The following is a 72,089-nucleotide window of genomic DNA, read 5'->3' as shown; positions in this document are numbered from 1 at the left end:
CCTGACTATCTCTTCTCAGTTTATTCCATGTCTTCCAAGCTGCTAATATCAGGGGGTTATGTTTAATCTTCTCTGGTAATTCTTTATATGTGCAATGGAGAATGTTTTGCAGTTGTATTTTGCCGGCCATTGTCTGTTCGAGTGGTTCGTTTGTGAAACATGATTTGGAGTGGATCCAGTCATGTATGATTCGCGCCTGTGCTGCTAGGTTATGCAGGTTAACTCCGCCGTTGTCTTTGTGTTTGTGTAGGGTTTTTAGAGCGATGCGCGGTCTCTTTCCTCCCCATATGAACTTTCTGTATAGGTAGTTTATTTTTTTATATCTTTTTGTTTTAGAAATATAGGTAATGTGTGTAGAATATATAGCAGACGGGGGAATTCTATCATTTTTAGAAGGCTGATTCTCCCCAAAAAGGAGACCACGAAGTTTTTCCAGGTGTTCAATGTTCTTTCTCATTTTTTGATATAAGGTTCTACATTGGTGTTGTATAGTGCCAAGGGGTTTCTTGTAATTTGGATCCCCAGGTACTGTATTGAGCGTTTTTCCCACTTGAACGGGTATTGGGTTGCCCATTGGGGTCTGGCTGGTCCTCTGAGTAATAGGGCTTCTGTCTTATCAAGATTTAAGGTGTAACCCGTGAGTTTTCCGATTTTTTCAATTTCTTGCAATAAGGGTGTTAATGTGTCTCTGGGATTGTTGACTATTACTAGGATGTCATCTGCAAACGCCTCTACCTTTATTTTCGCCTCTCCATAGCAGGTCCCTGTGAATTGAGTTGTGTGTGTTAGAAATCTGAGTAGTGGGTCTATTGACAGGTTGAACAGTAGCGGTGAGAGGGGGCATCCCTGTCGGGTCCCTCTGAATAAGTCGATCTTTGGTGTGTCGAGGCCGTTGACTGTGAGGGTTGTAGTAGCGTTTGTTTGTGTGGCATTGATGTACTTCCTGAAAATTTGTCCAAACCCTCGTTTTCCCTGCAATATGTTCAAGAATGGCCAGGCCATTTTATCAAAAGCTTTTTCCGTGTCCAGACTTAAAAGCATCATTGTTGGGCTTTCAGGATTTTGTGCTGCGATTGTTGCCGCTATGGCGGCTCTAATGTTTTTTAGGGTGCTACGCCCTTGTGTAAAGCCCTTTTGTGATGGGTCAAGTATGGACGGTAAGATTTGCTGTAGCCTGTCTGCTAGGATTTTGGACAGGAATTTATAATCACAATTTAAGAGTGCTATGAGTCTGTAGGATCGTGGGTCTGTCTGGTGTTTATGTGGTTTGAGGAGTAGGATTGTTCTGGAGGTTCCAAAATCCTCCACCAGCGTGTCGTTTGTGTAAATTGCGTTGTAAAGTTGTGTTAGTATTGGCACTATGTATACTGATAGCATCTTGTAATATTCTGTCGAAAAGCCATCTGGTCCTGGTGTTTTGCCTCCTGCCGCCATCGTAATTACCCCCCGGACTTCCTCCTCCGTTATGTCAGCATCTAATAGTGTCCTCTGTTCCTCTGAGAGTATTGGCATATTAATGGTTTCTAGTAGGTTATTTATGTCTTGTATGTTGGTAAGTTCTGCTCTATATAAATCTTCGAAGTATTCATACAGTATCTGGATTATCTCTTCTTGTTTTATTGTTAGTTCTTTCCCGTTGGCGTGTTTTAAAGTTAGTATTGGTTTATGTGGTTGTCTTTGTTTTGTCAGGTTGGCTAATAGCCTCCCTGTTTTGTTGCCCCATCTGTAGCATTTATTTTTTGTTAATTGGGTTTGCCAATGCGTGTGTGTGTGTACAAATGTATTTAGTAGGTGTTTTGCTGTAAGGAGTATTTGGTACGAGTTTTCGTCTTGGAGATCTGTATGCGCCTTTTGTGCTGTCAGAAGGGAGTCATGTAGGGTCTCGAACTCTGTTTGAAATTTTTTCTTTCTATGAGAAACGTAGCCTATGATGTGACCCCTCATCACTGCATTTGAGGCTTGCCAGAATAGCGCTATGTTGTCTATATGTTCTCTGTTGTCGTCTACATAGTTGTTCCAATGTAATTTTAGATATTCCCTGAGGGGAAGCGCCATAGCCTTGACATTTTTCGGGGGGCAACTATTAGTAGTTTTGTTACAATTGGTGCATGGTCACTGAGAGATATTGGGTGGATTATGGATTTGTGGTGGTGGTCAAATATGTTGTTTGAAATCAGGAAGAAATCTATTCGTGAGAAGGAGTGATGGGCGTTGGAACAGCATGTGTATTCCCTGCTAGTGGGGTTGGAGATTCGCCATGGATCACACAAGCGGAGTTGATCTATCAATGTTAGTAATGCATGCGTAGTTGAGGTTGATTGTGTAGTTGGCCCTGTTCTGTCCAGTGAATCATCCTGTACGCTACTAAAATCTCCCCCCTAGGATTATTCGGTCGTCCATGTATGGTTGTAGTTTCTCTATCAGCATAGTGTAGAAAGCTGTTTGTTCTGTGTTGGGGGCGTAAATGTTTACCAGAGTATGTTTGTGAGTCTATGCTGATTCTTAGTATAAGATATCTTCCCTGTGGATCGGCTATGGTTTGTTTTATTATGTGTGGTATATTTTTTCTGATTAGAATAGCTACCCCTCGGGATGCCGATGTGTGTGATGCTGTGTAGCATGCCTCTCTCCATGGAGCTCTCAGTTCGCCTTTCCCTTCCTTTTTCCAGTGTGTTTCCTGTAGGTACATAATGTCTGGTTTATGTCGTTTTATATGTGTGATTACTTTTTTCCGTTTTATGGGCGTATTTAGTCCATCTACATTCCAGGATAATATTTGTAGTGTTTTGGGTGTTTGATATTCTGTTGTCTCTATGTCTATAGGCATTGTGATGTAGTTTTTTTGGTCTTATTTACCGTTTTGTTTGCCTCTTTATCTTTGTTGCGTCCTTCGGTCCCAGCGAGCCGCGGATGCAACTGGGTGGTGGTCGTGCCGTGTCGGTGGGGCCCTCCGATCTCCCTTTTGAATCTTTTTCTGGAAGTCAAGCAGGTCAGAGTTAAAAACATGAAATAAAACATTGTAACATTTAACATAATTTTCTTTTGTTTCTTTTGCATAGACGTCACCACAGCCATGTCCTTTGGGGCAGGGTTATCGTGAAAGAAGGGGACGGGGTTCTTTCTTTTTATCAGTCTTGTCCCTGTTCTTCGTTCTCTTCCATTTGTAGATGCCATCTTGCTTCTTCCGGTGTGTTGAATATTAAGGACCTGTTGCCATCTTGGACCCGGAGTTTTGCTGGGTACAGTAATTGGAAGCAGATATTCTGTTCCTGTAGAGTTTGGCATATTGGGGTGAATAACTTGCGCTTTTGCGATACTGCTACCGAAAAGTCCTGGAACATAAGGATCTTGGCTCCTTGGATTGTTAGGTTTCCTTGTTTTCTGTGGGCCTGTAATATTGCTTCTTTTGTTGCCCAATGCATATATTTGGCTATTACTAGGCGAGGTCGAGCTTTGTTGTTGCGTCCGTCTCCTTGTGGGCCAATGCGATGGGCTCTTTCTATTGTTAGAGGGTCGTTAGATATGTCCAGTTGAAGGGCTCGTGGGAGGTCGGTTGTTAAGTATGTTATCAGCTGGTTATTTGTTATTGATTCCGGAATTCCCACGAAGCGCAGGTTATTGCGTCGATGTCTGTTCTCCAGGTCATCGATTTTTTTCTCGTAGCATTTCGGTTTCTGATCGATTTCTTTGTAGCGCTGCTTCTAAGATTGCGATGGTTTGTTCTGTGTTCTGTGTCTTTGTCTCCAATTCTGTCAGTCGTGTATTGTCTGTGATTTGTGACAGCGCTGAATTTATGGATTTGTGTAGCGTCTCTTGTCTGCTGTCAAATAGTGGAATAAGTAGTTTGGAGACCTCTTGTGCCACCATTGTCGCTTGTGTCATTACCGTGCTGCTGTCTGTTGTTGTTTCGGAGTTTTGTGGAGGGGAGAGGTCCATTGTTTCGATGTCGTTCTCTGGCATGTTTGGGGCTCAGGGTGGGGTATTCTTTAGGGGGGATGCGGGTTGTTGCAGATTTTTACCCTCTTTTTCCTTGATATTTTTGATGGGTCAGTTTTTCAGTTTTCCTCCTGTATTAGTTTTGTCCGTGTCTGGTTGGTGTGTTGCTCTTGTTGAGATACTCGCGCTACGTTCATTTAAGTATTTGTCCATATTTTATGTTTTCCACGACTTCTCGGTTATGTCGGGTGTATGTGTGTTGGTAGTTATTTTTGTCTTTTCTTTCGTCTCTTCTCTTTTTCACCCCTCTTTCTCTTCTTTCCCCCCCTCTCCTCCCTTCTCCCTGCCCTCAGTAGTTCAGTTGCTTTGCTGCAGATTTTTTCCTTTGTGGATGTGGTTTTTCGTTTTGTGGTTTATCTTTTCATTGCTTTTTGTTTGGTTTCACTGGCTTGTCTTGCAGCCAGTCTTTTTATTGTTGTTTTTGTTGCGCTGTTTTTCTTGTTTAGGGACACCTGGGCTTCTTATGTGTCTTTGTTTCTTTCCTTCCTTCCTTCCTTCCTCTTCCCCCCCTCCACACCTCCCCTCTCCTCTTCTTTCCTCCCTGTCTGCTCTCTTCCCCCCCTGTGTCTTGAGGCTTGTTTTTCTGCGTCTGCGTTGGGGTGGGGTTTCCCCTCTCTGTTAGCGTCTCTTAGCTCCTCCCTTTGCCGGTTGTGGTCGGCAGGGCTTATCGTGGGTGTCTTTGCCGAAAATTTAGGCCATGGCTTCTACCTCCACTAGGCCGCACTGCCTTGTTCGGCCCTCTGAGGATTCGCGGCTCTGGATTAGTCTCCCGGGCCGTCCGGGTGCCTCCCTGGGTCTCTCTCCCCATGTGGCACTAATCGGGGGTTGTTGCGGCTGCGGTGTGGGGACTTACTACCTGCCGCTGCACGATCCCAGCACTTCGGTGATCTCCCGGTAAGTTCGCCACTCTTGTGGCATCCCCCGTGTCTTCCCGTGGGTCTCCGGGTTCTTTTTCCTTCCCGCACTTCAGCCGGAGGATGGTCGCGGTCTTCGCGGCCGGAAGTCTAGGCCGCGGTCTTTGGCGCGGGTCGGGCCGCGGTGTTTCGGGGGTCCCCGGTACGTTCGGCGGGTGTTGGCAGGCTGGCAGGTCCTACCGGAGGTTTTCGGGGAAGGTAGGCTCTCGCTGGTTTGTGGCTCTTTATCTTCCTCCTTCCCGCGTCTGCGTTTCGGCCCGCGGTCCCCGTGGTTCTGGTCGGAGGGTTCACCGGAGGTTTTTCAGGTGCCTCTTCGGTGCGTGGGTCTTCCACTTGGCAAGTGGGGGAGATGTTCGTCCCCCACAGCTGCTTTTCCTGGGTCTTCAGAGGGTCCCGGTGTCTCTGGGCTGCATTGTTTGCAGGAGCTCTGCAGAGCACGTCCTGCTCCCTCTGTGTCCTAAGCGGAAGCCTCTGTGTTTTATTTTTAACGGCATTCACTGTGTAGGCTGGCATCACATGGTATGAAATTCCAGCGGAATTCTCATGGTATGGCCGCACCAAAAAAATGCGAGAATTCCACTGGAAAAGCGCAGCTTCAAAACCCGCAGCTAAAGGCCGCTAGCTTTGAAGTGGCTTCGCCGCCTGTAGTTCTGCTGCAGCCATCTCTCCCCATAGAGAAAAAAAGAATTGACATGCTGCGTCTTTGTTTTTTGCGCCGCATGTTCGTTTCCCCACAGCTTGGCCGCAGCGTGTGGACGAGATTTTTGCAAAATCTCGTCCACTTTACTGGCTAATCCTGGGGTTAGGAGCCCCTCCTTGTGAACCCAGCTGTAAAGTTATCATTTGCTGATCCATGCGATGTTTTGATCACTTTCCTTTTTTCTTTTTTTTTTTGTAAGGCAAAATTAGACATTTTTGGCAATTTTATTTCCATTTTTCTGTTGGCATAGTTGTGCGAGGGCTAGTTTTTTGTGGGACGTCCTGTAGTTTCTATTGATACCATATTAGAGTTCATATGACTTTTTGATCACTTTTTATTAAATTTTTTCTTAAAGATGGGGTGACAAAAAACCCCGCAATTCTGATGTTGTTTTTCTGACGACGTTCACCATGCGTTGTAAAGAATGCATTACTTTGATAGATCAGACTTTTATGCTCACCATCAGGGCTACAGGTTATACAGCATCTTTTGTTAGTTTGATTCTATTTATTTTCAAGTTGATCTCCAGCCGCTCCACCTCCATTCTCTGACCGATGATAATCGTGTGTAAAAGCACTGGGACATCATTACCGGGATGACGACAGGTGCTTCAGAGTAGAAGGGTCTTGAAAGTCCAACCATGGACGATGAACCAACGGTCATCCCAGCAATAATCACTGCTGGGCTTTCACATAGGATCGCTCAGTGAATGAAGACTCTTCAGGCCAGAGATTTCTTCCACCTGCCTCCATTCCCAGTGAACAGGCCATGGTTCATAGATGAGTAACTGCCTGTTTTCACAGGCCAATCGTTGTTTGATTTTTATTAGAGATGAGCGAGCACCAAAATGCTCGGGTGCTCGTTACTTTTTGTATGGGACCTATGCTCCGCTAAGGTTTTCATTTGTGAAAATCTGGGAAATTCAAGAAAGTGATGGGAACGACACAGAAACGGATAGGGCAGGCGAGGGGCTACATGTTGGGCTGCATCTCAAGTTCCAAGGTCCCACTATTAAGCCACAATAGCGGCAAGAGTGCGCCCCCCAACAATTTTTACTTCTGAAAAACCCTCATTAGCAAGGCATACCTTAGCTAAGCACCACACTACCTCCAACAAAGCACAATCACTGTCTGCATGACACTCCGCTGCCACTTCTCCTGGGTAACATGCTGCAAAACCGCCCATTTCAGCAATAGTAGCAGTCAAGACAGGCCCCAGTAACAATTCCAAAGCAGCAGTATAGGGGGAGCACAGTATTAGTTCCATTTCAGTAGTAGTTGCAGTCTAGACAGGCCCCAGTAACATATCACTAGCAGCAGTATAGGGGGAGCACAGTATTAGTTCCATTTCAGTAGTAGTTGCAGTCAAGACAGGCCCCAGTAACATATCACTAGCAGCAGTATAGGGGGAGCACAGTATTAGTTCCATTTGAGTAGTAGTAGCAGTCTGGACAGGCCCCAGTAACATATCACTAGCAGCAGTATAGGGGGAGCACAGTATTAGTTCCATTTCAGTAGTAGTTGCAGTCTAGACAGGCCCCAGTAACATATCACTAGCAGCAGTATAGCGGGAGCACAGTATTAGTTCCATTTCAGTAGTAGTAGCAGTCTAGACAGGCCCCAGTAACATATCACTAGCAGCAGTATAGGGGGAGCACAGTATTAGTTCCATTTCAGTAGTAGTAGCAGTCTAGACAGGCCCCAGTAACAATTCCAAAGCAGCAGTATAGGGGGAGCACAGTATTATTTCCATTTCAGTAGTAGTAGCAGTCTAGACAGGCGCCAGTAACATATCACTAGCAGCAGTATAGGGGAAGCACAGTCTTAGTTCCATTTCAGTAATAGTAGCAATCAAGACAGGCCACAGTAACATTCCCGTTGCAGCAGTTTAGGGAGATAACAGTCTCTTTCACATTTCAGTAGTTGCAGTATAGACAAGGCCTCAGTTAAATTTATGTAGCAAAAGTGTAGGCCAACCCCACACACCTTGCTGTACCATGAGTGCAGGCGAAGCCCATAAAAATTACTAGGATTACACTGTAGGCGAGGGCCCCAAAAAATTGGTGTACCAACAATACTAATGTACCTCAGAAAAATTGCCCATGTCCAACCAAGAGGGCAGGTGAAACCCATTAATCGCTTTGGTTACTGTGGCTTAATTTGTAACTAGGCCTGGAGGCAGCCCAGTTAAAATAAAAATTGGTTCAGGTGCAAGTTTCAACGCTTTAATGAGAATTGAAACGTATAAATATTGTTTACAAAAGTAATATGACTGAGCCTTGTGGGCCTAAGAAAAATTGCCCGTTCGGCGTGATTACGTGAGGTTTCAGGAGGAGGAGCAGGAGGAGGAGGATTAATATAATACACAGGTTGATGAAGCTAAAAGTTCCCCGGTTTTTATGGTGATAGAGAACGATGCTTCCATCCACGGGTGCAGCCTACGTATTGTTTAGGTACCGCTGCTGTCCGCTGGTGGAGAAGAGAAGTCTGGGGAAATCCAGGCTTTGTTCATCTTTATGAGTGTAAGCCTGTCGGCACTGTCAGTTGACAGGCGGGTACGCTTATCCGTGATGATTCCCCCAGCCGCACTAAACACCCTCTCTGACAAGACGCTAGCCGCAGGGCAAGCAAGCACCTCCAGGGCATGCAGCGCGAGTTCAGGCCACGTGTCCAGCTTCGACACCCAGTAGTTGTACGGAGCAGAGGCGTCACGGAGGACGGTCGTGCGATCGGCTACGTACTCCCTCACCATCCTTTTACAGTGCTCCCTCCCGCCTTGACTGGGGAGCGGTGACACAGTCTTGCTGGGGAGCCATAAAGCTAGCAAAGGCCTTGGAGAGTGTTCCCCTGCCTGCGCTGTACATGCTGCCTGATCTCCGCGCCTCCCCTGCTACCTGGCCCTCGGAACTGCGCCACTAGCGCTGTCGGATGGGAATTTTACCATCAGTTTGTCCACCAGGGTCCTGTGGTATAGCATCACTCTCGAACCCCTTTCCTCTTCGGGCATGAGAGTGGAAAGGTTCTCCTTATACCGTGGGTCGAGCAGTGTGTACACCCAGTAATCCGTAGTGGCCAGAATGCGTGTAACGCGAGGGTCACGAGAAAGGCATCCTAAAATGAAGTCAGCCATGTATGCCAGGGTACCAGTACGCAATACATGGCTGTCCTCACTAGGAAGATCACTTTCAGGATCCTCCTCCCCCTCCTCAGGCCATACACACTGAAAGGATGACAGGCAAGCAGCATGGGTACCCTCAGCAGTGGGCCCGGCTGTCTCTTCCCCCTGCTCCTCCTCAGGCTCCTCCACCTCCTCTCCCTCCTCCTCAACACGCTGAGATATAGACATGAGGGTGCTCTGACTATCCAGTGACATACTGTCTTCCCCCACCTCCGTTTCTAAGCGCAAAGTGTCTGCCTTTATGCTTTGCAGGGAACTTCTCAAGAGGCATAGCAGAGGAATGGTGATGCTAATGATTGCAGCATCGCCGCTAATCATCTGGGTAGACTCCTCAAAGTTTCCAAGGACCTGGCAGATGTCTGCCAACCAGGCCCAGTCTTCTGTAAAGAATTGAGGAGGCTGACTCCCACTACGCCGCCCATGTTGGAGTTGGTATTCCACTATAGCTCTACGCTGCTCATAGAGCCTGGCCAACATGTGGAGCGTAGAGTTCCACCGTGTGGGCACGTCGCACAGCAGTCGGTGCACTGGCAGATTAAACCGATGTTGCAGGGTGCGCAGGGTGGCAGCGTCCGTGTTGGACTTGCGGAAATGTGCGCTGACCCGGTGCACCTTTCCGAGCAGGTCTGACAAGTGTGAGTAGCTTTTCAGAAACCGCTGAACCACCAAATTAAAGACGTGGGCCAGGCATGGCACGTGCGTGAGGCTGCCGAGCTGCAGAGCCGCCACCAGGTTACGGCCGTTGTCACACACGACCATGCCCGGTTGGAGGCTCAGCGGCGCAAGCCAGCGGTCGGTCTGCTCTGTCAGACCCTGCAGCAGTTCGTGGGCCGTGTGCCTCTTCTCTCCTAAGCTGAGTAGTTTCAGCACGGCCTGCTGACGCTTGCCCACCGCTGTGCTGCCACGCCGCGCGACACTGACTGCTGGCGACGTGCTGCTGCTGACACATCTTGATTGCGAGACAGAGGTTGCATAGGAGGAGGAGGGTGGTTTAGTGGAGGAAGCATACACCGCCGCAGATACCAGCACCGAGCTGGGGCCCGTAATTCTGCGTGTGGGTAGGACGTGAGCGGTCCCAGGCACTGACTCGGTCCCAGCCTCCACTAAATTCACCCAATGTGCCGTCAGGGAGATATAGTGGCCCTGCCCGCCTGTGCATGTCCACGTGTCCGTTGTTAAGTGGACCTTGCAAGTAACCGCGTTGGTGAGGGCGCCTACAATATTGCGGGAGACGCAGGGCTGGGACGGCACATCGGGAAAAGTAGTGGTGACTGGGAACCGAGCAGTGCGGGGCCGCCGCCGCCATCATGTTTTTGAAAGCCTCCATTTCCACAAGGCTATACGGCAGCATCTCCAGGCTGATCAATTTGGCTATGTACACGTTTAACGCTTGAGCGTGCGGGTGCGTGGTGGCGTACTTGCGCTTGTGCTCAAACAGTTGCGCTAGCGATGGCTGGACGCTGCGCTGAGAGACATTGCTGGATGGGGCCGAGGACAGCGGAGGTGAGGGTGTGGGTGCAGGCCGGGAGACTGTCGTGCCTGTGTCCTGAGAGGGGGGTTGGATCTCAGTGGCAGGTTGTGGCACAGGGGGAGAGGCAGTGGTGCAAACCGGAGGCAGTGAACGGCCTTCATCCCACCTTGTGGGGTGCTTGGCCATCATATGCCTGCGCATGCTGGTGGTTGTGAGGCTGGTGGTGGCTCCCCGGCTGATCTTGGCGCGACAAACCTTGCACACCACAGTTCGTCGGTCGTCTGCACTCTCAGTGAAAAACTGCCACACCTTTGAGCACCTCGGCCTCTGCAGGGTGGCATGGCGCGAGGGGGTGCTTTGGGAAACAGTTGGTGGATTATTCGGTCTGGCACTGCCTCTTCCAACCTGCCCTGCTGCTGCACTTGCCTCCCCCTCTGAAGACCTGTCCTCAGTAGGCTTAGCAAACCAGGTGGGGTCAGTCACCTCATCGTCCAGCGGCTCTTCCTCCGAATCCTCTGTGTGCTCCTCCCTCGGACTTACTGCCCTTACTACTATCTCACTGATAGACAACTGTGTCTCATCGTCATCGTCCTCCTCACCCACTGAAAGCTCTTGAGACAGTTGCCGGAAGTCCCCAGCCTCATCCCCCGGACCCCGGGAACTTTCCAAAGGTTGGGCATCGGTCACGACAAACTCCTCCGGTGGGAGAGGAACCATTGCCTGCTCCTCAGAATGTGTCATTTTCATGGAGTGAGGAGGCTGGGAGGAAGGAGGAGCAGCAGTCAGAGGATTCAGAGTTGCAGCTGTGGATGGCGTAGAAGACTGGGTGGTCGATAGATTGCTGGATGCACTTTCTGCCATCCACGACAGGACCTGCTCACACTGCTCAGTTTCTAATAAAGGTCTACCGCGTGGACCCATTAATTGTGAGATGAAGTGGGGACCCCAGAAACTTGCCTCTCTCCTAATCCCGCAGCAGTCGGCTGCGATACACCTGGACCAGGAGCTCGGCCTGTGCCCACACCCTGACTTGGGCCTCCGTGTCCTCGCCCGCGTCCACGTCCACGTCCTCTAGGCCTACCCCTACCCCTCAGCATGGTGTATTACGAGTAGAGCAGAAACCGAACGTTGTAATTAAATGTGCCGCTTATTGGCCTGTGGTTGGAGGCTGACTTCGCATTACGGAACGCACAGCAGAGCCAGGAAACAATTATGCGCAAGCCTGTAGTCAGACCTAGGTGCATATGACTGAGCTACTGGAATTCACAGGGCAGAACCAGGCAAGTGGCCAAAGGCCAGTGGTAGGCCTTAAGTATTTTGCTTCAATTTTTTAAAATGGTGAGGTGAAAAACCAGACAGACACCGTATGCAGCGTACATATGTATACTCTTTCCCTCTGGCGGGATGACGGCGATCATGTAACGGACACAGCAGAGCCAGGAAAACATTATGCGCAAGCCTGCTGTAACGCTTAGCTGGGTAATAATGAGTGACTACTACCCCCAGCAGACACGCAGTAAACTGTACACGGTCATAGGCTTGGCTGGGTAATAATCAGCGACTACTACCCCCAGCAGACACGCAGTAAACTGAAGACGGTCACAGGCAGCCCAAATATAGTATTTTTTTCCAATTTTTGGGAAAAAGCCCACTGCCTATATAGCCTGTACATGGATTTCCCTGTTGGAGGATGACTGTGGTTATTGAAAGCACAGTGCAGCCAGAAAAAATTATGCGCAAGGCTGGGTATTAATTAGCGACTACTACCCCCAGCAGGCACGCAGTAAACTGAAGACGGTCACAGGCAGCCCAAATATTTTTTTTTTTCCAATTTTTGGGAAAAAGCCCACTGCCTATATAGCCTGTATATGGATTTCCCTGTTGGAGGATGACTGTGGTTATTGAAAGCACAGTGCAGCCAGAAAAAATTATGCGCAAGGCTGGGTATTAATTAGCGACGACTACCCCCAGCAGACACGCAGTAAACTGAAGACGGTCACAGGCAGCCCAAATATAGTATTTTTTTCCAATTTTATGGAAAAAGCCCACTGCCTATATAGCCTATATATGGATTTCCCTGTTGGAGGATGACTGTGGTTATTGAAAGCACAGTGCAGCCAGAAAAAATTATGCGCAAGGCTGGGTATTAATTAGCGACTACTACCCCCAGCAGACACGCAGTAAACTGAAGACGGTCACAGGCAGCTCCAATATAGTATTTTTTCCCAATTTTTGGGAAAAAGCCCACTGCCTATATAGCCTGTATATGGATTTCCTTGTTGGAGGATGACTGTGGTTATTGAAAGCACAGTGCAGCCAGAAAAAATTATGCGCAAGGCTGGGTATTAATGAGCAACTACTACCCCCAGCAGACACGCAGTAAACTGAAGACGGTCACAGGCAGCCCAAATATAGTATTTTTTTCCAATTTTTGGGAAAAAGCCCACTGCCTATATAGCCTGTATATGGATTTCCCTGTTGGAGGATGACTGTGGTTATTAAAAGCACAGTGCAGCCAGAAAAAATTATGCGCAAGGCTGGGTATTAATTAGCGACTACTACCCCCAGCAGACACGCAGTAAACTGAAGACGGTCTCAGGCAGCCCAAATATAGTATTTTTCTTCCAATTTTTGGGAAAAAGCCCACTACCTATATAGCCTGTATATGGATTTCCCTGTTGGAGGATGACTGTGGTTATTGAAAGCACAGTGCTGCCAGAAAACATTATGCGCAAGGCTGGGTATTAATTAGCGACTACTACCCCCAGCAGACAAGCAGTAAACTGAAGACGGTCGCAGGCAGCCCAAATATAGTTTTTTTTTCAAATTTTTGGGAAAAAGCCCACTGCCTATATAGCCTGTATATGGATTTCCCTGTTGGAGGATGACTGTGGTTATTGAAAGCACAGTGCAGCCAGAAAAAATTATACGCAAGGCTGGGTATTAATTAGCGACTACTACCCCCAGCAGACACGCAGTAAACTGAAGACGGTCACAGGCAGCCCAAATATAGTATTTTTCTTCCAATTTTTGGGAAAATGCCCACTGCCTATATAGCCTGTATATGGATTTCCCTGTTGGAGGATGACTGTGGTTATTGAAAGCACAGTGCTGCCAGAAAAAATTATGCGCAAAGCTGGGTATTAATTAGTGACTACTACCCCCAGCAGACAAGCAGTAAACTGAAGACGGTCGCAGGCAGCCCAAATATAGTATTTTTTTCCAATTTTTGGGAAAAAGCCCACTGCCTATATAGCCTGTATATGGATTTCCCTGTTGGAGGATGACTGTGGTTATTGAAAGCACAGTGCAGCCAGAAAAAATTATGCGCAAGGCTGCAGTAACACCTAGCTGGGTATTATTGAGTGACTACTACCCCCAGCAGACACGCAGTAAACTGAAGACGGTCACAGGCAGCCCAAAGATTTTTTTTTCCAATTTTTTTGAAAAAGCCCACTGCCTATATAGCCAGTATATCTCTTTCCCTGTACCACTGTCCCTGCCTCACCAGTACTGCCCCTATACTCAGTAAAATTACTGCAGACTGACGACGCTATGGTCTGCACGCCCGATATACAAAAAAAAAAAATTTTTGCAAAACTGCTAAATGCAGCCTCAACAGTACTGCACACGGTCAGATGTGGCCCTAAGAAGGACCGTTGGGGTTCTTGAAGACGAAGATAACAGCCTAACACTCTCCCTATAGCAGCTACAGCAAGACGGCACTTTCCCTAATGTCTCTCAGTGTGCATCTGTGGCGAGCCGCGGCCGGCCCCAGTTTATATACTCGGGTGGCACCTGATCTCCCCAGCCACTCACTGCAGGGGGGTGGGATAGGGCCGGCACTTCACAGGAGGAAGTTGTAATGCCTTCCCTGTGTTACTATTGGACAGAAAACGCAAAATTTTCTGGGAAGAAAATGGAAGTGACTCGAACACCACGTGGTGCTCGTCTCGAGTAGCGGACATCTCAAGTACCCTAATACTCGAACGAGCATCAAGCTCAGACGAGTACGCTCGCTCATCTCTAATTTTTATGTCTGCACAAAATAAATGATAAATGAATTCTCGTTCACTGTTTAGTCGCTGCCACTATTTACACCGTTTATCGGTCAGATTCTTACTGGGCTGTGAGATCCTGCTAGAATCTAAAAGACCATTGCTCAGTGTAAAGGGGCCCTGTATCAAACTCTTCCCCAGTGGAGAAGATTAGATTTTATCACACTTTTGATGTAGAGTTTGATCCAGATTGTCCGTTTTATATGTGGGAACATACTCTTTAACAGACCTGTGCAATATCTGTATTTGTCTTGATATTGCATTGGAAATAGTTCGGATATTACATAGATATCTATCCTTGTCGTTACTCCCTCAGCAGTATTGTATCAAATTAAAGAAGTTATACTGGCTTAGAAAAACATATCTGCCTTATTCCAATCATGAGAAAAAGGAATGAGGCTCAAAGCATGATGGCGCGCCCTGATCTGAGTTGTACAGTTACTCCCCGACTTGCGAACAGGTTCCGTTCCAAGAGCCTGTTCGCAAGTCTGTTTTGTTCGCAAGTCGAACAAATGGTTGTATGGAGCTGGATCGCGGGTGGATCCCACTCCATACAACGTCGGGTGCAGGCTGTTCTTACAGCGGGCACCCGGCTGCAGCAGTTCCGACGAGCCGCGCCGCTTGTCGGAACTGTTAACACTTTAAATACCGCTCTGACAGCGGTATTTAAAGTGTTAACAGTTCTGACGAGCGGCGCGGCTCGTCGGAACTGCTGCCGCCGGGTGCCCGCTGTAAGAACAGCCTGCACCCGACGTTCAGGGGGCCCGTACAGCGTCCCACGATGAGATCGCGGGACGCTGTGCGGTTGCTAGGCAGCCGAGGACCTCCTGAAAGGCCCCAGGGCTGCCTATGCAGAGTGCCCATCAAGCGCACTATCTGTATATGTATATGATGCCTTGTTAAATCTACAAATGTAATCTTTTATTTAAAGGGAAAAGTGATTTTCAGTTGCTATTTTGTATCTGTGAAAAAGTACCTGAAGATAAGCTTTGAAGGTCCGCAGGCTGTCAGGACACTGCTACAGGGCTGAGTAGAGACAGATTATGATAGGGGTGATTGGGGCAACCGTCCCGGGCCTGAGACTCCAAGGGGGCTCATGGCTGTCCCAGCCGCCACAATTGTATTCTCAATGGTAAACCTCTCACTTTATCTTTAGAGCATTGGTGCCAATGAAGGACCCTATCACTACTGGGGCAGCAATAATGGACCCTTTTACTACTGGGGTCACAATAGGAGACCCTATCACTATTGGGGTGGCAACGAGGGACCCTATTACTACTGAGGAGATAATGGGTGGGCGCTATCACTACTGGGGAAGCCGAATTACTACTGGGGACTTAATAGGGTTTACTATCACTACTGGGACCAATATAGGGGTTGCTATTCCTACCGGGGCCAATATAGGAGATGCTATTATCACTGGGGCCACAATAAGGGACCCTATCACTATTAGGGTGGCAATGGGAGACCCTATTACTACTAGGGCAATAATGGGGGGCGCTATCACTATTGGCGATTCAAGAGGAGTCACTATTATTACTGGGGCCAATATAGGGGTCGCTGTTACTACTGTGGACAATATAGGGGTCGTTATTACTACTTGGGCCAATAAAGGGGTTGCTATTACTACTAGGACCAATATAGGGGTTGCTATTACTACTGGGGCCCAAAATAGGGGAGGCTATTAATACTGGGGCCAATACAGGTCTTCACCAGTGCAGCATCCATCCTCTGGAACGCTCTACCCCAAGGGATCCGGACAATTCCCGATACACAAAATTTCAGATGCGCCTTAAAAACTCACCCCTGCACCTCCTTACCGCCCCCATCCTGTTTACTTTCTAATAACTGGTTTCCACATGTAATTCTCGTATTGCCTGTGTTCCCCAATGCCTCACCCCCCCTAAACCTCCTGTACCACCCGTACCCAGTTTATTTCAAACTGATTGCATATCACATGTAATTGTTGTATTGTCTGTGTTTCCCCTTTGCTTCAAAGCACTGCGGAATAAGTTGGCACTATATTATTATTATTATTACTACTCGGTCTGCAATGGGGTCACTATTACTATTGGGGCCACAATAGGGGTGACTATTACTACTAGAGCAAATATAGGGGAGGTTATTACTACTGAAGTCAATATAGGGGACACCATTACTACTGGAGCCAATATAGGGAATGCTATTACTACTAAAGCCTTCAATATAGGGGACTCTATTACTACTGGGGCCAATATAGGTGTTCACTATTACAACTGGGGCCAATATAGGAGGTCACTATTACTACTGGGGCCAATATGAGGGATCACTATTACTATTAAGACCACAATGGGGTCACTATTACTAGTACGGTCAGTGTAGGGGGTCACTATTACTACTGGGTCTGCAATAGGGCCAATATAGGTAATTGTTGCGGCAAAAATATATGGCCGTCTAGGGAAAGCGGAGTGTACCTCGTGAATGACATCATATGACCCATGCTACGGCGATAGCCTGATGAGGGACAGCAGAGTGTACCCTGCGACTGAAGTCTAGGTGACCCGTGCAGTAGGGCTGCCACACCTAGAGTTCAGTACGTCATATGACGGAGGTATTAAATGACAGAGCCCACACAGTTATGGATTCATTAAAGAATTCCCACCCAATCGATGTCGGGCTTCTTTATTTATAGCCCCCTTTCATTGGGGTGTCGCAACATCATTGGACAATTAACTATGCAGTTTATTGGTTAGTTTCCAATCCAACATTTCTCATAGGTCAACTTAACCCTTCTTCGTGTCCATTGGCTACATCTCATTAATACAAGAAATATCATAGTTCTTTACACAGTTCTCAATCCGAACTCTGATTGGTTACTTCTCAGACATTTCATGGCATTCACTGGATACATTCTAATCCTTCATTTGCATACCTTCCAGAATCTTCCAGGTTAGCAGCGAATAACCTCTTGACGGAGTGCTGAGAGGCCCAAGTAGCTCGAAGTCCTTATCTTATCTCACCATATGTGTTAGCTAAGAATATGGTCACGCGATCTGTGCAATACATTTCAGGATTATTCTGTGGCGTAATATTTCAAATATCACTTATATACATATACCTATATACATACAGGCATACACACATACATGTACACCTACATATATATATATATACAGGTGGTCCCCGACTTGCGAACAGGTTCCGTTCCAGGAAGCTGTTCGCAAGTCCATTTTGTTCGCAAGTCGAACAAATGGTTATATGGAGCGGGATCGCGGGTGGATCCCGCTCCATACAACGTTGGGTGCAGGCTGTTTCTTACAGCGGGCACCCGGCGGCAGCAGTTCCGACGAGCCGCGCCGCTTGTCGAAACTGTTAACACTTTAAATACCGCTCTGACAGCGGTATTTAAAGTGTTAACAGTTCTGACGAGTGGCGCGGCTCGTCGGAACTGCTGCCACCGGGTGCCCGCTGTAAGAAACAGCCTGCACCCGACGTTCAGGGGGCCCGTACAGCGTCCCACGATGAGATCGAGGGACGCTGTGTGGTTGCTAGGCAGCCGGGGACCTCCTGAAAGGCCCCAGGGCTGCCTATGCAGAGTGCCCATCAAGCGCACGGCTTGATAGGCACTCTTCATAGACAGCCCTAGGGCCTTTCAGAAGGCCCTCAGCTGCCCAGCAACCGCGATCTTACCGGACAGGCTTCTATCAGGCTTGATAGAAGCCTGTCCGGTCCCTGCACAGTATGATGTAATGCCATAGCATTAAATCATACTGTGCAGGACAGATAGTTCGTATCTTCCGAAATTCGTAACTCGAATGTTCGCAAGTCGGGGACTATCTGTATATATATTTATATATATACATACATATATATATACTCACATATATCCAGCTCATGAACTACTTTATTCTCTAGTCTTAGTGTGAGGCGTCAACCCCTCCCTTAGTATCTTGATATTCCTAGGGCCCCTTCAGCTAACATGTGGAAGCTTCTTGATAGTCTTATCTCATCTAGACATATGTCCCTAGTTTGTGAAGTAACTTCTCCTGGTATATTTCAATGGTGTCCCTCATTGCGCATTTTAAATTCATATAATTATTATAATACCTTACAATCAAATAATTTCCATTACAGTAATGCTGTTACTACTGCAGCCTCCAATATAGGGGACACTATTACTTCTGGGGTCACTGTGTGGGTCACTATAACTACTGGGGCCACAAAAAGGGTCACTATTACTTCACAGGGCCAATATATTGAACGCTGTTACTACTGGGGCCACCAATATAGGAGGTCACTATTACTTCACAGGGCGGATTTGCTGTGGTATTTACAGTAGCTGTAGCAGCAAAGTGGATGAGATTTTGAAAATCTCATCCAAACGCTGTGGAAAAAATCTACACAAAACCTGTGTGGATATTGACATGTGGTGCGGGATTTACCATATTTTTCGCTTTATAAGACGCACCTGATGATAAGACGCACCTGGGTTTTAGAGGAGGAAAATCGGAGAAAAATATTTTGAACTCCCCAGACCAGGCAGTGAGGGAGGTATTACAGGAGAAATAAACAGCAGTAGTACCGCCTCGGAATGAAGTATATACCACTAGGTCAACCTGCCATTCAGGATCCAGGAAAGCTGAGTATAAATGTAATGGTGATCTCATTACTTGTCATCCAGCTTTCCAGGAGCCCTGAATCCCACGTTGAATAGTTATGACAATGCATGTGGTATGCATGCTTGCATAACTCTGCAGTTGGCAGTCAGGATCCTGGAAGAGCTGAGTGACAATGTAATGATTCCATTAGTTGTCACCAAACTTTTCAGGAACCCTGCATGGCATGTATCATTATGGTTATGCATAACTAGGCACAAATATTTACACAATACAGGCAGCTCTTTCTCCCTCTGCCCCTCCCTCTCCTATGTAAGCTCTCACATCTGCAAGATACAGCTTGCAGATGTGAGAGTGTCTGTACATACAGCTGACTGCTGAGGCAGGGGGGAGCAGCAGCTCCCTCTCACTAATCAGCTGTTGTATGGGTGCTGGTGTGGAGCAGACCTGCTATCTTTATCACACTGTCAGCAATATAGCAGGAGCCGCCTTGTCTGTACAATAGCTTCCTGCTCCTCCCCCGCCCCCAGCAATCAGCTGCTGTACCAGCCGCTCTGCTCCCTGCTCCTCCCCTGACCCCAGCAATCAGCTGTTGTGCAGCCGCTCTGCTCTACTGCTGTGCCGGCTTTGTATGCAAATGGCCGGCAGCTCAGTGAGAAGGATTCGCTCTATAAGAAGCACTAACTTTTTCACCGAACTTTGGGGGGGAAAAAAGTGCGTCTTATAGAGTGAAAAATACGGTAATTCCGCAGCATGGTACATTTAAATACAGTATAATGTATATCAATAGCCCATGCAGGGCTTCAGCATTTCTCTTAGTTTTTATAAGGACCGAGGTAAAAATCATATCTTGTGATTAGGCAGGCCTCTAACCCCTCCTCTGACTAGGGGCTCCACAACTTTTGCTTCAAAAAAGGCTCCATGGCTGAAAAAGTTTGGGAACCACTGGCCTAGAATAAAGATGCAAAATGTGTGACCACAATGATATTCGTCCAGCTAAAATCATAAATACATTAATAGAAGCTTTTTGGGTGTTTTTGTGAGAACAGTGAGGAAAAAGTGTGTTTTATTATGTCAGAAATGTGATGTAACGATCACTTTATCAGCAGGAGTCTGAGTCTGGCAATCATGGCCGGTCCGTCCTCTGAGAAAAGCACATGCTTACTTGTTGGCCTACATACTGGATTGCTCATTGGTGCTGAAACATTCTCTCATGCCGTTAGGTCTGGAAGGTAAGAATTCATTTCGGAAAATGTCAAATTTTTGGCAGTAACAGCGTGATCATCTGAATCCAGATAAATAGCGCACTGAGCTATTTGTTCATACACTAAACATAATTTTCAGTTAATAGTCTGAAATAATGCCTGGAATAAAAATGTTATTAAAAAGAACACATTACATTGTATAGGGGGCCTCTAACCTGTCCAACTGTTTATGACGCACCAGTAAACTGCAGGGCAGTTTCTAGGGGATTTGGCCAACAGGGCAAACATAAAAAAACAGCCCCTCCATCATCAACAAGATCAATGCAACTAAATACTTATTTACTCTTATGCTGATCTTCAAGACATCAAATTTAAAAGAAAAATTACTTTTCTCAACTTAATACACCTCAGCTGCTGCAGAACATCATTATACACACAAGTGTTAGAAGTGATAACCCAGTTCCCACAGGTGTGAGGATTGCATGAATGAGCTGCTTCAGCTCCCTTAAGTAGCCCGTTCACATGCTCCGTGGTGCGAGCTGCGTGCTTTCCAGCGTCCATAGGAGCCTATGATACGCGCAGCAAAGATGGAACATGCCCTATCGGTCCCACACCTCGGAACCAACATATGAGTTTTCACTGGCATGTCCTATCTTTTGTTAGGTGCACGGAGCTTCACACACCCAGCAATCTCCATGTGATCGCTTCTATAGGAACCTATTGGGTGTGTTATTAGAAGCATGGTCTGTGTGCTGCTAGCAGGACAGAATTTTATGCTGATGTGAATGAGACCTTAGGGTGGAAGTTTTCTTTCAGTGCGTTTTCTCTTTCTGGTTCATAAGTGAAGTGACTTACAGAAGTCTCCCATCTCGGACAATCATTAAAGGGGTTGTCCCGCGCCGAAACGGTTTTTTTTTTTTCAATAGCCCCCCCGTTCGGCGCGAGACAAACCCGATGCATGTGTTGAAAAAAAAAAACGGATAGTACTTACCCGAATCCCTGCGCTCCGGTGACTTCTTACTTACCTTGCGAAGATGGCCGCCGGGATCTTCACCCTCGGTGGACCGCAGGTCTTCTGTGCGGTCCATTGCCGATTCCAGCCTCCTGATTGGCTGGAATCGGCACACGTGACGGGGCGGAGCTATGAGGAGCAGCTCTCCAGCACGAGCAGTCCCATTCAACACGGAGAAGACCGGACTGCGCAAGCGCGTCTAATCGGGCGATTAGACGCTGAAAATTAGACGGCACCATGGAGACGGGGACGCTAGCAACGGAACAGGTAAGTGAATAACTTCTGTATGGCTCATAATTAATGCACAATGTACATTACAAAGTGCATTAATATGGCCATACAGAATTGTATACCCCAACTTTGTTTCGCGGCACAACCCCTTTAACTATACACTTCATACATTTCCGGTGAACGGATATCTCCGCTGCGATTACTTCTATATAACTGGAGGGGAATTTCAAAACTTCTCTTGCCGACTCTGACAGAACGGGGTCCGTGCAGCTATTAATGTACATTAGAAGTAGAATATCCCATAATATAGTCAGACATATGGGTTGGATCGCACATTTCTTTTAATCCCCATTAACATCTAAGGAGAAAGTACTCAAAAAATCTGCGCTCATTCTGCAGCAGAAATGGACGCACTGCGGATTTACGCATTTACACTGCTGATCAGTTTCAACGCAGGAACATTCTGGAGCCAGGAGGAGGAGACGTCTTCAGATGTCGTCCATTATATTACTACTGGGTTCTGCTGGGGACATCCAGCCAAAAACCCCGACCGAAGTCCCTAGTATTCCTGTCCCATATGGATGCCCTTAGGCCTCATCTCCACAGGAATATGGGCACCATGCTGCAGGCGTCCCACAGCATTTTACTGGTCTATGTCATGCCGACAGAGACCTCATTGCTGTGAGTGTACTGTGCACACCCATATATCTCATGCACGTGGTCACGCGCAGCGTGACTGTCTTTTTTTTTTTTAAATTCCCCTCTCTGTTTCTTAGTGTGGTTGTATATGTATCGCTGCCCAAACAATGTGTTGCATATTGACAGTCCTGCATACGCTGCCCATAAAAAGTATAGGGCTCACGCTGCAAGGTACGCAGAGTAATAGAGCGAGCTGCAATCTATTTCTCTCACGTATCAACACGCAGAGCTTGCATGTAAATGCATCAATGAAAGTCCATTAATTTTCATTGACTCCATTCACAGCATGCGTAATACGTGATGAAAACACGCCCATGGACATGAGCCCTTAGGCAAAGAAGATTACAAGGAAGCGGGGCTTATGCAGCTTTACGGGACAGGGCATTTTACCCCTTAACGACCAGCCCATAGTGTTTTTACGTCCTCCCGAAGTGGGCTTTATTCTCTGAGGACGTAAAAATATGTGTCCTACAGAGAATAAAGCCCCGTGGGCTATGGGCGTGACAGCTCCATGCTGTCAGTGCCCGCAGGTAGCCGACAGCATGGAGCTGTCCTCCCGGGCTGCGGGGACCCCCCCCCCCCGGAAATGCGATCGGCGCAATCGAATCGATAGCGCCGATCGCAAAAAAGTTTTAAAAAGTTGAAAATAAGTTAAAGATTCAGCTGCCCTGATGGATCGGATCCATCAGGGCAGCTGAAATTACTCACCCGGGTCCGCCACGCTGCTCCCCACTCTCCTCGTCCTCCGGGCCCCGAAGCCGGTCTTCTGCGCATGTGCGCCAGGCGGCATTCCGTCAGCCGCATGCGCAGAAGACCCGGAGTCGCGGGAGATTTAAAATGACCTGGCTCCCGGTTCCTGTAGGTAGCCGGGAGGCAGAAGATGTCAGCGGGGACCGCGGTGAGCGGTCCCCGGTTCCGCGATCACGGAAAAGTGAAAAAAAAGTTTAAAACAAGAAAAGCTTCACCTCCCCTCATGGATCGGATCCATGAGGGGAGGTGAAAATACTCACCTCGGTCCTCCCCGATGTCCCGGGGCCTGAAATCCCCTTCTGCGTTTGCGCGCCCGATGATTGACATCGGGAGCGTGCACAGAGGGGCTCGAGCCCTGGGAACTTCAAAATCCCTCTGCTCCTGGCTGCCATGTGTAGCTAGGAGCAGAGAGATGTCACTGGGAACATGATCACTGTCATCCAATGGATAACAGTGATCATGTAAATTTAAAAAAAGTGTAAAAAAAGTAAAAAAAAGTTTTAAAAAGTTAAAAAAAAGTTTAAAAAGCGTACGTTTCATCTCCCCTCACGGATAATATCCGTGAGGGAGGATGAAAGTACGTACATAAGGCCCCGGATTAATCCGCGGACCTTACCCCAGCTTCTGCGCACGCGCCCATCTCCAAAATAGCGGACGCATGCGCAAAAGCTGTGGATTGCCAGGATAATTTAAATTCTCCCTGCTCTTGGCTACAAAACGTAGCCAAGAGCCTGGAGATTTCATGGGGGGCCGCGGTGAGCGGTTCCTGGTCACGTGTTCGCTCTTATCCAATAATGGCGATCACGTAAAAGTAAAAAAAAAAAATTGAAGTTTCATCTCCCCTCACTGCTGCGATCGGTGAGAGGAGATGAAACTTTTTACCGGACGCCTCCGTATTTGCACCCCGACGCAATCCTCCTTCGTGAACCTTCCCGAATTTTGCACATGCGACCGCCGGCAAAATACCGGACACATGCGCAGGAGTTGGGGAGCCCAGGAAATTTAAAATCTCCTTGCTCTCAGCGACTATCGGTCGCCGAGAGCCTGGAGCAGTGACGGGTGGCCTCGTTAAGCGGTCGCCGGTCACCTAATAAAAAAGTAGCTCTCTAACATAGGTCGGTCTCACATGACCGGATAGGAATTAGATTCCGCATGCGTCTGATCCACGGTATTGCGCAGATCAATCGCATTGGATTACACAATTCTGCTCACATTAGCGGGTTTGGAATTGTGTAATCCACTCGCAGAAAAGAGAACACAGCAGGTTCTATTTTACCGCGGATAACCGCAATATAGAGCCTATTGTGCTCCATGGTCGCGGATATACCCGCTGCCCATACGCAACTACGTTGTATACGGGCTGCGGGTACCCGTGTCATCGCTAAGTGACGGTGCGGGAAATACAAACAAAAAAAGGTGTACTGCGCATGACCACCTGTGTAAGTAGGCAGTTATGCGCAGTACATTACACTCACAGAAGGGATCCGCTGCGGGCCTCCGCAAGCGGATTCGACCTACGGCTGCGTGAGCCCAGCGTTATTCAGACCGCTAGCTGTAATACGCAATTTACAAGAAGCCCCGGGAACGCTCGCCTTCATGCAGTTCCAGGAGCACCTTGTTGAGTGTCTTCTGTGCAAGACTGCCGCACCTCATCAAGCTTACGGAGCCTCACAGAGCGCCACTTTTTACACCCCATACCCACCACTGAGGTCACGAAATACTTTTATTGCCCCATGTACCCATCCCAACCAGCCTCCGTAATTACCCCTGTCTTTGGAAATACCACACAGTTCACATTATTACTGTGGGGGAAATTACCCAGGACCCCAGCTTTTGTGATATCACCTTTAAATTCTACTGTCTCAGATATTCATTTTCTCAGTCCCTTACACAACTAACAGATATGACCCTTAGACATTGCAATAATTCAGAATAACTAACAAAGTAATAAAACCACACCTGGTGGTTAGTCAGGAGATGGATGAAATATAGCTATAAGCTGATATAAGATAAAGCTCTCGGGCGTACCAGGTACAAGCAATATATTTGCCTATAAATAAAGTCATAAATAGTTATGTTGAATCATTATGAAATGTTAAAGGTTTTGACACGTATAAGGAAATATCAGAATTGCTGAAGAATGGAAAATGTTAGGTATCATGATGGACTTTGATTGAACATGTGGCATTACTGAATGATGTAAACAAAATATGTAATGTTTGGCTCAGAATCAACGTAACTTTAATTATATGATAGGTCTATAAAAGACCTCTTGTAACGCCAATAAACTCGAAGTAGATGAATTGTACTGTAGTGGAAACCCAATATATATCTATATGGATCGGTGGGCCTTGGCAGTAGACAGTTGTCAATTTAACATGCTGTATACATATTTGTTTTCTGTCTTGCTACAAATATAATGTTCTTACAGTTATGCAATAGGTACTTCCGCTCATATGAAAATATCTGTTTTATAACTCTGCTGACATGGGGAAGCCAACATGAAACCAATCTATATATATATCTATTTTTCCGACTGTTCGTGCCTTTAGGAGAAGTATAACCCAGACATAGATAACCGCAGTCTGAAACAGCTACCGCAATAATTTCCCCAGCAATTTTACTGGAAACAGACGCGAATAACATGGGAGGTCTATGCTATTATTAACTCATGATGTAACAACCAATAACCACACGTGGGCCAAGACAACCCACTCATCTAATCCACCACCTGATGGCCAATCACAGATGACCGGAGGATGGAAGAATTGCAAGATGCTTATCCAATAATTAAACAATATGTTGTATCTATGTAATCTTTTGACCTGCCCATATGTTAAACTCTTTAAAAGAGGCTACGGGCCCAACATTAAAGTAGAATTGAGGAAGCTATACATGCTGAACCTGTGTCAGTGTGTAAACTTCTTATGCGCATATAATCAATTCAGAATTAATATGGAAGGGTGTAAACATTCCAAATTGAGTAAGCCGTGGTTCCACAAAGGAATTCCACGACAGTACATTCCATGCACATGTACGGTCTGTCTCTTCCTGCCGATCGGTATTACTTAAACAATGATGAGTACTCATTTCAATTTGGATGCCGGATGACATACTAACGGGAGTTTTTCCCTAACAAACTTGGTGCCGAAACCCCTTATCAAGGCAGAAGATCTTTCCCCTTGGACCCCGGACCTAGCAGTGGAGGAGCCAGGATACCAGGAAACCACAGATTAAAAAACAGCGCTGTACAAGGTATTTTTTTTATCTTACCATAAAATCTGTGCTTTTCTGGAATTCTCCTCTTTCCGTCCGGAGCTAAGTGGCTAAATGAGTGATTTTATCTCCTTTAAAAGCCTGATTTTCAAAGAACCTGTAAAAGGGATCTGGTATGTCATTTTGGCAGGTGAGAATGTTGCGTCCCATGTTTTATGTTTTATAATGATTCCCTTCAGCATATACTAGAGTGCTGCTAAGCTTACTACTGTACTTTGTCCTTTTAACTTGGGTGTGTATGATTATGGAATCCTGTAGACAGGAAGAGTTTTAAAAGCGCTCTGTTACAAAGATCCCCTTTAAACTGCGCCCTGGGAAATAAAATAGCAAAAAGGCTATTTTATATAGACTATATATATATATATATATATATATATATATATATATATATATTTATATATATCTTGGTCGGGGAAACACCCTTCTCAGGTAAAGGGTAGGAATTAAGGTCAGTGGGAAAAAGCGGGAGGAAGTACAGGCAAAAATAAAACGGAAAACACACACCCAAATAAGTGGTAATCAATGGAAAACCGCTAGGAAAATAGAAGAAATAGTAAAAAGACATAAAAGGACAAAGGGCAGTAGGAAAATGTAGATGTATTAAGTTGCTAAGAGCAGCAGGTTTAGGAGAAGCTGGAATTCTTGAATCTTTCTTTTAGGAAGAATTCAGGAATTGCCAGGGGGGGAGGGATGGATTGCAGCTAAAAACATGTATGGGATAAGTAAAACAAGCGAAGATATAAGTTATCAATGAAAAGAGTACAAAGGTATAATGTATTACGCTCTTAAAATACAAAATCCACCACCCAATGATTCTAATAAAAAGTTACTCACAGAGGAAAAGGGTCCTTACTGGACTTGTGGGAACTGTAGATAGAAAAATCCATGGTAGAGAGACGTTTGCCTGTGGTGCGGGCAGACTGTCTCAAAAGCACAGCAATATTTTTTTTTTCTCAGCGCGTCTGGAAGCAGGAAGTAGCAGGTGAAGAACCTGTTAGGGGGGTCACAAGGGGACCCATCAGCTGATGCTGTCTGCTTCCCAATCAGTTGAACATGCGAGTATACTCGGAGGAGATCAATGGACACCACACCGTATGTGCTAACCAAAGAAATGCCTGTTTAATGTACAATGTATTCAATCTTTATACATTTCTACGAAGCGAGTGGCTTTATGCCAGATACAATTAAAATTAATAAGCACATATATTGATTTAAAACATCTCAGCCTCTTATCAGTATGTCCTCCTCAGGTGGGTGTTAATCGGGAGGTACATTCCTATAAGCTTGTTACCAAATTTCAACTAGAGTTGTTTAAAGATAAGAACAGGACAGAAACCTTGTGAAATTCCAATTAATATTTCCAGGTGGATTATTCAGACTGAGATCTAACATATTTCTAGGTGAAAGTTGAAAACCATACAGATATATATGTGTATTATAGCAGACAAGCAAAGAGACAAAATGGAGTCTCTGTAGTCTATTTTTAAAGCGTCAGCCCTTACACGTATAAGCTTAAACCTTTAGCAGAAGAAGACGCAAATTATAAACACATAAGTATTCTGTGAAATACACTTATCATTCTCTATTTAAAAGCATAAACCTGAATTAACCCCTCACATTCCCCCATTTTGGACATAGGGTCCACCATCATGCTAGGTACTCCACCCGAGTGGTGCCGGCTCCTGCCAGATTCCCTAGAGTCATGTGGTGGTCCCAAAGTCCATCTGGGTTAAAGTTTAGCAAAAGCCTTTTCACTACAACGTGTGGTACAAGACAAGATTAACTTTAAAGCAATACATATATATGACGAGCAAAATCATCACTATTTGAAGCATACTTTGTAATATTCCCGTGAACCACCCTCCTAAACCAGAGAACCAATTGGCAGGGTTCAAAGAACTAAATGTGTTACCCCACCAGCTATCTCTGGTTTCTGAGTTTTCATTTGTCCATGCAAGCAGTTCTTTCGACGGAACAGGAACAGCCAAGAAAGGAAAACTAGTGGCACCAGGTGTGTGTACAAGTCCAACAGTCTTTCACCTGTGAGGTGTTCAGTCCATCTACCAGTATTTGGTGGTGTCTAACAAGGTGGTTCTGGGCATTGTCCTTTTGCACCCTCTCACAAGGGCGAAGCATGGAGTGAGGAGTCCAAAAAGTCCATCAATAAACAAAATGTCCTCATGGGGGGGGGGGCAAAGTAGGGCGTGAAAAGTCCCATTAGTCCCAAGACAAGCAACAGTTCCTTCAACTTTTACCGAAGTAGGTGTGGTCAGCAGGACTTGATAGGGCCCCTTGAATCTGGGCCCTAGGGATTTCTGGACACGCCTCTTTACGACCACCCAGTCTACAGGTTGTAGGGAGTGAGATCCCTTTAAGTTGTCTGGGTCTGGAATGGGAGAAAAAGACTAGATTCTGGGTTATTGTTAGTTGGTCACACAGGTGCTCTACATCTCTGCAGATTACCTCATTCATGAGCTCCTGTGTGATTACCTGCTTATTTACTTTGGTAACAGGGTAGGTCTCCGACCTGAAAAGAAATCAACAACAACAAGCACATACTTCCCAACGAGTGGGAGCTGAATGTAGTCAATTTGCAATCCCTGAAATGGGTAGAGTGGTCTAGGCAAGTGTTGTGTGGCAAATTTACGTCTGCCCTGTTGCTTACGGCAAAGATCATGCAAAATTGGACAGATGATGCAGCAGCTACAGAGAACCCAGGTGTCACCCATTCTTGTTCAGTGTCGACGTCATTGCTGTTTTTGATTCTGTGTACCAGTTGGGCCATCATGGGGGACAGGGACCTCTGTAGGCTGTTCTGCTGACTGTTCGCCATACGCCGTCCCATTTCTGCTGCTCCCATATTTAGTCCATTTCTCTTTTTCTTCCTTGCTGGCTTGTAACTGTAAAGTCTTTAGCATATCAAAGTCCAAGTTTATATCAAAGTCCAAAGTTTTGTCAAAGTCCAAAGTTTTGTCACTGACTCATGCTGTCAGTATCTTTTCTTCTTTCTTCCATGGCTTGAGGGCCGCTGCCTTTGCTGTGCTGTCGGCGAGGGTGTCATCTCTCGCTTCTCCATTGTAGAAATCGGTGTGAACTCTCCATTGCCAAGTAGTAGTAGTAGGGTTTCCATGAGACTCTGTACCGCTGCACCATTCTTAATTGGCTGTCCTACTGAGATAACAAGCTGTCTGGCCTTCCATATTGGGCTGTAATCATGAGCTATGCCAAATGCATTCCAGGAGTCAGTGTAAATGTTTGCCGTCTTACCTTCTACCACTCTACACACCTCAGTGAGGGCCTTCAGTTCCGTTTCTTGTCCTGAGACATGCGGAGCCAGAGCTTCTGCTTTTAGGACATCCTGTTGTGTGACCACTGCATATCCAGTGTGGAGTCGTCCATCACCTTGGTACCATCTATAAAAAACAACTCAAAATATGCATTGTTAACAAGGGGCTTCAGTAACCTTTATTATGGCCACCTGTTCTGGCAACATGATGGCTTCCATTAGTAAACTTACAGCTTTTCTATTCTTGATGGAGGAAACACAAAAGGCTTAGTGATGCATTGAGGTAACTATTTGGGTCAGGAGTACATAAAAAAAAGTAAATCATCAACATATTACAAGAGGGTGGTGCCCTCGGGAATTGGCCAGGCGTCTAATATCAGCTTCATGCATCTGGTGAACTGGTTTTGGGCTATTCTGTGCCCCTTATGGCAGCACTGTCCAACGATACTGCTTTCCTCTGAAAATAAATGCAAACAATTATTGACAGTCTGGCTGGCCCTTTAAACTCTTTCTCTTTAACGGAGAACAAAAGGGGTATTGGCTGGGAAGACACATTCCTTAAGGGCTTTAAGTTAACATAAAGAAGAGACAGTGTCTGCAATTGCATCTTCCTGGACATGTGCTAGGGGGTGCTGACGGACCAAGGGGGCTAAGAGCTTGTTCCTCTGTGTGCGTAAGAGTGAGGACAGGGAGAGGTGTCGCTTGGTCTGCTGCCATCCGACAGAAGGTCGGGTGACTTTCAGATCCGGGGTGTATACGAGCCTCACCGGACGGGTGAAGTTTGATACAACATCCCAAGGGTCCCATTACGTCAGTTCCTAATATGCTTTCAGGACCTTCCAGCACAAGGAAGCGCGTGAGGCATCGCGACCCTTTAAACATTACCTCAAGCGGTTCAGTTTCTGCCAGCTGAATTGGCACTCCTGAGACCCCTTGCACCGATTACCGCTAGACAATCAGGGTGGTATTCTATTTCAAATAGATCATAACCTTGTTGCAAAAAGGAAAAAAAAATAATTTTTAAATAGCTGACCTGCAACACCTAGATCACCTATGTCTTCTCCCCCCCCCCTTTGAACTAGGGTACTTAATTGGAAGAGTAGCCGGGTTCAAGGTAGTAGCAACATTAAAAAGAATGACAAGAGCACATTGTAGCTGGATTTGACAGGCCAGAAATAAGTGCTTGGGTTGCATTTGCGTGTATATACTCCAGATGTCATGGGGGGTGAGGAACACTAGGGGGTAGTTCAATACCAACTCCGAAGACTTGTCAACCATTGCCTGTACTGCTGCCACCGCACAAACACATGAGGGAGCTCCTCGAGCCACTGGATACAGCCTCATGGAGTAGTATCCAGGTGGCCGTGGTTGTCCTCCGTGCCTTTGTGTCAATACTGTCGTCATATGGCCAGAAAATTCAGTACAGAAAAGAATAAAGTGTAAAAGGGTGAGAAATGGGTTTCAGGGGTGAGAAAGAAAAGAATGATTGAAATGCAGTCATAGAGTAGTTGCATAAGAGCGGAAACAGAGTGGACCCATGGGCGGCAGTATGAAACAAGGCCGAGAAAGGTGCGGAGTTTGGCAGCAGGTGTAAGTACAGGTATGGCCGTTTGCGCGTTTCTTCTACAGAACATTCTCTCAGAGACAGTATAATTGTGGCTTGTTGGCAGGCTTCCAAATTATCAGCACACAGCACCTACATCACACATTTTACATTCATTACAGTCTGAACACGGGTCATTAATTCTCATCCGTTCATGCGGTCAAGTCTCATTCAAATGTTAGTAATTCACACAGGACGTATGATGCAACTGTCCTCATCTTGCAAACAAATGCATTCAATCACTCCCACCTCCCCCTGGAATCAGTCAAACTTTAACTGTTTGTAACACTAGAGAAGTATACCAGATTCCACAACAACCACTTCATTACTAATATTTTCCCCCCAAAAAAGGAACACACATTTAGCAATCATGCACACGTCCAACCAATCACAGAACTGACATTTACATAAAGAGCAAAAATATCCCTACATGCTTTCCACTTTCAAGACAATTAATTCACGTAATTCATTACAAGTTTCTTATTTCATCAACGTCTTTCTTTCTTCTATGACCTTAAATTTTATAGCTCTATGAAACAGAACAACAACTAAGATTTTTGGAAAACAGCCAGAACATTCAGACTTCAAACAACACCAATCATTAGCAACAACAAAGGTATATTTCTCTGCACAGACTATCAAACCCGGACGGCAGAGGAATAGTTAAACACATAGTAAAAAAACCAACATGCTAAGCGCTTCTAACAGCGCAACATTCTCCGCATTTTTAACCCTTGTATTCTTAAAAGCTCCCACAGATATGAGTGGGGTATAACTTTGTTACATTTAGAAATTAGACATTACAGGAAGATTAAGATGTACAACAAAGATTAGAGTACATAACATACAAGACAAACTATAATGGTTATTTGTCACATAATTATCCACAGATTCTGTATGAACTTGCTTTATGTCCCAAAGGAACACAAACTATAAAGGATTCCCTTTCTCTGATAACTGCCGTATCTATACTTGCCTCAATCCATCTGTCTAACATACTTTTATTCAACCTTTGACTATCTCTGAATCTTTCCCAAACTTGCTAGTTGAAGATTCCCAGAATTCTAACCTGCTTTTTCAACAACTTGCTAGATTCTCTCCCCAAGGCTAACTTGCTTTCTCCCGTACTATTGCATGAACTCATAGGTAAAACGGCGGGAACCTTTAACTATCTGTTTATATATTTTATAGGCTTGCCTACAGATGTCCTTCCCTTCCCCCAATCTTATTATCTCAATGGGTATCAGGAAAGTCTGAGACCCCATTCTAACTATGGACTTACCTCTTGATTTACCACTATTGTCCCTACTGCAGAGTCCGCAACTGGCAGGATACTATGGACTTTTAAGTCCCTTCTGCCTACGTCCGCAACGGGGCAGGATATTTAAGGGCCCTCCTGCCAAGTATTGGCAGGATATTTCTTCTTCTGCAAGTCCACAACTGGCAGAAATACTTTTGGACTTTTTAGTCCCTTCTGCCACGTCCGCAACGGGCAGGATATTCGCAATCTATATTACGAATATATTACTACTATACTTACGGGGATAGAGGAAGGACCACGGCTTGCCTTGCTGGGCGGCTTTTAGTAATCTTATTACAAATTACAGCTAACATTATGAGTCCGGCAAAAAGCAATAATTTCTACAGCACACAGCAGACAGCATGGCAATATACACACAAGGGTTCTTCCGTCTAGCACGGTTACTAAGAACACCGTAAATAACAGGCAGAAGTGTCCTATAAATATGCAGCAACTAACCATCTGTCGACACGTGACTGAAGTCCGGGGAACCCAGAGCTAGAGTGGTAAGTCAAGGGCTTACCTTACACGGGTGTTTTGTAGATCTGGGGTCCCGTGGCCTCTAGTCCGGCTGGTCGGCAGGCAGGGTCGTCAGGTATCGGCTGCAGGTAAGGAGTTAACTCGTTGGAATGCCAAGTATTGTTGGGGGGGTCACAAGGGGACCCATCAGCTAATGCTGTCTGCTTCCCAATCAGTTGAACATGCGAGTATACTCGGAGGAGATCAATGGACACCACACCGTATGTGCTAACCAAAGAAATGCCTGTTTAATGTACAATGTATTCAATCTTTATACATTTCTACGAAGCGAGTGGCTTTATGCCAGATACAATTAAAATTAATAAGCACATATATTGATTTAAAACATCTCAGCCTCTCATCAGTATGTCCTCCTCAGGTGGGTGTTAATCGGGAGGTACATTCCTATAAGCCTGTTAGTAAATTTCAACTAGAGTTGTTTAAAGATAAGAACAGGACAGAAACCTTGTGATATTCCAATTAATATTTCCAGGTGGATTATTCAGACTGAGATCTAACATATTTCTAGGTGAAAGTTGAAAACCATACAGATATATATGTGTATTATAGCAGACAAGCAAAGAGACAAAATGGAGTCTCTGTAGTCTATTTTTAAAGCGTCAGCCCTTACACGTATAAGCTTAAACCTTTAGCAGAAGAAGAAGCAAATTATAAACACATAAGTATTCTGTGAAATACACTTATCATTCTCTATTTAAACGCATAAACCTGAATTAACCCCTCACAAACCTTTGGCCCCTATGCCTAAAGGACTTTACCCTGTGATTACTAGCAGAATCAAATCTAAGGGAAGCTGCTATGGGAAAAATAATTAATGAAGCAGTGGATTTAAATGGTACAGTCTATAGAGATAGAAAAAGTGTACAGTCCGGAAAAAGAATACTGTGGGGGTCTCCAAAAGTGGGCTAGTTAAAGGCTACGGGAATCTTCCCTTTCCCTGTTCACTGTGATGCAGGAAAAGGGTGAGACCTTTGCGGCAAAATTACATACTAGGTGGGCGGACCTTGGGTATTGCGGAATAACTGATGGTAACATTGGGACTTCTGTGTTAGCATTATCTTTTGTGGAAGGTCTTAAACCCTCCATTCGCAAGAAAAATACAGGAATGCAAGCCTAAATGGCGGCAGACTGAATATAAGAATCTGTTGCAGGTGGAAAAATGAATAGAATTAAATGAAAGATCTGAACGGGTTACAAACCCTAGAGCTGTCAATGCAGAGACAGGGGTTTTAAAGGAAAAGCCTCAAGGCACAAGAACCCGCTAGCGCCACCTATTTTACAGTGATTGACCTTAGCAATTTATGTCAGCCTTTATGTCAGTTGTATTGCACCCCGATTCTGCCACAAGGAGCGCAGAATTCTCCAAATATATACACACAGGCCCTACAAACTTTTCTGCAGGCCTGGCCCTGGCCACAATGGGTGGTCTTGCTATAATATGTGGATGATTTGTTACTATGTGCTGAAAATCTCCAAATCTGCCAGCAGGCATCTCTCTCGCTGCTTCAGTTTCTAGCAGACAGTAGATGTAAAGCTTTAAAAGACAAGCTTCAGTTCTGTAAGTAGAAGGTAATCTTTCTTGGTCACTGCCTGTTACAAGGAACCAGGCATTTGACGGAAGAAAGGAAAAAGGCTATTCAAAATTTGCCTCTTTCAAATTCTGCTGCTAAACTTCAAACCTTTTTAGGCTCTTACTACCACGCCCTTCATATTTTTTTTTTTTGAAGAGGCTGTCACTAACTTTCATTTGCTAAAACAAGCTATCATTTCTTCTCCTACACTTGGTCTATCTAACTACCAACTTTCTTTCCAACTTTACTGTACAGAACTGTCTGGACATGCTACAGCAGTACTTTGCCAACAACATGGTGGCAGGCCACGGCCTGTGGCCTACTATTCAGCCAGACAGATCTGCTTGCAATGTGCACTCCTCATGCGTCCTAAAATTACCTGTCAAAAATATACTACCTTGAATCTGGCTACTCTATTGCCAGTGGATTATCCGGATTCCAAAAGGGGGGGAGGAAGGAGGGGGAGAAGGGGAAAATACAAAAATCAATGATGACACATTTGATGACACACACGAGCACGATTGCATAGAATTGATGCAACAAGAAACAGCAGGTTTTGAAAATGTTGTTGAAAAACCATTAGATAATCCTGATTTTGAACTTTTTGTAGACGGTTCTCGTTATCAGGGTGAAGATGGCTGATTACACTCCGGGTATGCAGTCGTAACACAACATGACACGGTAAAAGCAGAGTCTCTGCCTCCGCATGTCTCAGCACAAGAAGCGGAATTAAAAGCACTCACAGAAGCATGTAGAGTGGCCACAGGTAAGACAGCTAATGTGTACACTGACTCCAGGTATGCTTTCGGCATTGCTCATGATTACGGCCCAATATGGAAGGCCAGACAATTTTTAACTTCTGCTGGACAACCTATTAAGAATGATGCTGCAGTAAAAGAATTAATTGAGGCCCTGCTATGGCCAGATAAGATAGCAGTACTAAAGATCAAAGCACAACAGCAAAGAATGCTGACATACAACCATGGAAAAAGAAAGAAGAAAAGGGGGTTTTTGCTACGCAGCATACAGACCCCGACCCAGTCACAAGAGAGACATTTTGTTCTAAAGCAGACACAGGGAAACCTGTTTCATCTGATATGGACATTATAAAGACTTTCTCAATACAAGCCAGCAAAGAGGAAACAGACAAATGGACGAAAGCTGGGGCCAAGGAAGATGACGGCATATGGAGAACTGTTAACAGAACTTGCTTCCCACATGCCTTGTTCCCTATGATGGCCCAGTTGATTCATGGAAGAACGCGTCTATCAAGAACAGCAATGGTCGCAACATTAGAGAAATTCTGGTTGGCCCCTGGTTTTTCTGTAGCTGCCGCATCATTTGTCCAATTTTGCATGATTTGTACCGTAAAGCAATCCTGGGCAAAAAGTCAAAGTACCCCAGAAACACGCACCTAGGCCACTCTACCTGTTTCAGAGACTGCAAATTGACTACATTCAACTGCCCCGCAAAGGCAAATATGAATTTGTGTTGGTATGTGTGGATTGATAAATCACCGGGCCCAGATGGATTACACCCAAGAATACTAAAGGAACTAAGTGACGAGATAGCTAGGCCGCTATACCTAATATTTCTAGACACTATCAAGACCGGAGTAGTACCATTGGACTGGCGCATTGCCAACGTGGTTCCAATTTACAAAAAAGGGAGCAAAAGTGAGCCTGGTAACTACAGGCCAGTAAGTCTCACTTCAGTAACGGGAAAAATTTTCGAGGGGATTCTGAGAGACGCCATCGATGAGTACCTCAAGGAGATTAAGGGAATAACTCCTCACCAGCATGGATTCATGAAGGGTCGCTCATGTCAGACAAATCTGATCAGTTTCTACGATGAAGTAAGCTCTAAGCTGGACCAGGGAGAATCTATTGATCTTGTATATCTGGACTTCTCTAAAGCCTTTGACACCGTGCCACATAATAGGCTAATATATAAAATGAGGCAGCTCGGACTGGGCGAAAACGTGTGTAAGTGGGTAAAAAATTGGCTCAACGATAGAAAGCAGAGGGTGGTAATAAATGGTTCGTACTCTGATTGGACCACAGTCGCTAGCGGGGTGCCACAGGGTTCAGTATTAGGCCCCACTCTGTTCAACATATTTATCAATGACCTGATAGAGGGGCTGCACAGCAAAATATCAATATTTGCAGATGACACAAAATTATACAATATAATTAATGCAACGGAGGACAATGTGCGGCTACAAACGGACCTGGATAAGCTGGGGGCTTGGGCAGAAAAATGGCAAATGAAGTTCAATGTTGAAAAATGTAAGACTATGCACATGGGCAAGAGGAACGGATGTCACAAATATTCACTTAATGGGGTACCACTAGGGAAAAGTGATATGGAAAAGGATCTGGGGGTATTAGTGGATAATAGACTAAACTGGAGTAACCAATGACAGTCAGCCGCTGCAAAGGCAAATAAAGTCTTGGGGTGCATCAAAAGAGGTATAGGGGCGAAGGACGAGAACATTATCCTTCCATTATATAAGGCACTTGTCAGACCTCACATGGAATACTGCGTACAATTCTGGACACCGGTGCTCAGGAAAGATGTCACAGTGCTTGAGGGGGTTCAAAGAAGAGCGACTAAACTAATACATGGAATGACGGGACTGGAATACCCAGAGAGGCTGTCCAAATTGGGACTATTTACTCTAGAAAAAAGAAGGTTAAGAGGCGACCAAATAACCATGTATAAGTACATGAGGGGACAACACAAGGATCTCTCCCGTGATCTGTTTACACCCAGGACTGCGACGGTAACAAGAGGACATCCGCTACGATTAGAGGAAAGTAGGTTTCATCACCAACACAGAAAGGGGTTCTTTACTGTAAGAGCAGTTAGACTGTGGAACTCTCTACCGGAGGAAGTGGTGATGGCAAAATCCATAGAGGAGTTTAAAAGGGGACTTGATGTCTTTCTGAAGAAGGATATTACAGGATATAAATTTTAGGTTAAGTGTCAATCCTGGTATATAGGCAGGTAGGAACTATTAGGGGTTGATCCAGGGAACAGTCTGATTGCCATTAGGGAGTCGGGAAGGAATTTTTCCCCCAAAAGGGCTAATTGACTTCTGGCCTTGGGGTTTTTTGCCTTCCCCTGGATCAACACAGTAGGATAGACAGGCTGGACTAGATGGACAATGTCTTCATTCGGCCTTACATACTATGTTACTATGTTCTCGGGGTGGTGTGAGGCAACTGCCCATGTGACCGCAAAGAAACTGATGAACGAGATAATTTGCAGATATGGGGTACCTGAGGTGATTGAATCAGATAGTGGTACCCACTTCACAGGAGAGATAATGAAACACATAATGTCAGCTTTGGGCATCACTCAGGCCTTTCACACTCCATACCACCCACAGAGTAGTAGTAAGGTGGAAAGGCTGAATGGCACCCTGAAATTAAAAATACAGAGTGTTTGCATTTGGCCCTTTTCTTTGTAAGATATTTCCCTAACAAGAAAACAGGCTTGTCTCCTTTTGTTTGGAAGTTTTCCACAACAACTGCAGTATGGCACCCTAAGAAATTATGTTATCACGCTAAGTAAAAAACTTAAAGTAACACACGACCAAGTGTTCTTTTTCATTGCAGATCTATACTCTCTTGAAGGTACACATGAATTGCAGCCTGGTGATTGGGTAGTGATAAAAAGACACGTGAGAAAAGCATTGGAACCACGATTTGATGGTCCCTTCCAAGTTCTCCTGACCACCTCAACCTCAGTAAAACTAGAAGGAAAACCAAATTGGATACACGCTTCACACTGTAAAAAGGTCCAGATACCAGGGGAAGTATGCGTATCTTAGGTTATTGGCGTGTATTGCAATTTGTCTTACAGGTATACTATGGTATTGGAAACCAAATGAAATGACAAAGGTGGGAAGGAGATGGTCCGTAATATGTGGGAATATTTGGCAAGAGATGTATTAAATATTTCAAGTATGTGTATGCCTAATTTGAGAAGTGGAAATGATATTTTATATGTTTGTTATCAGATCCTGTACCTGTGAAAGTGCTCAGAAATATATTTACAGCAAAACATAATGATAGTTTAGTAGAAGAATCCGATGTAACCAACATGAATACTTTCTTAAATGTAAATGAATATTGTCCAGACTGTAGGGAAGCAGAAAATACTGAATGGACCAATATGACTAAGTTTCAGGTTAAGAACGTAGCTGAAGCCGAGGTGTGCTATAATTTCACTTGTGACCCTGAGGAAATTGGGAAATGTCGGCAAATTGAAGCACACCCCGAACAAGCTACTGATGATTCTCAAATACTCTGTAATCGTAATCATATCGAGGAGTCATATCAGTGGGAACCCGGCCCGAAGCAAGAAGAGAAAATTGGGAAAAAGTCAGGCTCGGAGGGCTCCACCCTCCTTGAAGTACCACAACGTCTCCTCGCATGGACTATTTTAAAAAAGGGGGAATTGTGGGGGAAATTACCCAGGACCCCAGCTTTTGTGATATCACCTTTAAATTCTACTGTCTCAGATATTCATTTTCTCAGTCCCTTACACAACTAACAGATATGACCCTTAGACATTGCAATAATTCAGAATAACTAACAAAGTAATAAAACCACACCTGGTGGTTAGTCAGAAGATGGATAAAATATAGCTATAAGCTGATATAAGATAAAGCTCTCGGGCGTACCAGGTACAAGCAATATATTTGCCTATAAATAAAGTCATAAATAGTTATGTTGAATCATTATGAAATGTTAAAGGTTTTGACACGTATAAAGAAATATCAGAATTGCTGAAGAATGGAAAATGTTAGGTATCATGATGGACTTTGATTGAACATGTGGCATTACTGAATGATGTAAACAAAATATGTAATGTTTGGCTCAGAATCAACGTAACTTTAATTATATGATAGGTCTATAAAAGACCTCTTGTAACGCCAATAAACTCGAAGTAGATGAATTGTACATTCCATGCACATGTACGGTCTGTTTCTTCCTGCCGATCGGTATTACTTAAACAATGATGAGTACTCATTTCAATTTGGATGCAGGATGACATACTAACGGGAGTTTTTCCCTAACAATTACTTTTATCTAAGATTTGCAAGCGCGGAAAAGAACGCGGAGTGTGTGTGGATGGGGGGGGGGGGGGGGCGGGAATTTTTAGGGAGTCAATTTTTATTCCGTACAAATAAGCAATGGGGCCTGGGATTTATTCAGTTGTGCCCTGAAATCCAACAGGTGTTCCCTCCTTTATAGGCCTTGCCATGGGTCCTGTAAGTAAATTCGGGTCACAATGGGTATGTTTCTGAACACGGGAAAATCGGGGGGATCCATTTGGGGGTGAATGTCTTCATTCCTATGTACACTGTACAAAAAAACTTTTTAAATTTAAAAAATTGCCCAAAAAATTGAAAATCGTAACTTTTTCCTTCTGCTTTGCTTAGATTCATTCAAATACTGTGGGGTCAAAATACGCAGTACACCCCTAGATGAATTTGTTAAGGGGTCTAGTTTTCAGAATGGGGTCATTTGAGGGGGTTCTTTATAGTTTTGGCCGCTCAATGGCTCTATAAGTGGGCAATGGGGCCTGGAATTTATTCAGTTGTACCCTGAAATCCAACGGGTATTCCTTTCATTGTAGGCTGAACCATGTGTCCTGTAAGTAGATTAGGGCCACAATGGGTATGTTTCTGAACATGGGACAAACAGGGGTATCCATTTTAGGGTGAAAGTCTTCATTTATACATGTGCTGTACAAAAAAAGCTGTTTCTAAAATGACAGAATTGCCAAAAAAACAAAAATCCTAGTTTTTTCCTTTTGCTTTGCTTGAATTTATTCAAAAACTGTGAGGTCAAAATACGCAGTACACCCCTAGATTAATTCCTTAAGGAGTCTAGTTTTCAAAATGGGGTCATTTGTGGGGGTTCTCTATGGTTTTGGGCGCTCAAGAACTCTACAAGTGGGCAATGGGGCCTAAAAGGACTTCAAGCAAAATCTATGTTCTGAAAGCCACTGACTACTCCTTTCATTTTGGGCCCTGTTGTGCATTCAGACATAAGATTGGGGCCACAATGGGTATGTCTCTGAACAAGGGAAAAACAGGGGTATCCATTTTGGGGTGCAAGTCTTCCTTCATATGTGTGCTGTACAAAAAAGCTGTTTTCAAAATGACAGAATTGCCAAAAAAACAAAAATCACAATTTTTTCCTTTTGCTTGGCTTGAATTCATTCAAAAACTGTGGGGTCAAAATACACAGTACACCCCTAGATAAATTCCTTAAGGGGTCTAGTTTTCAAAATGGGGTCATTTGTGGGGGTTTTCTATGGTTTTGGGCGCTCAAGAACTCTACATGTGTGCTATGGGGCCTAAAAGGACATCAAGCAAAATTTCTGTTTTGAAAGACACTGACTACTCCTTTCATTTTGGGCCCCGTTGTGGACTCAGATATAACATTAGGGCCACAATGGGTATATTTCTGAACACGGGAGAAACAGGGGTATCCATTTTGTGGTGTAAATCCTCATTTTCATGTAAACTATAGGAAAAAAATATGTCTTTAAATGACAGATTTGCAAAAATATGAAATATTACTTTTTCTCCTCTAAATTGAATTAGTTCCTGAAAAAAAACTGTGGGGTCAAAATACTCATGACACCCCTCAGTGAATACACTAAGGGGTGTAGTTTTTAAAATGGGGTCATTTGTGGGGGTATCTAATATTCTGACACTCATTAGCCTTTCCAATCTTGGCTTGGTGTAGGAAAACAAAGTGTTCCTCAAAATGCTGAAAAGTAATGTTAAATTTGTACGTCTCCTAAATGGTTAAAAAAAAACGAAAGTTTTTCCAATGTGCGCCCAAAATAAAGTAAACGGGTGGAAATATAAATCTTAGCAAAAATTTCTATATTATGTTTGCACATATTTAAGATATTACAGTTAGAAATGTGAAAAAATGACGATTTTTTCAAAATTGTCCCAATTTTGGCGCTTTTAATAAATAAACACAAATTCTATCGGTCTATTTTTTCTGCCTAAATGAAGTACAACATGTGGCGAAAAAAACAATGTCAGAATCGCTAGGATATGCAAAGCCTTTCTGGTGTTTTTCCATGTTAAAGTAACAACACATGTCAGATTTGCAAAATTTGGCCTGGTCATTAAGGCGCAAACAGGCTTGGTCACTACGGGGTTAAAGGCAATTTTGAGAACTCTTCTAGGTGAACAGGGAAACGAAAAAAAAAAATGTAATTTGGCATTCAAGCGTTAGAAGTAAATGTGTGGATTAACAATTTTTCTTCCACCATAAGAAATTATGAGCTTCCATCACAGATTGTCTATTTGTAATATTTTTAGCATAATAAATAAACACCACGGATTTACTATGTAGTGGCCTAGCGGGTCCTACAGAACATTCACATACACACTTGTCCTGTCTCACCTGTCTATGTGCCATCCATGGGCATGGAAGGTGCCGTCTGTAGGAGACACCCTGTTTCTCCCCTTCTCTTCTTAGCCTGATGTCAGCTGCAGGCCTATTGGCTGAAAGTCAGGTTTAATTTCACTAGTGCAGAGTTCCAAGGTCGGGAAACAAACACACTAACCCCTATGCAAGAGTAGGAGAAGACCAGGAACTGAACAGAGGAGATAAAAGGTGGAGTCAGTGAGCAGTTAGGCAGACTCAGCCAGAAGTCAGAGAGAAGAAGCTGCAGTCAGCCATGTCGGAAGGGAGGTATATACGCACAGTAGCAAATCTACACGTTTTCCTGTCAGGATGAGGTGAAAACCCATTCCCTGTTTATCCCACTGGAGAAGGAGTGCATCTTTCTGAGGTCACCCTGCTACAAACTGATTCATAGCAATCCGGTGAAATCAAAGCCAGGATTAACCACACAGTCCCTGACTACGTCACTTCAACTACACTTCTAAAAATCCAAATCAGCTCTTGAGTCAGCACAGAAATTGTCTCTAGGGAAGGGGGCAGAGCCTGACCGCGGAGTGTGATGGCTGCATAGAGAGAGTGCTCCTTCACATCGGCACAGATTACAGACACTTTCAGCAGCGATTCTCACACAGAATGGGAAAATTTAGTAAGGAGAAAGGAGGAGAACACTCAGGGACACCCCGTCTGGTCCGAGGTCAGTTGAACATGCAAAGATACCTGAAGGAATGGAGCTCCTGCTCTCCCCACGCTGCAGGCAAGATGGCGCCAGCGGCAGCAGCAATACACAGCATGGCTCGTGAAGAGGAGACTCAGAAGGAGAGGAGGACAAGTCTCTCTCAAGGAGCTTTATGAAAGCGCTGCTATCCAAGACCATGAGCCTGGTCCAAGCCGACTTGTCAGAGATCAAAGAAGAGGTGAGACATATGGGGAGGCGAGTGGAGGAACTAGAGGGGGCTTCTGCCACAGTTACTACACATGCAATTGGACTTGCAGGCATAATTAAGGAACAACACTCACAACTCAATAAAATGCTTCTAATGCGAGAAGATTTAGAAAATCATTATCGGTGTAATAATATACGCATAAAGGGCCTGCCAGAATCCTGGGCAGCAGAAATCCTTAACAAAGACCTCCTGGGCTCAGATAGAGCCACATCAATTTCTATAGAATGGATTCATAGGGCGTTACGACCCCAACCAGCCGCAATGGAACCGCCCAGAGACATTGTATGCAATCTCTTAGCTTTCCCTGATGCAGTTGCCATACTAGATGCTGCCAGAAAATGCAGAAGCATTCAATACGATCGAAATACAATTCAATTATTTCAGGACTTATCACCATCTACGCTTGCCAAACGTAGAATGGTACGACCTCTCCTGGAAGCTTTAAGATCTAAAAATATTAAATATGCGTGGTTATTTTCGTTTGGCCTAGGTATAACACACAGAGGAAAAAGATTAACCATCCGCACACCAGAAGATCTTTAGAGCAGCTGGAAACATCTGGGCTTAGACCCCATCGAGTTACCCAACTGGCTACCCCTACCGGAGCTCCCGGGCCTTCCACGCCTCACTGCTCCCGAAAACTGGCTTACCGTATGCCACTCCAAGTCTCCCAAAAATAAACAAAAGAAAAAGAACAGAGAGGGGGAAACATCCGGAGACACCTGAAACTTAAGGCTGAACTCAGGACTGTTATTTTCCTCAGGTTGCCCCACTAGGGGATGTTAGCTCGTATTAGATTATTTGAGACTTTGGGATGTCCTTCAAGTTGGCTACCCGCCTGGACATACCATTCTTATCCCATCGTCTCCCACTAGATTGGGACCTGGAGTGTAATACTCCTGCTTAGAGTCATATGCAGATGCATAAGTCTGGATACAGACGCATCAACCAGAAGTGTCTGGGAGAAACTCGCAGGACTAAATATAAGAGACCTGCAAGCACAGGCCCACAGGAGACCACCCGATATCCTGTCAATCATATCTCCCCAATCCTCACTCTCCCTTCTGCAGAGAATGCATGTAGAGAAACTTTTCAACGGCTTTATTAAAAAATATAGATCTATCAGACCGGTCACCCCATACGAAAAGGCGCTGACTGAAAACCACCCAAGACACAGATCAATCACCTTCCTCCGTAAAAACTTAATTTCTCCCCCCAGGGATTATAAACCGGTTTTCCTCAATTCTTGGGAGAGGGAATTGAATATATCCCTTTCCCCTGCTGACGTCAAGCTAATCTTGCAGACCTCTTTCGGTCCCTCCCCTTGCATACTCCTCCAAGAGAGTCATTATAAGCTGTTAGTGAGGTGGTATAAAACCCCACAATGGCTCTTCACCTACAAGCTAGCACCCCATAACAGATGTTGGAGATGCAACACGGCAGAGGGTTCCTTTAGACATATATGGTGGGAGGGCGCGACCATCGCCTCCTTCTGGAGAGAGGTAGAGGGGGTTTTACTCTCATTGAAACCTGGTTTCACAATATCAGCTGAGATGATTTTCCTGTGGAAGCCATCATCAGACTTCCACTCCCTCAAAGATAAACATCAAGCCTTTCTTCTGGACGCAGCAAAGGCTCTAATCCCCCTTTGTTGGCTTCAGAAGGATCCACCTACTTTAGCTCAATGGAAGGCAAAGGCGGATCTAATTTACGACTTAGAGGAACTAGCCAGTTGGAATGAGGGTTGGCACGACGGATTTGTGGAGGTTTGGGGCCCCTGGAGGCAGATCGGATAAATATCAAGATCTAACACTCAAGGCCTAACACCCAACTTCAACAATGCAGCCTAAGAGCGACAGAGAAGCTAACATACTCCCCATACCTACTTGACACCAGGGCGCTGGAGGTAACCCCTCTGATAACTCACCTTTTCTTTGCTGAGAAGACCCCGGACGTTGATAGCGACTCAAAATCGACACATAATCAGAGCTGGTGACAGGAGCAGGTTCCCTTTGCTGAATCCAGACATATAAACTATAAGCACTTATGACTCTTCGGACCCTTTGCTAGGACGTGCTACCTTTTCCATCAATACCTACCCCTCCCCCCCTTCCCTCCCTATCTCTTCCCCTGAACCCTATCTACTCCCTCTCGCCGTATTGAACTGATTTCAATTTCAACATGTTTGGGCAAGACCCTTCAGAGTTGTCTCAATAATATTTCAAGGCTAAATATGTATATTCAACATATGACAACACTGCAATTGTTTAATATCAGGGTATGAGGGTTAAAATTCTAAGTGCAACACCAATCGGGCCCACCCCACTTGCCCCGTTGCCGGCCGTAAGAAGAGACACCACACAGAGGTCTGGTATAGTTTCTCACACGGGACATCGCTGCGGCTGCCGACGTCGACGTCGTACTTTATTACAGATTACATGAGATCTTATACCCTTTGTCCCCTCACCAACACGGGGTGATGGGCTCATAACCATATATGGGCAGTCCGGATTTGCAGACTGAGACAGTGAAAATCATATAACAGTCATTATCTTGATATGGCGCCTCTGGCTTACTTACAGAAAATCACGTATTCAATTAACTCCAGTACAAAGAATCACCCACTCAATTCTAAGAAGTCCGGATTTCGGCCTAAGACAGTGAAAGTTATGTACATTTGAACATCTTGATATGGGCTTCTGGGAAAACAGCCAAGTACATGCGTCCTTCATGTCTGGTTCGGTGGTTTTCTCTGAATTTCTAGAACATCTCTCTTGAAATATCTGATGTAAGGCGACATATAAGTTTTTTTCATTTGGAATTGAATAAAACTTGCACATAGGTATAAAAGCATAAAAAACACATATGGCAATATATATATTAATACCCTCACAAGGGAACATGATATTTTTTGTTCTACCTCCTGTTGGGGGAATATGTATAACCTGTATAACCTGAAAAATTCAATAAAACTGATTTGAAGAAAAAAAAAGAAATTATCTCTAGAATTCAGTCCAGAGTAAAGTGATGAGAGAGCGTTGAAGTCAGCCCTGAAGAAATCTAACACTGTTGTACCTTCACCTGTTCAATTGTCTGCCTGGTCCACTGCACCGTGTACCATTTACAAAGTCTTGTATCTGTATATTTGTTCATTGGAAAACTAAGTTAACCTGCACACTCCCAGATTTCTAAGTATTCCTTGATTCGGCTCAGTTTTTTCACTGCCGTGATATTCATTAGGGTCCAATTGGAGTGTTGGCGTTACGTAACAAGGAGAGGCCTTCCTGTCGCCTGGAATACGGTATGTTCCGTGGACTGTTGCAACTGCACTTTTTTTTTTTATAAGTGCTTTTTGGTGGTGCTTTTTCTGAACGCACTTCATTTTATTTCTACTCTCTCACGTGTTATAAGGAAGGCTGGAGGAAAACGCTAGAGGAAACATCTCACCTAGAGAATGCGGAGATTTGAAAACAGGATCAAAACTTTGTCATCCCATGAACAGGATAGTTACTTCTGTGCCTCATAATTACTAATGCAAAAATGTCAGTCACTGGAGACAATATCGCTGGTGATGCACCAGTCATCAAGGACTCTACAACAGCCGACACTGTCACACCAGTCATTGTTGCGCTCGCTGATACAGCCCCAACAACCACTAGCATTGCTAGCTTTGCACCGCTAACCATGCCTTATTGCCTAGGAGCACCACGGATGCCTAAGTATAGTGGCGAGCGCCATAACCTCAGAGTTAGATGGGTGCTGTGCTTCGCTTATACCTGTTAGTGACAGAACAAAAGATAGAAATCCTCATGGGTCAGTTGTAAGGTTCCGCTGCCAGGGAAGTTAAAACATGGCCGCGCGAACACAGAAATACTGTAGAGGACATCCTAGATAGGTTACAAACTATCCAAAATAAAAAAGGCATTTCTTTAATAAGAAACAGAAAGTCAGGGAGACTTTGAGAGAGTATGCCCTGTCTCTGCAGGAGGACATGAAGGCCGTAATAAGGGCCGACCCTAAGGAAGCCACTGGTGCCGACCAGGGTCTTAGGGAATAATTTATTGAGGGGGCATTGACAGAAACTCTCAGGAGTTAGTTAAAGATGTTGTCAGTACAACAACCCAATTGTACGTTCCTAAAATTCATGGAACTGGCAATTACTATTCTGGGTATGGAGCCCCAGATTGCTGAGGAGGAGGAGCTTAAGAAGGGGATGAATGTGCTAAGTGACGAAAGTTCAACCTACCCTCGTAAGCGTGACGTATACAGACAGGCTGAGCAATCCAGCAATGATAGGTCTACACCGCTGCTAGAAATGCAGAAACAAATGACCGAACTGACGCGCAGTGTTGCCGCGCTGTGCCAGAAAGTTAGTAAGTTCGAAAGCCCACGTCCATGGCCTGAGCCGTTACTATCTTGGCGCTGGTTACCACATGGGCCGCCGCGGGCAGTCAGAGGTTATCCACGCCCCTCGCAGCCATTTTGTGAACATTGCCAATAACGCGGATATGAAATTAACTCATGCTTCCGTTTAAACTGGCGACCCCCTGGGAAGAAGAACCGTCTTATGAAACATACTGCTGACACCTCCTACAAATGGTGCGGCCTCAGATCCTGCGTTAGACAGTAATATTCATGCCTGGAACATTTATATTGATGCATAAAGTAAATAGATGATGTGATAAAGCATTTTGTATTGGTACAAAAACGAAGACATACCGTATTAGAACATTATTCTTAGAAAGAGGATCTGATGCAGATATGTATTAACCCTTTCCAATCCACTGTCTGACGACTAAAGACATTCTGATTGAAGGCTGTACAGCTCTGATGTTGGAAGACGTCCGGCAGGGTATTCTTACTGTATATTACTGGCCACTCTGTTGTCTGGGGCCTCTCCAACATGTCACATATCGCAGTACTGGCTCTAGCCAGCAGATGGTGCCATTGTATAATGGCAGAAAGAGAAATCCCCCTAGGAAACCCATAATCCAAAATTGGATTGCAAAGGGTTAAAAGTCAAAATGTAAATCATCCAAATGCATTAGGTGCCTATACGAGACTGCTGATTTTTGGCACATCATCAGGGACTGAAAGTGCCCACTTATTTGAGATTTCTGGGGAGAGGTCACAGACCTCCTCTTGGGGGTTTGAAAACAGTTGAGTGATGTTTCCAAGCTCTTCTGAAGTGTTTTATTTTTGCAGTTGAGGAGTTTTGCAGTTTATATAGCAAAAATTTCTAGCAGTTGTCAGGAGGTCATCAAGAGCTGCTTCACCCCCTCAAAAAACCATCAGAGTAAGCATTTCATAACAAATCCTAGTAAGTTTACAACCTTGTGCAAATACATGTATCTTATAGCTTGTATAAACAGAAAATTATTTTACAAATATTGCAAGCACATAAACAACAGAGAACGTCAAACTATCAGGAAACAAAAGTACAAGGACATTTGCTTGCAGGAAGAATACATTATATATTTCTACTGCTGATCTCCTGCTTTGTGAATTGCGATGGCACCGAGAGAATGATGTGTTTCAATACTATTAGCCTGGGTTCACACAGGGCGTATTTGATGCTTATTTGCCGCGGTTTGCCGTTGCATATCCGCATTGCGGCCATTCCGTCGCGGTTGCAGTGCAATGCAGTGCCAATGTGTTTGGCCAAAATGTCGTTCTCACAGGGCGTAAAATTTACCGCAGAGCCGCAGTGCGGATAAGCAACTGCGTCGCGGTTTTGAAAGATGCAGCATGTCCATTCTGTCGACCTTTCCGCAGCGTTTTTTTTTCCATAGGGCCCCATGGATGCAGCAAAAACCACAATGAAAACCGCTATTGCTTATTTTGTCGCGGTTTTTCCAAGCGGTTCCGCAGCAGATTGTTCGCATGAGAAAAGAGGGGCAATAAAGTTTGTTCGCAGGAAGTGGTTCAGCGGCCATTTTAGCCGCTTGGCGCCATTTCAGCCTGGACTGCATGGAGAGAGGAAGCAGGGAGCAGGAGCTCCGCCGGCAGCACACCCAGCGGCACCAGACCCCCCCAGGGGCACCAGTACACCCATTGGCAGCACCAGCAGCACTATCAGCACCACCGGTAGGCACTTCACTGACGCCCAGGGGAAAATACTGGCCAACAGGCGGGAAACTCCAAACCCCGTCAGTGGCGGGAAAAGCACCGCCAGCAGCGGCGGCACCACCAGTACCCCCAGCGGGTCCACCAACTACCCCCATCGGCTCCAGTACGTTTCCCACCACCAGCAGCAGCACTACAACCCCCACCGGGGGCACCACTACCCCCAGCGGGGCAAGCAGTTGGCCCACCACAGCAGCACTACAACCCCCACCGGGGCCACCACTACCTCCAGCGGGGCAAGCAGTTGTCCCACCACAGCAGCACTACAACCCCCACCGGGGCCACCACTACCCCCAGCGGGGCAAGCAGCTGGCCCACCACAGCAGCACTACAACCCCCACCGGGGCAAGCAGCTGGCCCACCACAGCTACCACCACCGGCAGCAGCACTACAACCCCCACCGGGGCAAGCAGCAGGCCCACCACAGCTACCACCACCGGCAGCAGCACTTTCACCACCGGCATCGCAAACCACCACCACCAGCAGCGGCGCAATCGTCAACCTCGGCTAAAAAAGGTAAGTCACTACTTCACCACATTATGCATTGCAGGCAACACGCGTCCAGCTCCACTCCACCTTCTTGTGCTCTCTCCTCGCAGATTTGCGCTCTTTTGCGTGCTTTTTTTTGGCCATTGCAACCCACGGTATTCGCTGTTTACCTCCCTTGCTTTGCTCCACTGTTGCATGGTGTACCTTTCCTAGGGTCACGCTCGGTGTAACATAGATCATTTCCACCATTGTATGGCCCCACACCCGGTTGCATGGCATTCCTTTGCACGGGCGAGGACACGCGTTAAGTCCATTTTTGCATAGCCGACCCACGGTTTTTAACCACTTTTCCTTTTATATAGCTGCTCTCACTTAGGCCTGTCACTTGTGTAGATGTGATCATCGGCGATATTTTTGGCAACTTGCAATTGTGCACTAGTGGCCAAAGATGTGTATATGATGAAATGGTAAAATTTTCTGATTGCTCACAGGACGACCTACATTTTCTGCTGTCGCCAAGTGCATTCAGTTCGCAACGTCAACCCACTTTCCGGAAAATGTCCTGGTATCCACGAATGGGGATCAACGTCGTCAGGATGATAACTTTGGTGAGTGTAGTCTCCGCTGACACAACCATCTCCACCCCCCTCGGAATGCAATTCAACTTGTTTTTTCCTTTCCTCCCCCCCCCCCCCCTGCAGGTTGAAAGTAGGCCGGAGATTTGGGACCCAGCCAAGCCGGGCTACAGTGACCGTGACTTAAAGGCGGACGCCAGGATTGCGGTCTGCTCTGGGATGTATCCCGATTGGGACTCCGCTACAGCTGCCGTCCAAAGTGAAATCCGTAAGCTTACACTATTGGTTGTAACGCTTTGGTGTTTCTTTCTTTGATGTACTTTGAACTGTACTGCATCTAACCACACTGTTTATTGCAGCGTTCGGTGGATTACATACTTTTGCAGACTGCTTTTAAAAACCATGTTTAATTATGTTGCAGTTAAAGACATCAAGAATCGCTGGCGGTCAGTTCGGGACCGCTACAAGAAACACAAAAAAGACTGTGAAAAAAGCGGCATGTCCCCGTCTAAGAAAAAGTGTGCACACCAGGAAATACTGAAGTTCCTCAGAACAAGTCGAGCATTGCGGCCGTAAGTGCTACATTTTCGCAGAGCTTTACAGCTCAGCTTCACTGTTGTTGCATTTTGATGTTCTATGTCTCTAAACGGTACTCTTGTTTCGTCCACAGATCCAGCGGGAACATCACGGCCGCCCCTCCCATGGTCGAAACCGCTATAGCCGACACAGAAGGGCCAGAACAGGAGTCGCGGGATGATGATATCAGAGAAGGTACCCCAACCTTGGAAGACAGCCAGCGGAGCACGCCCGATTTGTGCCCCACTTCAGTAACACCGGAAGTGGGGGAACAAAACGTGTCGCGTAGCAGTAGTGCTGGCCCTAGCAGCAGAGCAGGCAGTAGCCGGGAGGTGAGTTCTGAGCGGACGAGCCGCAGCGTTGCTGCTCGTCTGCGTTGGAAGAACAAGCAAGATGCCACCCAAGAGGCGCTGACGTTATTGCGGCGGGCTGACACGGAGGATCAGTGGGACACAATGGGTGCCACCATTGCGGCACGCATTCGTGAACTGAGCTCGGAGCGTCAGTGGGCTATTGCGCCCGTTCTTTACTCTGCGTTAGAGATTTATGCTTCTCAAAGGCCCATTGCTGATAGCTGTGCCATTACTGCGCTGCGGAATAAGTTGGCGCTATACAAATAAAGATTATTATTATTATTATTACTTCAGCAATGAGAAATGCAGCCTTTGCAGTACCACAATCAAACCGTATGTTGCCTCCACCCCAATCTTTCCCTGACCAACCAGGCAGGGTTTCTAGGACAACGGGATACCCCATGCACCATGTCTCTCAAGACACTGGCTATGGCGACACGGTCTCTGGCGGGTCCCCTTCCCAACCGTCGTTTCTCTCACTGATGAGCAGCCCTCTGCATCAGACCTCGCAACACTCAACCTCAGTACTGTACTCGCCACCAACCGGTTCTCAATCCAGTACAGGAGAAGGCTCATTTATCAGTTATACGACATTGCATTGATCACAGCTGTTGCATTGGATAACTGCAATGTCTTAGACGCTACTATTGTAAAGTGCTGGTTCCGTTGTGATGCTGCCTTTTGTAACGCTGCATGGAGTTGCCTGCTGTACCAGAAATCATAACGGTAACGGATGGTCATGAGAAAGATTGGGGTGCAATTTCTTACATCGCTCACTGCCGGCTACTATCTGCTCTGCTGCTAAATAGGCAAGGCAGACACATTCCTTCCGTCAGTGGCATGACCGTGAAATTCTGTACGTGAAGGATTGTGTATGTGCGTCTAGAGTGATTTTTCCGCTGCCTCACTGTCCTCCAAGGTTGGGGTAACTCATTTCTCGGTGTCATTGTCTTTCTTTGTTGTTTTACTTTATTTATTTTCATGTGTATTTTCATGTTCGCTCTAGTGTAATTTATGTTACCGGAGTTCGAACATGAAACAAACTCCATGAAATGCTGATGAGAACAGGGGCAGTCTGTCGGCCTGCTCCCATCAGCATTTCCGTTTGCCGTATATCCGTCAAGTGTGGTGAAAGCCAAATTGGTTGTGGATCGCCCAGCGACAGAGAAAAACGTTACACCACTTAAAAAAATACTGTAACCACGTGCCAAATGACTGCAACTGTGTGGCGAGAAATATAACACCAAACCCAGAATTCTGCAATACAACAGCGATGTAAAATTAGGTCATGATTTTAGTGAAAAAAAAGGTGGAAAAAAAGGGTAACATACGTTGCTTTCATGTACTCCTGGTGCGTGGCTAATGTAACGCTAGGTAGTGGTGTGGCGTCAAGCGTGCGAATGTGGTTCCATTGGTGGTGCAAAATTTATTCTCCTAGTCATGTAGTTGTAATCATTAACTGCTTAAATGATTCAAAAAGGTAACGTTTTGTTAGCGCAAAATTCGCTATTCGATATACTGTGCGTTCCAAATTTGATAATATGTGCAGGCCTGGAGAGCCTTTCAAAGATCACAAGCCTACATCATGTGTCCCCAAAAGAGTCTCTATCTTTATTAAGCGCGGGTAAAACTTAAATAAGTTTCAACACAGGAAGTCAGGCAATTTAGGATACAGTTACAGTGAGCTGATAGGTCATTCTCAGAGGGAGAATGACTAGGACATTCCTAGATAGGTTTTTGCCAGTTAAAACCAGTTTGACCAGTTTATCACTGCTCCTTCAGTTCTTGTGGAGGTGGGGTGGGGGGGGGGGGGGGTGATGTTCCCTTCCCCCAGAGGTTCAGACCGGAAACACAACTTAGCATCTTCACAGTTGACAAAAATACATAAAATACATATAGGATATCTCCCACAGTTTCAACACCTATACACCTGCAATGTTCATTAAGCTGTTTATTAAAAACCAACATAGCCTCAAAATTGTCTCCACTTAATATAAAGTTGACGTATTTAGTGCCACGACGAAAAAGGAAGAGCAATGTTTTTCGTAAAATATATTAACATTTTATTGTGCAACCTCTTTTTTAACAATTTTGTAAAGTTGACTGACCAATCAGAAAGTTATTAATGGAGTGCCTTTGCTGGGTCTTGAATAAACGCACTTTATGCCATTCGTGTCTTCTGCGTCCTTCTGGGGCTGGGCGCCGGGGGAGGGTCACACTGCAGTTAGGGCTGCACACCACCGACACAGGAGAACTGCCATGGCACAGTGCCTTCATGACTAAGGAAATAGTCAGTGAAGAGTTCTCGTACCTGCACTGCAGTAGCAGACGTGCGACCGCCCCCCCAGTTGATGGCCGTGTCAAAGGCAGGATCGAGTTCTTCGACATCTGCCTCGGGGCGATAGTCCCGGAGGTAGTTGTGAAGAACACAACATGCCTTGACAAGGTCATCAACTGTGGTAGGGTCTACCATAAGGGTAGTCCCTAGAACTCTCCACTGACTTACCATGATCCCGAAGGCACACTCAACCACGCGACGTGCCCAGCTCAGCCGATAATTAAAAATCCTTTTCCGGGCATTCAGTCCTCTTCGTGGGTATGGACGCAACAGGTTTGGCAACAACGGGAAAGCCTCATCCGATACCATCACAAAGGGGACTGGATGTGTGGTTCCCGGGAAAGGTTGTGGGGCTGGGAGCGTAACGCCATCTCGGAGAATTTGCATCCCAATCTGTGAAGTTCGCAGCACCCGAGAATCTCCAGTGCTGCCATAGGCGCCGACGTCGATGCAAACAAATTTGCTATGTGCATCAGCCACCTCCATCAGGACAATAGAAAAAAACTTTTTGTAATTGTAGAATTTGGAGCCTGAGTGGGCTGGCTGAAGCACACGCACATGTTTGCTGTTGACCGCGCCTATGCAGTTAGGAAATTTGGCAACAGCTTGAAAGCCTACTGCAACACGTTGCCAAGTGTCCTCGGTAGGTGAAGGCATCACGATGGGCTGCAACTTCTGCCAGATGGCGCTGCATGTGCACCTTACAATTTCGGTGATGGTAGATTTACCAACACGAAATTGGAGATGCAGGGATGCATAGCTCTCTCCTGTGGCCAAGAAGCTGAAAAGAAGAAGAGAAGAGAAACAAACGTTAGTACACTCTGAAGACTTGCATTACATCCACACTTTTATATATACAGTATTCAGATATTGTTCTTAACATGAAATTTATAGGAGAACGCAGTAGAATTCATGTGAAGGAAATAAGATGTGCATTGCAGAGGTATACATGGGGGAGGTTAAATTTTCACTTTACACGCCACACATGGTTCAGATTTCCATTCTCCCCATCCACAACATAAGGGGACAGAGAATGGGAAAATGCAAACATGTTCCTGCCACACTCATGAACGTAACAAGGTCCCATTGACTGCCGGTGCACAACAAAGGTTGCCTAAGTTTGCTGGTATGGTAAGTTCAACAATCTCTCTGCTGCCAATTTTTTTCGGAAGTCAACCAGCACCAAGATGATGATGGCTGTGTTATGTAGCAGAAGAGAGAATGCCGAAGACAACGAACAGTTCAACCGGCCTCTCCGAAAGATACCAGATCAATACCCGAAATGAACAACTTTACATTTTCTGCAACGTCGCCTGCGAATTAAGCAATGGAGTGAGTCTTCCGCTGGATGAACCCCTTTGTGACGGCGCGAAAGTAAACCTATGTCCAGCAGTTGCAGAACATGTATCGCGGGAGCTAGCGGCGCTGTCTCCCTCCACGCAGCAAGGGCGTCAGGTGGTTACAACTAAGACACGTGGTCAAGAGCCGCGCGCGGCCACTGGGCCGATGGCGGCTATTAACCCTTTCCAATCCAATAATTTTTTCTCATTCATTCTCCCCAGCTCAAAATAAATCGGAGCTGGGGAGAATTGATGAGAAAAAATACATTTCCCTGCACCCTCCTGAACTGACAGAATTCAGAAGGGTGCAGGTGCTCACTGCACTATGGGGGGACCTGCTTACCTGTCCGTAATCTTCCGCATTCTCCCTCTGCCTCCCGCCGCGGCGATCATGTGACCGCTGGGGTTAGGAGCCGGGAGACAGAGGGAGAATGTGGAAGACGACGGACAGGTAAGCAGGTCCCCCCACGGTGCAGGCTCCCGGCTCGGCGTTCATGGACCGCTGGGGGTCAGGTTACACCGGCGGTCACATGTATGCCGGCCGGAATCTCCAGCATTACATAGCGCTAATTGAGCGCTATGTAATGAGGCAGAAAGGGTTAAAAAGCATTTCTGCCTTCTCCTTGGGGATTCTTGATGAGGATCAGTGCAGGAGTGTATCTGCACCCGATGTGTATGATGATGTGTCTGATGATCGGGTGCAGATGCACTCCTGCACTGCAGTGTCGGGCCTGCCCCGACATCGGAGCTGTGGAGGGAAATTATGATGTCGGGGCAGGCCTGACATTGGATTGGAATGGATTAACCCTTTAAATGCCACTGGCAATTCTGACAGCGGCATTTACATACCACAAATGCTGTTCTGGTGTCACGCACAGGCAACCAACCACCCACCCGCCCGGTGAGATCGGGGTAGCCGTGCAGGTGTCATGATGGGCGGGGTGCTAATGAAAGGGGTGCTCGATAGCCTAGCAGTGTGACGTTATGCTATAGCATTACGTCTTACTGCCGGAGCAATCACAGCATCGCATGAAAAATAAAAAGCGGGATTGCGCAAAAAACGCAGAAAAAAAATAAATAAAAATTTGCTCTACTGTCGCAAATTGAAAGGATAACAAAGGTTACTTACTGAAGGGTGATGAGCAGTCTTTCTTCTGCAGTGATCGCCTTCCTCATCTGCGTATCCTGGTACGTAAGGTCCCGGCGCACCAGCTCCAGAAGGCGCTCAAAGGCCTCCATAGGCAGCCGGCAGAAGGCTGCAGAGAGAGAGAAAAGGGAGAGCGGGCTAAAATAAATAAAAATTCTTTGCGCAACCTCAAACCGATTCACATGCTACACTTCACTTACTTTTTTATCCTGGTAGAGGCTGGCAAAATGGCCCTTCGTCCCCTTCTCTGTGAGAATGGGATGGACCCAATAGCGTCTGTGACGCCGGGAAGCACGATCAGTCTGTAAAAGAATATTAGCAGGAATTAAAGCACATGGCCGCAATCGCACTCTAGTCCACAAAGCATCAACGAACAACAAGGAAACGAAGCACACAATGTCCATAAAATCCTTGCTCACCTTTTCTGATTCTTCCACATGCTTGAAGAGCATTAGCGCAATCAGTGCGCGACGGTACGCGCGCCTCAGGCGGATTCTTCTTGCAGGCTTCATGTTGTCTGTTAAGCTCTACAAGACAAAATGGCCACGAATACAAGGCTCTTCCTACCCTGTGCAGAAATAGGCGGGAACGATGACCTCACAGGAAACAGTTTTTTTTTAGAATCTGCACCTAGTAAAATACGCGAGCAAATCAGCAAGTAAAACCGCGATACTCCCAAAAAAACCGCTGCGGTTTTTTCCGCAGCAAAGGTCCTGCGGATTTATCTGCGGTAGAACCGCTGATAAATACGCGGTGAAAACCGCGTCTACATTTGACCATTGTACGCGGATTTGCCGCAGATGCGGAAAGGTTGCGGCCAAACCGCAACGGCAAAACCGCAACATTTCCGCAACAAATACGCCCTGTGTGACCCTAGCCTTATACTTAAGTTACTCTCACACACTGCATGGGTCCGGAAGGGGTGTAGTCCACAATTAGGGTAGCTTCACGCGCCTCATGATTGTTGTTGCGACGTTTACTAGTAGCGGTGAGTGCAGCACCGTCAGTGTCCCTTGTGCAACTGGAGTATGAGAGTTATTTGCACTTTCCGGTGATATTGTAAGTGGGTCTTGCATGTGCACAGCTAGGATGAAGACCAGAGGCGTAACTTGAAGCTCCTGGGCCCCAATGCAAAACCTGTAACAGGGCCCCCAACTATAATGCTTTATTCATAGTACTGGGCTCCCTATATGGAGAAGAGAGGCCTTATGGGCCCCCCAAGGCTCCTGGGCCCGGGTGCAACCACATCCCCTGCATCCTCTATAGTTACGCCCCTTATGAAGACCCTGAGATCCTGCATGTGGTGGTCTACTGCCCTGGATTCTTCAACGGAGTGCTGTAGGCTTGTGTGGAGCGGAGTTTAAATTCTGTATGATGACTGTGGATGAACAATTATTCAGCTAACAAGAATCAACCTTGAGTCACACAATACAGCAACATGTGGACGTTTACCATGCAGTATAACCAATATGTTCAATTAATTTTGCAGGGCAAATACCAAATTTATATACCGTAGTTTTTTTTTTTTTGGCAACGTTTTAACACTTTAAAAAAATATCTTTTTTATAGCTGCATTCAAAGACACCTAACATTTTTCTTTTTTTTGTAAACAGTGTTAGGGCTTATTCAGACGACCGTATATCGGCCTTTATTCACGCCGGTCGGTATACGGCGTCCCTCTCTGCAGGGGGAGGAGGCTGAAAGAGGCGGGAGCAGTGCTCTGAGCTCCCGCCCCCTCTCTGCCAACTCTCCACCCCCACTCCGCCCCTCTGCACTATTTGCAATGAGGGGAGGCGGGACAGGGCAGAGTGAATTCCCGCAATTTTGCCCCGCCCCCGTCCCGCCTCCTCTCATTGCAAATAGTGCAGAGGGGCGATGAGGGGGTGGAGAGGAGGCAGAGCACTGCTCCCGCTCTTCCAGCCTCCTCCCCCTGCAGAGAGAGACACCGTATATCAGCTGGCGTGAATACCCGGCTGATATACATTTGCTGAATAAGCCCTTAAAGAGAGGGGTTTTTTTTTTGCTTGATGAGTTGTAATTTTTAATGTTATCATTTGTTGATCCATGCAACATTTTGATCACTTTTCATTCTGTTTTTGTAAGGCAAGATAGGTGACATCTTCTGACAGCCAGAACTTTTTTTATTTTTTCCATTGACATAGTTGCACAAGCACTCATTTTTTGTGGGGTATCCCATAGTTTCTAATAGTACTATTTTGGATAACATATGACCTTTTTGGTTGCTTTTTATTATATTTTTTTCTTGGAGATGGGGCAACAAAAATTCACAATTCTGGGTAATAATATGGCATTACTTTGATAGATCAGACTTTTATGAACACAGCGATACCAAATATGTTTTTCTTCTTTATTTTGATTTTTTAATATACATATGGCAAAAAGTCATTTTTTAACTTTTTAAAAAAATAATTATTAAAACCTTTTAAAACTAATTTTAATATATTTTTTTTAGTCCCCATAGGGGACATGAACTTGTGATGCTTTAATTGCTCCTGTAGTATGATGTAATACCCAAGCATTACATCATACCGTGATTTGACGGGCAATCAGCTCTGCCACAGGCATGGCTTGATAGTCAATTTGCAGTGACAGCCCTGGGGCCTTTCAAAAGGCCCCTGGCTGTTATGGCAACCGCATGGCTCCCTGCGATCTCATCATGGCGGAGGGCAGTGTGGGACCCCTGAACATCAATTGGGGCATTTGAATGCTTCTATCAGAATCTACTGCTACTGCAGCATTTAAAGGGTTAAGAGTTCCAACTAGTGTCGTTGCCGATCTGAGCTGTTGCAGGTGGGTGTCGGCTGTATGAAACAGACGGCACCCGCATTATATGGAGCGAGATTTACCCCCAATACCCCTCCAAACAAACCCAAACCTCCAAGACATAAATGTACGTTCTGTAGGGTTAGGGTGACTACCCACTGCAGTTTTTTTCCACTGCGAAATTCGCAGCATTTTTTTTTTCATGGGTCTATGGGACTTGTAATGTTAAAATCGCGATCGCGCAAAATCACGATTTTGCGATAAATTGTGATTTTGTGCAATTGCGATTTTAACATTACAAGTCCCATAGACCCCTGCAGAAAAAAAAACACAGCGAATTTCGCAGTGAAAAAAAAAAGGTAGTGTGGAGTCACCCTTACCGGCTTAAAGGCTAATGGACACTTTTGCTTCCTAAGTGCAAAATTAAGCAACTTAAATAAATCAACTTCAATAAAAAATATTCCCAGCATTTAGCAGCCATAGAGTCTGAACAATTCCATAAATAAAAGTTCTACATTGAGGCCTACAGGGTTCGGCTCAGTTCACATCAGATCTTGGGCTTCAGTCATAATTCTCTTTCTCCGCGCTGTTCTTGCAGAAAAGAAACCGAATAAAAACGAACACTAACGGATCTGTTTTTTTTCTTAATTTCAATGGGTTTTTTAAAAAACGGAAAGACAATGGAACATTTCTGTTTGTTTCCCCTCTGTTACATTTTTGATTTTTTAGGCCTTATTCTTATGAGCGCGCACAGAACACACTTCTAATAGGAACCAATAGGTTCCAATAGAAGCATTCACATGAAAGAATGTTAGTTGCACTGAATCGCCACACCTAACAAAGGATAGGACTTGCAAGTGCAAACTCCAAGGTGTGGGAAAGATAGGACCTGTCTGCATGCTTTCCATAGGCTCCTATAGGACTATAGCTGCGATCTTTTCTCTCTTGCTAACAGCACTAAAACAGCGCTCCTCTGAACGAGGCCTCCAATTGAACATTGATTTCAGTGAAAGCCGTGCCTACCGTTGCACAGAGGTTGGAACAGAGACGTCCACTGCTCTTGTTCCGACCCCTGTGTAATTGCAGCACTGTCCGCGGGCGCACAATTAGCTGATCAGTCGGAATCCTGAGCAACAGACCCCAGCCAATCAACTATTGATCATCAATAGTATTTTCCCTGGAAACCTCTTTAACTTGACATTTACTGTTGAGTTATCCCAACATGCCAGTCATGCTAACAATTGTTAGATCTGTATGTACCAATGTAGGAAGAGGAGTGTACCCAAGGCATACTGTGGACGGGTGGAATCATGCACCCCGTAGAACTGGTAACTGTCAGCACAAGGATTCATATTCTGTATAATAGGAGGCTATTATGTTACTTATTATGTTTAGGGTTTCCTAGATATGTATTTTCTCTTCAGAGAGTTTCAAGTGTATCTAAAGATTGCTGTCATTGTATATATGTGCTAATAAAGAATATACAGTGTTATTTCTTTTGTATTTTTTGTATTCTCTGAGTGCCAGGTACTTTTACACAATCCATTTTTTCTTTTTGCATGCTTCCTTTTTGTGCATGCAGATGAGATGAAACAACACTACTGTAGCGTCACCTATTGGAAAGCAGCATTCCTGTAAGTCAATGTTGGACTTTTAAAATAAGCCTTGTAAGAATGAATGGGAACTGGGAGCCAAGCCAGAATAACCATAAACATACAGCTGTTTTGGGGTTTTTGCCCCTCATCAGTGTGCAGTAGGTTTCTGGCTTGGCTAGTGAGAAGCCTGTGATGTGGGTCGTCAGGAGTATCATCTTTCCTTAAGGAGAGCACCTAGAAGGTATGTGTGGAGACTTATAAGGAGCATAGATGGCCTTGTAAGTCTCACATATGTTCTCTATGCTCTCTTTAAGAAGAAACCATACGCTTCCTTATCCTTTTTCTGTATGGCACATTGTGCCCCTGTAATGGTGTGTGGTGATGGTTGTTCCTGCCTTGTTTTGAATATCAGTGTTGGGTTTGCTGTGGATATGCATCGAAAACTGCGTCAAAATCCTCACCAATGGAGCAGATACTGTTGAGTTTTTATCACAGTTTTGATGCAGAATTTGGTCCAGATTGTCCATTGTGGACAATCTATGCTATTTTATGCTATGCGGGAACATACCCTTTGACAGACCTGTTCAATATCTGTATTTGTCTTGATATTGGATTGGAAATGGTTCAGATACTGTATATAGATATCTACCCTTGTTGTTACCCCCTCAGCAGTATTGTATCAGCTTAAACACTATACTGGCTTAGAAAAACATGGCTGCCTGTGGAATTCCGCAGCATGAAATAAACCACGGTATGTTCTAAATGCCGCGGAAATATGTGCGGTCGGCTTCCATTGTAGTTAATAGAATACAGCCGTCACGCTATACTTTCGCTGTAGCACAGCCGAAGTATCGCGTGAATACGTATCCCTGCCCACCACCAGCTGCGTCATCTGACACTGCCGGCACCTCATGCGTTGTACTGCCAATTCGCGCCGGCCCTCCATGCAGTACGCGTATGGCAGATGCGGAGTGGTAAGTATTGGGGTTTGGGGGGGGGGGAGGGGCGCCGTGGTGGACTCCACTGTGATATTCCGCTGACGGAGTCTGTCACGGCCGTGGGCATAAGCCCTTATTCTAATCATGAGAAAAAGGGATGAGGCTCAAAACATGTTTGCGTGCCCTGATCTGAGTTGTTTATGCCTACAAATGTAATCTTTTATTTAAAAGGAAAAGATTGCTGTTTTGTATCCTTGAGAAATTGCATAAAGATAAGCTTACGAAGAAACAATGGTGCCTTCACTCTTTTTGCCTTGTATATTGAGTTGCGGTACTGGTCGTAACTCGTAACCCAAAAACGTCACATGTATAGAGTTCCTGTGAAAACATACAACCTATCATTTCATTCTAGAAATTACATCAATGCATCAGATTTGTGCTGTTGAAATCGCCACACGGAGCTACAATGTAAACTGGCGGCTCATCTATTAGAGTAAAGATGCCAGATCTGTGACCACAATGACATTCGCCCGGCTACAATAATGAGACTGAAAGATACTTTCGGCTGGTGAGATGTTCTTTCTTCTTTGAATCATAAATACATTAATAGAAGCTTTTCTGATGCTTTTGTGAGAACAGTGAGAAAAAAGTGTGTTTTATTATGTCAGAAATGTGATGTAACGAGCACTTTATCAGCAGGAGTCTGAGTCTGGCAATCATGGCCGGTCCGTCCTCTGAGAAAAGCACATGCTTACTTGTTGGCCTACATACTGGATTGCTCATTGGTGCTGAAACATTCTCTCATGCCGTTAGGTCTGGAAGGTAAGAATTCATTTCAGAAAATGTCAAATTTTTGGCAGTAACAGCGTGATCATCTGAATCCAGATAAATAGCGCACTGAGCTATTTGTTCATACACTAAACATAATTTTCAGTTAATAGTCTGATATAATGGCTGGAATAAATATTTTATTAAAAAGAACACATTACATTGTATAGGGGGCCTCTAACCTGTCCAACTGTTTATGACGCACCAGTAAACTGCAGGGCAGTTTCTAGGGGATTTGGCCAACAGGGCAAACATAAAAAAACAGCCCCTCCATCATCAACAAGATCAATGCAACTAAGGGCGAGCACCCACTGGCGTTTGCATCTTCCGCGGGGAAAAAACGCCGCGTTTTCGCCGCGTTTCCCGCGATTTTTTCCGCGCGTTTTTCGTGGCGTTTTCGCGGCGTTTTCGCGGCTTTTCCATTAATTTCCATTGACTTTCATGGGTGCATTAGGAGAAAAATAAGGACACATATGCAACTGACAGTTCCTATGTTAAAAACGCAAACGCAACGCAAAAAAAACGCCAGTGGACAGGAACACGTTATCTCTATGCCTGTGCAGGAAAAACGCAAAACGCAAAACGCAGGTAAAAAAACGCCAGTGGGTGCTCGCCCTAAATACTCATTTACTCTTATGCTGATCTTCAAGACATCAAATTTTAAAGAAAAATGACTTTTTTTCAACTTAATATTCCTCAGCTGCTGCAGAACATCATTATACACACAAGTGATAGAAGCAGTATAACCCAGTTCCCACAGGTCAGATGTGTAACAGGCGGATGGTACTTTTGGCGCAGTGGGGACATTCGGAGATGAAGGCAGTTCTTTATGCAGCGAAAACAAACTTTACTAAAGCATTAATAATATGTACATATCACCCCATAGAAAGGTTTGCATGTTTAAATGTTACATTTCCACACTCTGCATATATTTCTTAAAGTGACGATGACTTATTATTAGAGATGAGCGAACGTACTCGTCCGAGCTTAATACTCGTTCGAGTATTAGCGTGTTCGAGATGCTCGTTACTCGAGACGAGCACCACGCGATGTTCGGGTTACTTTCACTTTCATCTCTGAGACGTTAGCGCGCTTTTCTGGCCAATTGAAAGACAGGAAAGGCATTACAACTTCCCCCTGCGACGTTCAAGCCCTATACCACCACCCTGCAGTGAGTGGCTGGGGAGATCAGGTGTCACCCGAGTATAAAAATCGTCCCCTCCCGCGGCTCGCCTCAGATGCGTTGTGAGATAGCTGAGGGACAGTGCTGTTGGTGCCGGAGCTGCTGTAGGGAGAGCGTTAGGAGTTAGTGTAGGCTTCAAGAACCCCAACAGTCCTTCTTAGGGCCACATCTAACCGTGTGCAGTAGTGTGGAGGCTGCTTTTAGCAGTGTTGCACATTTTTTTTTTTTGGTATATCGGCCGTGCAGAGCATTGCGCCCTGCAGTAATAGTCCAGGGACAGAAGTGTGGAGGCAGGGAGAGCGTTAGGAGTTATTGTAGGCTTCAAAAACCCCAACGGTCCTTCTTAGGGCCACATCTAACCGTGTGCAGTATTGTGGAGGCTGCTTTTTGCAGTGTTGCACTTTTTTTTTTTTTGGTATATCGGCCGTGCAGAGCATTGCGCCCTGCAGTAATACTCCAGGGATAGAATTGTGTAGGCAGGGCCAGAAGACATATATTATAGATTGAATATACACAGTGGTCCTATTGAAAAAAATATTGAAAAAAAATCTATTTGGCCTGCCTGTCACTGTGCTCAGTGTTCTGGGTCCGTGTCTGCTGGGGGTAGTAGTTCTCCAAATAAATACGCAGCCAGCTAAGTGTTACAGCAGGCTTGCGCCAAATTATTTCCTGGCTCTGAAATCACCGGTCTGTTGCAGTTAATAACAGTGCAACACTGCAGTTCCGTGACACAGTCCAGGGACAGAATTGTGTAGGCAGGGCCAGAAGACATATTATAGATTGAATATACGCAGTGGTCCTTTTGAAAAAAATATTGGAAAAAAATCTATTTGGCCTGCCTGTCACTCTGCTCAGTGTTCTGGGTCCGTGTCTGCTGGGGGTAGTAGTTCTCCAAATAAATACGCAGCCAGCTAAGTGTTACAGCAGGCTTGCGCCAAATTATTTCCTGGGGTTAGCCTCCAACCACAGGCCAATAAGCGGCACATTTAATTACAGCATTCTGTTTCTGCACTACTGCTAATACACCATGCTGAGGGGTAGGGGTAGGCCTATAGGACGTGGACGCGGGCGAGGACGCGGAGGCCCAAGTCAGGGTGTGGGCACAGGCCGAGCCAGTGCGGTGGCCAGGGGTAGAGGCAGGGCCAGACCGAATAATCCACCAACTGGTTCCCAAAGGGCCCCCTCGCGCCATGCCACCCTGCAGAGGTCAAGGTGCTCTACGGTGTGGCAGTTTTTCACAGAGACGCCTGACGACCGGCGAACAGTGGTGTGCAACCTTTGTCGCACCAAGATCAGCTGGGGAGGCACCACCACCAGCATGTGCAGGCATATGATGGCGAAGCACCCCACAAGGTGGGACGATGCCCGTTCACCGCCTCCGGTTTGCACCACTGCCTCTCCCCCTGTGCCCCAACCTGCCACTGAGATCCAACCCCCCTCTGAGGACACAGGCAGTTCCGTCTCCTGGCCTGCACCCACACCCTCACCTCCGCTGTCCTCGGCCCCATCCAGCAATGTCTCTCAGCGTAGCGTCCAGACGTCGCTAGCGCCACTGTTTGAGCGCAAGCGCAAATACGACGCCACGCACCCGCACGCTCAAGCGTTAAACGTGCAGATTGCAAAATTGATCAGCCTAGAGATACTGCCGTATAGGCTTGTGGAAACGGAGGCTTTCAAAAGCATGATGGCGGCGGCGGCCCCGCGCTACTCGGTTCCCAGTCGGCACTACTTTTCCCGATGTGCCGTCCCAGGCCTGCACGACCACGTCTCCCGCAACATTGTACGCGCCCTCACCAACGCGGTTACTGCCAAGGTCCACTTAACAACAGACACGTGGACAAGCACAGGCGGGCAGGGCCACTATATCTCCCTGACGGCACATTGGGTGAATTTAGTGGAGGCTGGGACAGAGTCAGAGCCTGGGACCGCTCACGTCCTACCCACCCCCAGAATTGCGTGCCCCAGCTCCGTGGTGGTATCTGCGGGGGAGTATGCTTCCTCCACTAAACCACCCTCCTCCTCCTCCTACGCAACCTCTGTCTCGCAATCAAGATGTGTCAGCAGCAGCAAGTCGCCAGCAGTCGGTGTCACGCGGCGTGGCAGCACAGCGGTGGGCAAGCGTCAGCAGGCTGTGCTGAAACTACTCAGCTTAGGAGAGAAGAGCCACACGGCCCACGAACTGCTGCAGGGTCTGACAGAGCAGACCGACCGCTGGCTTGCGCCGCTGAGCCTCCAACCGGGCATGGTCGTGTGTGACAACGGCCGTAACCTGGTGGCGGCTCTGCAGCTCGGCAGCCTCACGCACGTGCCATGCCTGGCCCATGTCTTTAATTTGGTGGTTCAGCGCTTTCTGAAAAGCTACCCCCACTTGTCATACCTGCTCGGAAAGGTGCGCCAGCTCTGCGCACATTTCCGCAAATCCCACACGCACGCTGCCACCCTGCGGACACTGCAACATCGGTTTAATCTGCCAGTGCACCGACTGCTGTGCGACGTGCCCACACAGTGGAACTCTACGCTCCACATGTTGGCCAGACTCTATGAGCAGCGTAGAGCTATAGTGGAATACCAACTCCAACATGGGCGGCGCAGTGGGAGTCAGCCTCCTCAATTATTTACAGAAGAGTGGGCCTGGTTGGCAGACATCTGCCAGGTCCTTGGAAACTTTGAGGAGTCTACCCAGATGGTGAGCGGGGATGCTGCAATCATTAGCGTCACCATTCCTCTGCTATGCCTCTTGAGAAGTTCCCTGCAAAGCATAAAGGCAGACGCTTTGGAATCAGAAACGGAGGCGGGGGAAGACAGTATGTCGCTGGATAGTCAGAGCAACCTCATGTCTATATCTCAGCGCGTTGAGAAGGAGGGGGAGGAGCATGAGGAGGAGGGGGAAGAGACAGCTTGGCCCAGTGCTGAGGGGACAGATGCTGCTTGCCTGTCATCCTTTCAGCGTGTATGGCCAGAGGAGGAGGAGGAGGAGGAGGAGGGGAGGAGCATGAGGAGGAGGGGGAAGAGACAGCTTGGCCCACTGCTGAGGGTACAGATGCAGCTTGGCTGTCATCCTTTCAGTGGGTATGGCCAGAGGAGGAGGAGCCTGAAAGTGATCTTCCTAGTGAGGACAGCCATGTGTTGCGTACAGGTACCCTGGCACACATGGCTGACTTCATGTTAGGATGCCTTTCTCGTGACCCTCGCGTTACACGCATTCTGGCCACTATGGATTACTGGGTGTACACACTGCTCGACCCACGGTATAAGGAGAGCCTTTCCACTCTCATTCCCGAAGAGGAAAGGGGTTCGAGAATGATGCTATACCACAGGGCGCTGGTGGACAAACTGATGGTAAACTTCCCATCCGACAGCGCTAGTGGCCGAAGGCGCATTTCCGCGGCCCAGGTAGCAGGGGAGGCGCAGAGATCAGGCAGCATGTACAGCGCAGGCAGGGGAACACTCTCTAAGGCCTTTGACAGCTTTATGGCTCCCCAGCAAGACTGTGTCACCGGTCCCCAGTCAAGGCTGAGTTGGCGGGAGCACTGTAAAAGTATGGTGAGGGAGTACGTAGCCGATCGCACGACCGTCCTCGGTGACGCCTCTGCCCCCTACAACTACTGGGTCTTGAAGCTGGACACGTGGCCTGAACTCGCGCTGTATGCCCTGGAGGTGCTTGCTTGTCCTGCGGCTAGCGTCTTGTCAGAGAGTGTGTTTAGTGTGGCTGGGGGAATCATCACGGATGCCGACAGGCTTACACTCATCAAGATGAACAAAGCCTGGATTTCCCCAGACTTCTCTTCTCCACCAGCGGACAGCAGCGATACATAAACAATACGGAGGCTGCACCCGCGGATGGAAGCATCGTTCTCTATCACCATCCAAAACGGGGACCTTTTTGCTTCATCAATCTGTGTATAACATTCATCCTCCTCCTCCTGCTCCTCCTCCTGAACCTGACGTAATCACGCCGAACGTGCAATTTTTCTTAGGCCCACAAGGCTCAGTCATATAATTTTTCTAAACAATTTTTATACGTTTCAATGATCATTAAAGCGTTGAAACTTGCACCTCAACCAATTTTTAATTTAACTGGGCTGCCTCCAGGCCTAGTTACCAATTAAGCCACATAAACCAAAGCGATTAATGGGTTTCACCTGCCCTCTCGGTTGGGCATGGGCAATTTTTCTCAGGTACATTAGTACTGTTGGTACACCAATTTTTGTGGGCCCTCGCCTACAGTGTAATCCAATTAATTTTTTGCCCACCTGCATTACAGCTGACGTAACATCAGCTGTGATGGGCAATGCAATGGGATATTTTTATGTACCGCCGGTGGCTTCCTGGCACCCACCCATGCTGTGGGTCCACAGGGAGTTGTAAATGCATCTGTGTCCACTTCTAAAGAACCCCAGTCTGACTGGGGCATGCAGTGTGGGCCGAAGCCCACCTGCATTAAACATGACATTACTACCTCAGCTGTGATGGGCAATGCAATGGGATATATTTATGTACTGCCGGTGGCTTCCTGGCACCCACCCATGCTGTGGGTCCACAGGGAGTTGTAAATGCATCTGTTTCCACTTCTAAAGAACCCCAGTCTGACTGGGGCATGCAGTGTGGGCCGAAGCCCACCTGCATTAAACATGACATTACTACCTCAGCTGTGATGGGCAATGCAATGGGATATATTTATGTACCGCCGGTGGCTTCCTGGCACCCACCCATGCTATTGGTCCACAGGGAGTTGTAAATGCATCTGTTTCCACTTCTAAAGAACCCCAGTCTGACTGGGGCATGCAGTGTGGGCCGAAGCCCACCTGCATTAAACATGACATTACTACCTCAGCTGTGATGGGCAATGCAATGGGATATATTTATGTACCGCCGGTGGGTTCCAGGGAGCCACCCATGCTGTGGGTCCACAGGGAGTTGTAAATGCATCTGTTTCCACTTCTAAAGAACCCCAGTCTGACTGGGGCATGCAGTGTGGGCCGAAGCCCACCTGCATTAAACATGACATTACTACCTCAGCTGTGATGGGCAATGCAATGGGATATATTTATGTACCGCCGGTGGGTTCCAGGGAGCCACCCATGCTGTGGGTGCACAGGGAGTTGTAAATGCATCTGTTTCCACTTCTAAAGAACCCCAGTCTGACTGGGGCATGCAGTGTGGGCCGAAGCCCACCTGCATTAAACATGACATTAATACCTCAGCTGTGATGGGCAATGCAATGGGATATATTTATGTACCGCCGGTGGGTTCCAGGGAGCCACCCATGCTGTGGGTGCACAGGGAGTTGTAAATGGATCTGTTTCCACTTGTAAAGAACCCCAGTCTGACTGGGGCATGCAGTGTGGGCCGAAGCCCACCTGCATTAAACATGATATTACTACCTCAGCTGTGATGGGCAATGCAATGGGATATATTTATGTACCGCCGGTGGGTTCCAGGGAGCCACCCATGCTGTGGGTGCACACGGAATTCCCATTGCGGAGTTGTACCTGCCTGTGACTATATATAAAAAAACGCGGTCTGACTGGGGCATGCAGACACCTTGACAGAATGAATAGTGTGTGGCACATAGGTTCCCCATTGCTATGCCCACGTGTGCAGCTCCAGATGGAGGTGGCACAGGATTGGATTTCTCATTGCTTCTGTACAGCATTGTGGGCTATCGGCCTGCCCCTTTTAAAGAGGGTTGCTGCCTAGCCATGCCAACCCTCTGCAGTGTGTGCCTGCTTTTCCTGTGGCAGACGCACTTATAAATAGACATGAGGGTGGCGTGGCATGAGGGCAGCTGAAGGCTGGGCAGGGACAGTTTGGTGTGCGCTGTGGACACTGGGTCGTGGGGGGGGGGGATTTGGCAGCATGTAACCCAGGAGAAGTGGCAACAGAGTGGCATGCAGGCAGTGATTGTGCTTTGTTGGAGGTAGTGTGGTGCTTAGCTAAGGTATGCATTGCTAATGAGTGCTTTTCAGATGTAAAAGTTGTTGGGGGGGCCCACTCTTGCTGCTATCGTGGCTTAATAATTGGATCAGAAGCGGCGCTCCAATGGTGTACAAGAAAATTGAAAACAGAATAAAATAGGGAAGGAAACTCACCGCAACTGAGCCGGTCCTATGAAATAGAGACCGGTCAGTTCGTGGGTCCACTACTGCTTTTCAAACCAATTTATGGCAAAATACGTTGGCGGTCCTAAGACATCCTCCGTCTCTGTGGATGTTGCCAACAATTCCTCTCATACGTATCTGTATATCGATTATGAGTAACAGAATTAAAGGTGGTGGGTGGAGGTCTGTTACCATGGTAATGGGTATAGGACCATGGTTGGTGAAAAAAAGGCTGGGGGGGGGGGAGGAGGGGGAACATCATTATATGATTTCCATGGGTTATACGTGTCATGGTCCCGAGGATGATGGTTATGCCTAGGGAGTGTTCTAGTGGATCTAAAATTAAAATGTCTCATTCCTTTGGAATTCTTAACATTGGGTAACGGGTCTATTTTAGTGTTAATGACATTTCCTTTAGGGTGTTGGTGTTTAGAAGATTTATATTCCCAAGGGAAATCCTTGTCTTCTTTTTTATCTTTCAAATCTCTAAACAATTTTTTTATTTTACGGTTGATGATGTCCTTTTTAATTTTACCGATCTGTTCTAGGATATATGTAGAACAATCATCCGGACATTTAGATCCCAAATGGAGTGTCTTCAATAGATATGCATCACTAAGTTGTTTTCGTTTTTCAACTATTTTGCCAAGCATAAGGTCTGAGAATGTTCTCAACATAATCCTCCATTGGCCTGAGAAGTCTGAATCGTTGGGGAAAGCTGATTTTATAGGTACTCTTAGTCCCCTAGGCGCTATGTGATTTTCTCGATACAAAGTTAACATTAACCAATCAAATGTATGTCTATATAACTTATCAATGTAATCTTTTGTCATAAATTTAAGCTTAGAAATGTCTACAGGCACTTCTGCGGAATCCTCAAGAAATGCATCCTTGATTGAAGATGCATCCCAGACTTTATTAAAGTTTTCTATTGATGTCGATTTGAACGAATCCAAATTGGTAGGAAGGTCCAGGTGGATGGCTTGGATAAGGGTAGTGGGAAGAAGTAGCCAATCTGTTTCAATCGTTTCCACCACGGTTCGGCCAGCTTCAAAAGTGTTGCCGGAATTCTCCATGGAAGACCGTAAAAGTAAGCGTAAATAATTGGATCAGAAGCGGCGCTCCAATGGTGTACAAGAAAATTGAAAACAGAATAAAATAGGGAAGGAAACTCACCGCAACTGAGCCGGTCCTATGAAATAGAGACCGGTCAGTTCGTGGGTCCACTGGGGCTTTTCAAACCAATTTATGGCAAAATACGTTGGCGGTCCTAAGACATCCCCTGAAGAAGAGCAGCAACGAGCAACTCCGAAACCATCGTGTCAAGGAGGAAAGAAATGTATATTCAGAATAAGCAAAAAGACTCACTTAATGCGCTCCGTCCAACCGTATCAAAGTATGGAAATCTTACTTGAAGCGGGGTGCCTGGACTCCTGGCACCCCAATATCCAAAGGAAACAGGGAAATTCCAACGAGGCAGGGGTATTCTTCATAAAACAATTTATTGCATACAGAAACAAGTGGGTATCGCAACGCGTTTCGGCTTTTGACAAGCCTTTTTCAAGCATAGGGAGCAATTGTCAAGTGCTTCCTATTTATAGCAAACAAACACTGAGGGAAAAGGAAAGGGAGGAGCTTTGGTGTGAACAATCACTATGTGCAATCTCTAAATGATAGGTATAATTCAATAGATAGTATCATATCCTCATTTATAGTGGCATACTATTATAATTGTTAATACAATGCATGCAAAATTAAATATATCAGACGATCCCCATAAGGGAACACTCTGCTAATCAACCATGTGATCGGAACTCAACAAGGAAAGGGGGAAGTAGTAAGGTGTTACACTATAAGGTGGAACGTTCCTTTAGACCGATACGACCAGCGTTCGGTATCCTTGGATACAGGAAGGGGGCGGGTTCCCATTACGTCTCATCCAGGAGATCTTTTGCCATGTCTTTCGGGAGGTCACGTGATATTACGCTGGACGTGATGACGTTCAGTATGTTAATCGTCCCGTGACACGGTCACATGGAATTACATGTGCGTGGTGACGTCCAACGTTCAAAGACGTTGTGTCACATGATCGCACTATCAAAGTGCTATGGGGAAAAGGTTTACTTATAGATTCTCATGTGACTAACTATGGTGGCCCCTTGGGACCAGAATTAGGTAAAGGAGACATATCATAGAAGACAGCAGCATGCCAAATAGCTATATAGGAACAGTATTGTATATTATTGTTTAGTATATTCCTTTCTCATAATTTCAAAATAAAAATAAAAAGGAATAAATAGAGAAATAAAAAGGATTAAAGGAAAAAGAAAAAGAAAAGGGAGGGGGAGGGGGAAGGGAATAAGATCACAAAATTATATGCATTGCATCATATAAAACCGCTTATCAAAAGATAAAAAATAAAATTATGATAAATATTAATCTTAAAATCAAATAAATTTCTCTTATTAATATAATGTTACTAAAATTATTAATAAAATTTCTCCAGTGTTTCATTTAGTCCTATGGGGTGTAATGTATTGAATTTAAATATATAAAACATTTCTTTCCTTACTAACCTAGAGTGGTTCCCTGATGTAATTTGCTCCAAGGGAGTGATGGATAATCCCGAGGGGTCCGCATTGTGATAAATCGAGAAGTGTTTAGAGACACTATGTGATAAAAATTGTCTTGTAATATTATAACGGTGCTGATTGAGTCTGCACCGTAATGTATTTGACGTTCGTCCTATATAACGTAAAGAGCAAGGACATTCAATAAGATAAATTATATTCTTGGCGTTACATGTTAAAAACTGTTTGATTTGATGAGATGGAGTGGTTGGACCTAAATCAACAGATTTTCTCTTATTACAAATGTTATCACAACATTTGCAACCGGTTTTTCCACATTTATAAGATCCTATTGTTTGGAATA

The sequence above is a fragment of the Eleutherodactylus coqui genome, chromosome 12, assembly GCF_035609145.1.
Source record: "Eleutherodactylus coqui strain aEleCoq1 chromosome 12, aEleCoq1.hap1, whole genome shotgun sequence".
In the NCBI taxonomy this organism is placed as follows: domain Eukaryota; kingdom Metazoa; phylum Chordata; class Amphibia; order Anura; family Eleutherodactylidae; genus Eleutherodactylus; species Eleutherodactylus coqui.
Note: the sequence above shows the minus strand (reverse complement) of the source record.